This window comes from Podarcis gaigeae (assembly GCF_964106915.1).
Source record: "Podarcis gaigeae genome assembly, chromosome: 1".
Lineage (NCBI taxonomy): Eukaryota > Metazoa > Chordata > Lepidosauria > Squamata > Lacertidae > Podarcis > Podarcis gaigeae.
This window is the reverse complement of record NC_139678.1, coordinates 8734704-8795651: the sequence shown is the minus strand read 5'-3', so window position 1 is coordinate 8795651 and position 60948 is coordinate 8734704. Positions and strand designations below refer to the sequence as shown.

The window sequence follows — 60948 nt, the reverse complement described above, 5'->3', positions numbered from 1 at the left end:
GAGAGTTGGAAAGGACTCAAAGTGTTAAATTGTGGGTGAACATATCAGATGACACAGCGATTTTTCAAACAGCTCTTGTTTATTCACAGGCCAGAACAGAACTGAACTGAAGGGTTCAGCCAGCCTGCTTATATAGAGCTCCACTACAACACAACAGTAACTACTTTCTGTAACTATCCAATCACTGAACGTCACTTTCAATCCCTTATTTGCATATGTGGACCTGAGTGAAAACTATCTACAGTATCCCCCTGCTGGCCCAGGGTGAGAACTTCACTACATAACACAAAGGGTCCGCTAGTCCAACTCTATGCAATGCACAGAAAGATGGCTGGATACAACCCAGTAAGATGACAACAACACATTAAAATAAAATCTCATGTACTTATGTTATTTTTGTATCAGATGTTAGAGGAAGTCTAATATCTCTGGTGAGGGACACGTCATCCTCTAGTTTCCAGGCACAATTCAAAGTGCTGGTTTTGACCTATAAAGCCTTAAATGGCTCAGGACTGCAATACTTGCCTCTCTCCATATAAACCATCCCAGACTCTGCATTCATCATCAGAGGCCCTTCTTCCTCGATGTGAGGTCTGGAGGGTAGCAGCACAATAACAGGTCTTCTCTGTAGTGGCTCCCTGTTCATTGAATGCTCCCTCCAGGGGGGTTTGCCTGGCAGCTTCATTATATATATTTTAGGCGTCAGGCAAAAACATTCCTCTTCAACCAGGCCTTTGACAGAACAATATTCTACAATCTTTTTAAATTTGTCTGTGGGAAGGTGGTGCTTACTATTTTGCTGTTTTGCTTTACTTATTTACTTGTTTTTGTTCTGTATTTTATTTTGTGAACCGTCCTGAGATCTTATGATGAAGGGTGGTATATAAATCTAATAACTAAATATTAGTTTGTTGACATTTGGTCCCCACCCTGCGCTCAGCTCTCACCTGTGGCTACTAGAAGCTGCCAGCATGTGACAGCGGCTACACCCTGGGAAATCATCCAAGAATCATTGCTTATTTAATCGTTACACACTTCGATGGTATGTACAACCTCTGTATCTTCTAATCCTTGATAATGCTTAATAATGTATGAATTCTATATTTTTAGTCATGATATAACAGATTTATATTTGTAATTTCTACACGTCAAATAGTAATCATTGTATTATCAAGTGCCTATATTTATATTATATAGAACTATTAACAGCTGAGGAAGCCCTTTGGAGTGAAACAAGGAAATATCCAGAAACCTTGTTCTGCCTACCCAGCTGCCTGGGCCAGCCTGCCTGTGTCTACTACCTATAGTTAGCCAACCTCATCAGCTGTATTGTCCATGACATTCCGGGATAAAGGTAAAGGGACCCCTGGCCATTAGGTCTAGTCGTGGAAGACTCTGGGATTGCGGCACTCATCTCGCTTTATTGGCCAAGGGGGCCGGCGTACAGCTTCTGGGTCATGTGGCCAGCATGACTAAGCCGCTTCTGGCAAACCAAAGCAGCGCACAGAAACACTGTTTACCTTCCCGCTGGAGTGGTACCTATTTATCTACTTGCACTTTGACGTGCTTTAAGACTGCTAGGTTGGCAGGAGAAGGGACCGAGCAACGGGAGCTCACCCCGTCGCGGGGATTCGAACCGCCGACCTTATGATTGGCAAGCCCTAGGCTCTGTGGTTTAACCCACAGCGCCACCCGCGTCCCTTGACAATCCGGGGACCTTTCCTTAATCACATTTGAGGACTGTGTAATACAAGAATGTATCACGAAAGGAAGAAATATATCTGCATTGGATTTAATTAAATAGGTTCCATACCTTAAGGATTGTATATGGTGTACATCCTGGGATTGATTCGTATGTTAGGAAGTAACCAGTAAATAAATTTGTTACAAGCTTCAGGAAAGAGGCCTGAGGTCTGTGACCGCTCCAGCTAGCATGGCCAGCGGTCAAGGATGATGGAAGATGCAGTCCAGTTACACCTAAAAGGCCACAGGTACCCCAGCCCTGATGCAATGCTTGCTTTCCTTCTCAGCTTCCAAGCCCACACTGCTGTTCAAGCTACTTTTGGTGTGTCTTTTTCTGTCATAGGAATTATTCACTCATGCCAGTTCCATGCAGGAGAGGAAAGGCATAATGTGTTGGATCAACCCAGAAGCTGAGTCCAGCTGGCTTAAACAGGTTCTGTTATCTCTTCTGTCAAGGTCATGCTGTTACTTTAGAATTGCTAGATTCCCTGCCATACCGCCACTTTCTGGCGAGGCAAACATGGAAACTTGTGATACACGGAACATAATGAAACTCTCATGATTCCTCTCTCACGCATGTATGGCTTGGATGCATAATGTTTTGTGCTCTGCTGCAGAATGCCCAGTAGAGGGCGCACAAGTTAACCAGCAGAACATGACCCCAACGCCTACATCATTGGCCAAGACCAGGAATTTGGATCCTATTGTTTGCCAAACCAGTTGCTTGTTCTTCTTTAGGTGTTGGGAATTTCTCCTTTGCAGGATTATGTAGGTGTAGGATTTTGCCTCCCAAGAAAGGAGGCAACAACTGCTGGTAGATAAAGGAGCGTCTGCATCACCGCAGTTCAGCCCAGACTTCCCTCACTGTGAGAAGTGAGGTTACAGGGAACCAGGCAGAGGGCCTTCTTGGCAGTGGTGCCTGCCCTGTGGAACACCCTCCTGTCAGACGTCAGATAAACATCTATCTGAACTTTAGAAGAAATATGAAGGCAGCCCTGTTTTAATGGTTGATGTCTTATTGTGATTTTATATTTGTTGGAAACCACCCAGAGTGGCTGGGGCAACCCAGTCAGATTAGCAGGGTACAAATAATTATTTTACTACTACTACTACTACTACTACTACTACTACTATTTCCTGTGGAAATCATGAAACCTTTTTGTATTACAGATGTTCCGGGCCAAACTGATCTTCCTGCTTTCGTTCATTGCAGCACATTAAGAACTAAGCTTTAATTATGGCATAGGAGTTTATGCATTAGGCTGTGAGCTCTGGTTCAGGAAGGATTATGAATGCAGTATCAAAAAATTGTTTGCCTTGAAGGTGGCACAAGACTCTTTCGTTTCTGAAACTTGCTGCATGCTTTTATCTCATCCTGGGTCTGAGCCAATGTTGATCCTATTCTGAATAGAACCATTAAAATGAATGGACATGACTGCTGTTGGCATCTGTCAGCCTCAGAAGACAATGGAAGTTACAGCGCCTGCTGTAAGACATGTTTTGTTGCAGGCGGGGCCGGTGAAGGCATCTGGTTTTGCTGCTGATTAATCCTAGTACCAGTAATTTCAATGGTCTACTGAGTGGAATTCCAGTTGCTGCAACAGATTGCAATTATGGGAAGCAATATTATCTTAAACCACATCTTTTCCATTAAGAAATATTGGCACACAGATTATTTGGTTCATCAGGAACTCTCAGTCATTTAATAACTTTTGCATACTCTATATCTCATGCACACTCTATATCTCATATTTTGGCGGGGACGCGGGTGGCGCTGTGGGTAAAACCTCAGTTCCTAGGACTTGCCGATTGTATGGTCGGCAGTTCGAATCCCCGCGGCGGGGTGAGCTCCCGATTTTCGGTCCCAGCTCCTGCCCACCTAGCAGTTCGAAAGCACCCCTAAGTGCAAGTAGATAAATAGGTACCACTTTATAGCGGGAAGGTAAACGGCGTTTCCGTGTGCTGCACTGGTGCTGGCTCGCCAGAGCAGCTTCGTCACGCTGGCTACGTGACCCGGAAGTGTCTCCGGACAGCGCTGGCCCCGGCCTCTTAAGTGAGATGGGCGCACAACCCTAGAGTCGGACATGACTGGCCCGCACGGGCAGGGGTACCTTTACTATATCTCATGCTTTGGAGAGGGGTGGGTAGGATAAAAAATAATTCAAATGCATCTTTCCAAAAAAAGATAACAAACTCATTTTTTTCACAACACCGTGGTGGTTAAATTAGCAAAATCTCAAAAAGAAAATAGTACTCCTGTCAATTCCTTATCCTTTAATGCACTCATGTTATGCTGAGCAGTTTATAGTGAGACAAGAGCTTGGGTGGTATTTCAAATTTCTTTGGGGGCAGGGAGCAATAAACACTGAATGAAACCAAAGCAGCAAACTACAGCCAAGATAATTGTGGATGGAAAGCCAGTATTTTGCCTGGACCTACAATAACAAGTTTGGCTAGTTGTGTGGAGGAGTGTAACCAGTGGCCTCCAAGAGTATTTTTTCTGTACCCTTCTAGAGAAACAACCCCAAGGGTTGTGGTAAGCAACAGGGTGCTGGATGCAACAAGTTAAAGATTAACAGTATTAACTTTTAGTTTCCAGGGAGAACCTACTGAAAGCAAGCTTGGGGAGAGCAAACAAACATCTCTTCTGCGCAGAGAATTGCCCGTGCTGGAAGGGGCTCAGCAGAAGGTGCTTGTAGATGCAATTTAAGTGTATTTAAAATTGTTGAAAACAACACTGGCATCATCTGGCACCACAGCCCCTAGAAATTACCAATATATGAACATAGGGAAGTCACCAAGTTTATTGTTCTAGCCAAAAGCCATTAACATAAGCCATGGGTGGCCATCAACGCTTTGTGGTCCCTTTTCTTCATCCTGACTCTTCCAACAGTGGATGCTCACACGCGCGCTGATATTCCGAGAGCGAGAAAAACATTTCTGACAGCAAGAGCTGTTCGGCAGTGGAACGGTCTCCCTGGAGAGGTGGCGAACTCTCCTTCCTTGAAGGTTTTTAAGCAGAGGTTGGATGATCATCCGTCATGGGTGCTTTAGTTGAAATTCCTGCTTTGCAAGGGGCTTGGACTAGCCTAGAAGACCCTCGGGATCCCTTCCAAGTCTCTGATTCTATGTTGTGAAAGCCACAGGAACAGGCCAAGCCGGGCTCCTTCCCTAGGCAATCGGAAACCTTCCACGCCTCCAGCCTCTGCACAGAATGCCGCGCGCAACGAAGGGGGCGGTAGCCACTTTCTTGGAGAGAACCGCGCGCGGCAACTCCACCCCTCCGGGGACGGCTCAGCCCTGTATGGGGCCTCTTCGGAGCCACGGCCACTCCCTGCTGGCAGAGAAGGGCGGCCCCTCTCGCCTGGCTCCGTCCCCTCTGCCTCTTAAGGGCGGCGGCGGCTGCCTGTCGCGCGCTCTTTCTCGCCATGGTGTGCTGGGGTCTCGTTTGCGCCCTGGCGGCGGCCGGCCTCCTGATCTACCTGATCATCAATCTCGCCATCTGGCTCCGAGCTGACAGCGACCTCACCGTGTGGGCGGCGGAATGGTGGGGCAAGAAGCCGGGTAAGCGGCGCGCCGGGCCCGAGGCGCTCTGGTTCTCTCTCCGGAGCGCGCTTTGCGCTCCTCCTCTTTCGCCTTCTTCGCTTCCCCTCTCCGTGTGGGACGTGGCAGGACGTGTCCAAACACTTCTCCATCCCTGAACGCAGAGAGCTGCCCTGCTCGGAGTCAGGGGTAGCCAACGTGGTGCCCTCCTGGATGGCCTGGGTCAAAATGATCAACGGGTAGCGATTTTGCGCGCTGGAGTTGGGCGACATCTGGAGCGTACCAGGATGGCTAACCTCCCAGTCTGCGCCCACTTGCAGCGGTTCTCTGCAGGGAAGCTCTCCAAATACACCTGTTTTTAAGCTCTGGGTAGCAAAGCACAAGTTCACGTGTATGCGTGCCCTGTGATCATGCGTATGTGTAATTGCCCAGAAGTGTTGCTCCCTTGCAGGCGAGGGAGTGGAGCAGGTTTGGTTTGCAAACTTACCAACTTTCAGCAGCTAGGTATAAACCCTGCTACCTGAGGCTGGTGGGAAGTGCAATCGGGAACTAATTTGGCAAAAGCTGGCCTGCCTACAGCAATTTTCTAGGCACATTTTTTTTGAGATTAAGTGGGGCAACATGGGTGTGTCCTTTCAGCTGGAAAGCAACTGCAAGGAAGCCTAATGGCTATGATACAGGAACTGTGGTTTAGCAATCAAGGACTAATTAAGACTCTGGGCAACACTGTCAGAACAAAAATTTGTTTGCGCCACACGGAATTTTTTTAAAAAATAAGAAACACCTTGGAAAGCAAGAAGAAACAACTCCCAGTGGCACTTGATTTTGAAAAGATATCTATTCATATTCGGCAAATATTTTATATTTTGATTTGCCCCGAAGGGAAATGCCTTTATGCACACATCCGCTAACACTGTCCAAGTCACCCTTCGTCAGTTGCTGCTTTAAAAAAATCTGGGCAACCTGCAATCTTGCTTAGCTTGCAATCTTGCCTTGTCTTTTCCGCACAGCAACCAGCAATAGAGGAAACAATTGGTGCAGCCACAGGACTGGGAAGGGTTTGGTTTCATAGTGTGAGATCAAGTTTTGGGATAGGCCTGTGGGTTTGAGCTTGCTGTCAGGTGAATCACAGAGTTGGAAGGGACCACGAGGGTAAATCTGGTCCTATTGGGGTCATCTAGTCCAACCCCCTGAGATGCAGGTATCTTTTTGCCCAAAGCGAGGCTCAAACCCACAACCCTGAGATTAATAGTCTCATGCTCTACTGGCTGAGCTATGTGAGTAGTGAAGTGTGTTTCTGTGAAATCAAACCACCCCATAGCCTGATTCAATACATGGATTACTCAGAATTAAGCCCACTGTTCTAAATTAGAAGGCTTTGTGTGTTCATCCTGTGTGTATACATGTGTATCTTAAAAACAAAACAAACCATTCCGCAGCAGAGTAGCTGCTTCCACCATGTAGTCCAGGGGTAGGGGAACTTGGTGTCACCCGGATGTTGCTGAACTCCAACTCCCATCAGCCCCAACCCACAAAGCCAGTGGTCAGGAACAATGGGAAATGTAGTGTGGCGCTGTGGGTTAAACCACAGAGCCATGGACTTGCTGATCAGAAGGTTGGCGGTTCGAATCCCCGCAACAGGGTGAGCTCCCATTGATCGGTCCCTGCTCCTGCCAACCTAGCAGTTCGAAAGTACGTCAAAGTGCAAGTAGATAAATAGGTACCGCTCCACCGGGAAATTAAATGGTGTTTCCGTGCGCTGCTCTGGTTTGCCAGAAGCGGCTTAGTCATGCTGGCCACATGACCAGGAAGCTCTCTCGGCCAATAAAGCGAGATGAGCGCCGCAACCCCAGAGTCAGACACGACTGGACCTAATGGTCAGGGGTCCCTTACCTTTACCTTAATATCTGGAGGGCCATTGGTTCCCCAGCTCTGACATAGTTTGTTCACTGTACAGTGGTACCTTGGGTTGCAGTCGCTTCAGGTTACAGACTCTGCTAACACAAAAATAGTGCTTCAGGTTAAGAACTGCTTCAGGATAAGAACAGAAATCGGGCTCTGGCGGTGCAGCAGCAGCAGGAGGCCCCATTAGCTAAAATGGTGCTTCAGGTTAAGAACAGTTTCAGGTTAAGAACGGACCTCCAGAATAAATTAAGTTCTTAACCAGAGGTACCACTCATTTCAACAACATGGATTTAAAAAGAAAGAGTCCAGCAGTGAAAGAGAAATGTCCAAAATTTGGGTGATGGCTAACCCTGAATAACTACTGCCCTCCATTCCTGGACTTGGGGTAGAATTCAGCGTAGCCCTAGCAGCCTTTCTCAAACTTGGGTCCTCAACTGCTGTTGGCTACAACTCCCTTAATCCATGACCACTGGTACTACTAGCTAAGGATGATGGGAATTGGAAAAACTGGGGACCCAAGTTTGAGAAACACTGCGAGGAGATTGCTTTCTCAACGCAAGCTATTCTGCTTGCCTGATGGAACAACCTCTCCTTTCCTCTCCCAGCTACTGGGGGGGGGGGGGTTCCCCGATCCTCCAGAGCAGATTTGGGGGGAGGTAGGAGGGCGTGCAGGGGGAGGAGAGGGGAAAAGCCATGTTGCACTAGTGGGAGTCCTTGTTCTGTTTTCTGCTAACGGAAATGAGTAGTTGAATCTGGCTCGTGGTTACTATTTTAGTCACAACCCCTACGAAAAAGGAATCTACACTCCAGTACTGGAAAGAAAAATGTATATGGAGAAAGCACGTTTTTATGGACCTTTAATCAATTGGTTGTATGTACATTTAAGGGATAATAACCCGTTCCTTTCCAGGAGGGTTAAATAGGTAAAAAAAGGTAAAATATTATATTGCTATTGTGCGCGTTTTAACGCTATTGCAAAACATACTCAAAAGTAAGGCCTATTGCATTCAATGCGAGTTACTCAAAGGCAAATGGGGTTAGGATTGCAGCCTAAGGGGGGAAATCTGGAAAAAATCTGGGAAATCACAAAAAGTGATTGTTGGAGCCAAAGGAACAGCGTATGCCAGACAATTTGCAAACATCTGTGAAGGACAAATGCTTGCATGTGTGCTTCTTGGCAGCTGTTGCCGTGCTGGAAAATTCTGCTACCATCTTGCACAACTCGGAACCCTCCAAGCTGAATGTTACTCGAAAATTGCATCCTGTCTAGGCAGGGGCATTCCTAGTCACTTGACAGTTGGGTACAAGTCCACAGATCTGCGTGTGCTGATTTAGATATGCATTTATGCCCACTTACGCAGATTTTCAGAGAGGAAATCCCAACTCTGGCTCTTAGACCTCACTCTGAATTACCGTATTTTTCGCCCCATAGGGCGCACCTAGTTTTGAGGGGGGGAAATAAAGGGGAAAAAATTATTTCCCCCCCCAGGCGCGGGGCTGGGGTGGGCGAAGCCCAAGCTTCCCCCGACCCCAGCCCCCAGAACAGGCTGCTATCCGCAAGCCTAGGGAGCCATGCGGGAACTCCTGCGGGCTCCCCGGGCTTGCGGATAGCTTCCTGAAACCCGGAGAGCGAGAGGGGTCGGTGCGCACCGACGCCTCTCACTCTCCAGGCTTCAGCGAAAGCCTGCATTCGCCCCATAGGACGCACAAACATTTCCCCTTCATTTTTGGAGGGGGAAAAGTGTGTCCTATAGGGCAAAAAATACGGTACATATGGTGCCAGCAGGAATTTTGCAGGTCCTGGTGCTAAAGGCATAAGACAGAACTCTGCTGAATCAGCCCAAAGGCCATCTGATCTGGGATTCTGTTCACAAAGATGCAGCTGTAAACTGGCGGAAGTTGCTACACCCCTCAGTTTATTTTGGTTGCTCTTTGCTTTTCCAACACTACAATATCCTTTCGGAGGTATGGTGACCAGAACTGTACGCACAAGTACAGCTGCAAGTGTCAAGCTGATCTTAGGGACAAGTTACAACTTTTTTGCTGGAAGACCAGCCGTTCCGCATTTGAGTTAAGAACTCCTTCCGTGGATGATTTGTTCCTTTTTAATTTCTCAATAAGGCCTAGAACATCATTTCCCGTCATCACCTTTTGCCTCTGTCCCTTAGGCTCTCTTCTTGATAAAGTTAGCTTAGGTAAGGTATCTGCCCTACATCTCTCACTGTGAAGACAGATGCAAATACATTGGCCCGAATATAAGCCGTGCCTGCAAATAAGCCACACCTTTAAAATTCAAGGAGGGAAAAAATAAAAGAAGACAATACGTGAATATAAGCCGCTCCCTTAAAATTGGGTTACAGGCTGAAAATTGCTGCGGTTGGTAGAATTGTAACTCTGAGCCAATTTTTGTAAGGTCACAAATTTAAGCCGCACTTGTAACTTTTCATAGTCGGAATTTGGAAAAAAAAAGGTGCAGCTTCTATTCAGGCCAATATGGTAATTCATTCAGGATCTCTGAAGTCTCCTTCTAACTCCCTTTTGGTCCAAAGATCCAACTGCCTAGCTGGTTTCCTAATGCATTAAATGTGTTTGTTTAGTGGTGCTCCTCAAATTTATTTATTGCCTCCCTTAGTATCCGCTGCCATTTCTGCAGCAATTTGTGTTCCTTGCCTCTACCAGCTTCCTTGACTCTATTCATTAACCTTGCTGGCATCTGCTTGGCCCTGGTGGTAGCTTTCCTGATCTCTGCAACTGATGCGGGGTGGAAAACTGCCGGAGAATAGGGAAATCAGCAAAAAAAAACCCAACCTTCCATTTTGTTTGTGGGTGTCTCTATTGGATCAAAAGCCTTTTCGTATCTAGTCAAATGCCCCTCTTTCAGAGGGGAGAATGTGTTGTCTTGGTATCTATTACTTGGGTATGTTCCTTCTACATTGGCTCTTGTAACCTGTAGCCAACAATGTCCCTTTGATTTGTCTAACCCCGCCTCCCCCAATCTTTCACCCTCCAGATGTTCTGAGCTCCATTCTTATCTGTGCTGAACCAGACGGAGCAATTGCAGAAACCGCCTCCTTATGGCTGGCTAGCTGTTGAGCTCTTTGCTTTTAAAAAGCAGTCGCAACGTGCTTGTCTTTATGACGGTTGGATTGTAAATTGTAGACAGAAGGAGATTGCGGCCTTCTGGGGTAACAATACCACAGAGGGCTGGGACACCTAACGTCAGGGCTAGACCCGCATCCTCTTGCGAAAATAATCCTGAAATGCAGTTGCACTGCAACTCTCAGATCTGTACTGCAGGCTTACATTGGCTGTGTATCAGTTTCACTAATACTTTCCAGCAAAGGTGATAGGCAATTGCAGTTGGGTGAAATGAGAGCTGGACCATAAAGAAGGCTGATCACCGAAGAATTGATGCTTTTGAATTATGATGCTGGAGGAGACTCTTGAGAGTCCCATGGACTGCAAGAAGATCAAACCTCTCCATTCTGAAGGAAATCAGCCCTGAGTGCTCACTGGAAGGACAGATCCTGAAGCAGAGGCTCCAATACTTTGGCCACCTCATGAGAAGAGAAGACTCCCTGGAAAAGACCCTGATGTTGGGAAAGATGGAGGGCACAAGGAGAAGGGGACGACAGAGGATGAGATGGTTGGACAGTGTTCTCGAAGCTACCAGCATGAGTTTGACCAAACTGTGGGAGGCAGTGGAAGACAGGAGTGCCTGACGTGCTCTGGTCCATGGGGTCACAAAGTCGGACATGACTAAACAACTAAACAACAACAACGAAGCCCAACAGCTACCGTTACCTGATTTAGCCAGCCGGTCAGAGCCATTCCCAGGGTGTGGCCGCTGTCGCATTCTGACAGCTTCTGGGAGCCACAGGTGAGACCTGAGTGCAAGAGGGGGACCAAAGGTGGACAAAATACCCCAAAAGATCATGATATGTCCTCTACCAGAGGTACTAGCCTTTTCCTAACACCCCAAACTCCAGAATAGGCCCTCAGATACTCTCAAACATATCCTGAATACATCTCTTCCACCTTGAAATTTCTCTGCTGGGTGTCAAGGGCCTTTGTGCAAATACAATTGCATCTAATCTTAATTGCCCAAAGGCAAATGAGGACATCACATAATCACAACATTTGTTTTGTAAGCAGCAGCCCAGGCAGGGGAGTAAGGGGAAATAATTAACCCTTTCTCTCCCAGCTGCCATCGCCTCTTTGAATTTTTGCCTTTCCAGGGACTATCCCTTTGGCGGCAATGGAAGCTTCCCGTGAAATGCAGGGAGAGAGAACTATGTTTCTCCTCCGAACTCCCTACAATCCCCTCCTGCAGCTGCTCTTTACATAAACTAAAAAGAGTGCACGTTCCATTTATTTATTTATAAAAAATATTTGTATACTGCTGCATCATTTTTAAAAAAAATCGAAGCGGTTTACAGCAATAGCAACATAAAACTGCGCAATAAAAATGCCATTAAATAGTAAAAAAAAAAAAAAAACAACATCCATTAACCCTTGCAGAAGGATGTAGTATTCACTGCCTTCATGGACCTGGCAGAATAGAAATATTTTCAGCAGGCATTTAAAAGTTGGCACAGAAGGTGTCTGCTGAATCTCCATTGGCAGGATGTTCGACATGACACTAAAGACCCTGTTTCTTGTTGCAAAATGAGCCTCATCAGCTTGGGGAACAACCAACAACAGCGCTTCTGCAGATGATCTCAGACGGACACAATTTTGCTGAGATTCCTGCATTGGAGGGGGTGGACTAGATGCCCCCCGGAGTCGCTTCCAACTCTACGATTCTGTGAACCTCACAGGCTATATTGCTCTTAAAAAAAAGTGCTTCCTCCATGTAAAAAAACCCCCAAAATGTCCTTTTATACTAGAAGGGGATGAGTTCTATAGTCTTCTCTTCAGGGTTAAGGGTTTAGGTCACAAGCAGGGGGTTGTGTGTGTGTGTGTGTGTGTGTGTGTGTGTGTGTGCGTGCGTGTGTGTGTGTGTGTAAGGGAAATGTGGGCCGACTCCTTGTCTCTGGAGTGCAGTCCATGACTGTGCAAACGGTGTTTCGTTCGCCTTCAGACCTATGTGAAACAATTGAGAGAGCACCTACATGGTATCTGTTGCTAAAGAGAAGCCCAGGATGAAGAAAGCGATTTAGCAAGGAATCCCTTTGTTTGCCTTGTCGCTTGCAATTTCTGAGAATTTGGTGAGCACAGAGTTCTTTCTGTTGATGCAGCAAGGGAGCTTCGTTTGTGCAAGAACACAGAAGTTTATGTTGCGTGGAGTTGACTTTCTTCCGTTGCCTACAGATAAACTGGATCTTGCTTGGCCAAAACCGCCTTATTCATTCATTCATCTATCTATCTATCTATCTATCTATCTATCTATCTATCTAATATCTCTCTCTCTCTCTCTCTCTATCATCTATATCTATCTATCTATCTATCTATCTATCTATCTATCTATCTATCATCTATCTATCATCTATCTATCTATCATCTATCTATCATCTATCTATCTATCATCTATCTATCTACAGTGGTGCCTCACAAGACGAAAATAATTTGTTCCGCGAGTCTCTTCGTCTAGCGGTTTTTTCGTCTTGCGAAGCACGGCCATTAGCGGCTTAGCAGATTAGCGCTTAGAAAAAGGGGGGGGGGGAGGGAAAAAAACTCTCAAGAACTCGCAAGACGTTTTCGTCTTCGAAGCAAGCCCATAGGGAAATTTGTCTTGCGAAGCACTTCAAAAACGGAAAACTCTTTTGTCTAGCGAGTTTTTCGTCTTGCGAGGCATTCGTCTTGCGGGGCACCACTCTATCTATCTATCTATCTATCTATCTATCTATCTAATCTATCTATCATCTATCTATCAATGAAACATATCCTGCTTGCTTCCTGGGGCTCTCAGGGCAGCTAAGAAGCCACGATACAAAAAACAGCACTTCAACAATAAATTATAAGGTATTTCCCAAAGAATGAAATCCCCCTATAAAGAATGAAAAGCTCAAATTGGAAAGCATGTGTGTGCCTGCTAATGAAAAAAAGAGTTTGTGGCACGTTTAAAAGACAAAAAAGTTGCAGTTTAAACCACGGGTAGCCCATGTGTGATGTCCTCAGATGTTCCTGAGCTAAAACTTGCATCATCCCTGACCAGTGGCCATGTTGGCTGAAGGGATTGTAACATCTAGCAACATCAAGTCAGCAGCACATGGGCAACGTCTTGTGGAAGCATTTATGGTGTAGATCAGGGGCAACTGACATAGTGCCCTTCAGGTGTTGCTTGACTACAAAGCCCATCATCCTTTTGACTTCAACACCCATCATCCTTGGCCATTGGCCCTGCTGGATGGGGCTGGTAGGAGTTGGGAGTCCACAATGGCTACCCCCTGGTCTAGATGAAGTAGACAGTAGCCCATGGAAACTGATTTATATCATAAATCTGTTAAGTCACAAGACTCCTTGTTGTTTTTCCTAAACCAGTCTAGGGAGTTTGCCCTAAAGAAAGAACAAAACTGCCTTAGCAAAAACAAATACTTGCTGCCTGCCGAAAAAACCAGCCTGTACCTGAATCAACCGATTCAAGTTACAAGGAAAGAGATTCCAACTAAACACGAGGAAGGACTTTCTGACAGTAAGAGCTGTTTGGCAGTGGAACAGACTCCCATGAGAGGTGGTGGACTCTCCTTCCTTGGAGGTTTTTAAGCAGAGGTTGGATGGTCATCTGTCCTGGAGGCTTTTAGCTGAGATTCCTTTCATTGCAGGGGTCCCTTCCAACTCTACAAATCTATGATTCTGTGTTGCTACCTTCCAACCTCAATATTTATTAGTATTCTTCCTAGGGATAGTGAGTGCAATGATCTAAATTTGTATCTTCGTGTGTGTGTGTGTGTGTGTGTGTGTGTGTGTGTGTTTCTTTTTTCATTTAACTGTATTTGTCAGGGACGCAGCGGGAGCGCAGGGAGGGGAGGAGATGGAGATCCGAGGGGAGCGTAGAAGAGGACAGTAGCCCGAGAGATTCCATGAGCCTCTCCAGCGAATCGGAAGATTCACAGAAGGGGGCGCCGGTGGCCAGGGCAAGGGGGCCCCCAAGGGGGACACCCCAGAAGCAAGGGGCCAGCGGGGACTCCCAGAGCAGCAGTTGGAAATCAGGACCAGCTTCCCCTCCAGAGCGTAGTGGGGGGGAAGAGTCCCAGGTATCAGGGCCAGCGTATTCACCACCAGCGAGAGAAGATGAGTCAGGGTTGACCACGCCTCCATCGGAGAGAGAGGGAACGGTCGAGAGGAAGGTTACCGGCTACGCGCACGCGCCAAGTTCAAATGTACAGGCGAGCGGCACAGCAGGTAGCCCGGATAGGGAACCAGGTCCTAAAGCCCGCCGGAAGGAGGGGCAAGAATCAGGGGGGGGTCAGCGTCAGAAGAGTCCAGAAAGGATGAAACCCCAGCGGGCAGGAGGGCCCAGAGGAGGAAGGAGCTAAGGAAGAGGTGGAGGAAGGCTAGGGTCTTAAACTGGTGTCAGGGGGGAGGAGACTCAGACGGAACTTCGCCGGTCTAAACTTTAAGACGTAGAGCAGCACGCTCCGGCTTTGAAATGGAAACTGAACTTCAATAAAGACTTTTGTAAATAACTACAGCCGGGCGTTGGTCCTTTGTGAGCTGGGACCTAGGGCTCTGACAGTATTATTTGCATTTTATTTCTTTAATATGTTGCTGAAATGTGTTGATATTATTTTTAAACAATAACAATAATAATTTATTTCTACCCTGCCCATCTGACTCGATTTCCCAGCCACTCTGGGAGGCTTTCAACAGAACGTTAAATAACACAATACAACATTAAACATTAAAAACTTCCCTAAGCAGGGCTGATGTCTTCTAAAAGTCGGGTAGTTGTTTAATTCCTTGAAGGGAGGGCGTTCTACAGCACGGATGCCACCACTGAGAAGGCCCTCTGCCTGGTTCCCTGTAACCTCACTTCCCACAGTGAGGGAACCACCAGAAGGCCCTCAGAGGAGGACCTCAGTGTCCGGGCTGAACAATGTGGGTAGAGATTCTCCTTCAGGTATACTGGGATAAGTATAAGTGTGTGTGTGTGTGTGTGTGTGTGTGTGTGTGTGTGTGTGTGTGCACCCAACCCCATTTATATACAGTGGATGCTCGGGTTGCAAATGTGATCCGTGCAGGATGCACGTTCACAACCCGTGTCTGCGCGTCTGTACACGCGTGGGTTGCGATTCGGCGCTTCTGCGCATAATGTGATTTAGCGCCTCTGCGCATGTGCGACCGCTGAAACCCGGAAGTAACCCGTTCCGGTACTTCCAGGTTTTGGCAGCCCGCAACCCGAAAAAATGCAACATGAATCATCTGTAACTCAAGGTATGACTGTATAGGGGTGGGTGCATGCACACAAAAATTCACCAGCCAAAGGTGCCCTGATGAAAAGACACCTCTTTAAATTACTGCATTCCTTCCTTCCGACAGAAAAGGAGCTGTCTGGGAAAGTTGTCTGGGTGACAGGAGCCTCCAGCGGAATCGGCGAGGAGATGGCTTACCAGCTGGCAAAGATCGGCTCGCCACTTGCGCTCTCAGCGAGAAGGGAGAACGAGCTGGAGAGAGTGAAAAAGAAGTGCATCGGTAGGATTTCGTTATCTTGAAAGCTTGTCTTTTATTTTGCTTTTAGAATATCTGTGCCTGCAATCCCCCGCTGCAAGTGGGAAACCGTATTCTATGCATGGCAGAGGGTTGCTCTAGGTGATCCATTGGGTCCCTTCCAACGCACCTGCCAATCAAGCATCATCATATGCTGTTATGTCAAAGTTGGCCCACGGGCTTTCTCACCCCTGCCCTGGGCCACCATTTCCTGTACACCTGCGCATGATAAAAGCACCAAGAGAACGCCGTTTTGCCCATCTTAATGTCGAAGAAGGTTGGTGGGGATTGAAGTTTGCTTCTATGTCCAGATATTTAGGACCTAACTGGTTAGGCGCAGGGCTTTTTTCCCCAGCCAAAACATGCCAGAGCTCAGTTCCGACACGTCCCAGGTGGGTGCCATTGCAGCTGACGAAGGAGGCATTCATTGTGAGTTCCAGCACCTCTTTTTCTAGAAAAATAGCACTTGGTTAGGTTTTTAAACACAAACGCAAGCATACTGAATTGTGCCTGGAAGCCAGCACAGATAAGGCCTCCCCTTGATAATTCTTAGGATTTGCCTTGCCCCTGAATATTAATCCAAAATTTGGGGGGCATTCTCATCCCACTTCTCCCCTGAAACATATAAAAAAAGTTGGGGGGGTGAATACAGCATGCCTGCAATTTATGCACATTTAACTTGTGTGCATTCAGCTTTATGCGCTTGGCAATAAAATAAGAAGGGGACAGAAATAGGGTGGGCATCCAGGAAAAAAGCCTTCAGCGATCCCACCTCTCTTTGCACCCAATGTGTTTTGACTTTATGCAATTTTGGTTTTAGGAACAATCCATTCCCCCTGAGTAAGTTGGGGGCTTCCTGTGCTTGAACCCCGAATGATGGTTTAACTGCTCTTTTAACTGGCAACCAAATGGTTTAAATGTTCCATCTATTGAACCCTTGCTGAGCTTGAGCTAAGCAGCGATGTTGCGTAGTTGTACTGCTGATGCAACACACCCTTTGTTCCTCGCACCCACCTTCCCCCATTATTAAAGCATTGCCAAGTGGGGGAGAGGTTGTCAGCTACTTCTAACAGTGGCATCTTGCCACAAAACAGGGGTTATTGTTTCCAAGGTCACAGTGATGGGCAGTTTATCTGTGGCAAAGGTTGTAGTCTTGCAGTGCTAGAGCCGCTTTTGCAAACCAAGCACAGCCCACGTCATATTTGCTCAGCAAATGAAGGAAACAAGGTCCACGCCAGTTTTGCTTATGGAGAGCATTTAGGGATTTAATCATTAACAAGTCCTATTAGATGTTGTCCAGGGCTCCTGGATTCCAGTGTATAACCGATGGAAAGGAGAGATCAGGTCAAATGGATAGACAGCATTTGAACGTCACAGGGGTCATTTTGCTTGCAAAAATACGAGGTCCCCGCATTAGCCTTCATGATTATCCATTAACGACGCAGTTTACAATCTTTTGTTCTCTGTGGGAGGGGAGGGGGAGGCTGGCCTTGCAGCAATGTAGAGCATTAAAAAAAATGCAGAGCTGATCAAAGGGTTCCTTCATGTGCCCGCCAACCGTTTGCAAACCCTGAAAATACCTGCATACAGTTCAGTATAGAAATAAATTGAGAAACCTTTAAAGGCTGATTACCGTATTTTTCGCTCCATAAGACGCGGCCAGTCAGTCCCTTCTCCCTCCTCGTAGAAAAGCCTGCGGGCTTTTGCAGGAGGTGGGAGAATTGCCGTAGTCGCACGCAGCCTCTCCCGGCCGGAGGGGCTGCGTGCGGCTAAAGAAGCCAAGACAGTCCCTTCTCGCTCCTGGGGAAAAGCCCGCAAGAGCCTCACAGAGCTTGTGTGCAGCTCTTGGGGGCTTTTCCTGCCTGCCTCCCCCCTGCATTAGCTCCATAAGATGCACACACATTTCCCCTTACTTTTTAGGAGGGAAAAGGGGCGTCTTATGGAGCGAAAAATACAGTAGGTGCGCCTTATGGTCCGGTGCGCCTTATGGAGCGAAAAATACAGTATGTTTTAAGATGGGGGAGCTTTAATACTAAACACCCAAGGACTCCTTTCCTGCAGAAAACTAAACCAATATACTAAAGTGTATTAATTTAACCAGCGTATCTTTTGCGTTCCCAAGTCATGTTACAGCTTTTTGGAATTTGAAAGCTGGAAAATTTAACACGCCTTTCTGTCCTGGTCATCATTTGGACAGTGCAGAGCTGGTTTGACCAATAATTTAAGGCCGCTCCCAATGTTAGCATGACCTGCCAGAGGTCATGTGCAATCTGCATGGTGATTCTGTGGCCATGTGAGCGCCTCTTGCATCCCAAGATCTGTGGGGCTAATGAAACAGAAGAGGAAGGGTTGTTTACCACTGTTTCTAAATGGTTCCTCTTCTTCCTTCTTTCCTCTCCCCGGCTTAAAAAAAACCCACACATTTAGAGATCAGCAGCCTCACTGACAAGGATATCCTCATTGTGCCACTTGACTTGACTGACAGGAGTGCCCACGAAGCAGCGACAAAAACTGTCCTGAAGCATTTTGGAAAGGTAAGTTGGACTTTACTCAGTGGATTGGAGGGAGAGGGAGGAGCCGCAGGGGCACCTGCCTTGGCCGCAGTTTGCAAAGGGGCAGAAAATGGGTGTCAAAGGTCATTTGTTATAAAATGTGGAGCAGTTTGGCATTCTTTAAGCTGGTGGATGAAAAGCCAGTTCTTCATGAGATATCCGAAACTGGTTTTAAAAGCTGTCGTAAGCAGCATGAGGGGGCTGCTGTTCTAGAAACTTGAACCCAAAGCCCCTTTCGGCACATGGAACTAGTCATGCAGTTGAGATCCTGAGTTCAGTTTAAAAATAATAAAAGTATTTATATCCGGTACAGTGGTACCTCTGGTTACAAACTTAATTCATTCCAGAGGTCCGTTCTTAACCTGAGCTACCACTTTAGCTAATGGGGCCTCCCGCTGCCGCCGCACCGCCAGTGCACAATTTCTGTTCTCATCCTGAGGTAAAGTTCTTAAACCGAGGTACTACTTCTGGGTTAGCGGAGTCTGTAGCCTGAAGTGTTTGTAACCCGAGGTACCACTGTATTTATATATCAGAATTTGCAAGCAGTGTACATTAAAGCACTCTTGACGCCTTGTGGAAAAAAGAAAGTAACTTTTGTAGTTAGGAAAGTAAAGATGCTCATTGCTGTTTTACCTCCCTTTCAAAAAACCAGAACAAATGTTCAGTTAAGAGCAGATACAGCCTAACCTTCATGCAAGCTTTGCGCAAACAAATCAGAATGAATGCTCAATAAATAAGTCTTTGGGACAGCCCCTAGGATTACCTAATTCAGCATGCTTATTTTCCTTTTACTTAGTAAAACAAAGCTGAAAAATTTGCAACTTTGCAGTTGGTATCTGTCTTTTGAAAGGGGAATTCCCCACAGAAAAATCAAGTTTCGGGGGGGGGTTCCCCACCCTGTATCCTTACAAATGCTTAACTTTTCCCCTCTTGTTCCCAAAGATCGACGTCTTGGTGAACAACGGCGGCCGTTCCCAGCGCTCCCTCTATGTAGAGACGTCCGTCGATGTCTACAAGGCTATCATGGAGCTCAACTACATTGGCACCATCTCCCTAACGAAATACGTCCTGGACCACATGATACAGAGGAAACAGGGAAAGATTGTCACCATCAGCAGTGTGATGGGCATCATGGGAGCTCCCTTGGCCACCGGCTATTGCGCCAGCAAACACGCCTTGCAGGTAAGGGTTCTCTTCCGGCCTTCGACTGCCCGCAGCTTGCTTTGGAGACTCTTATCTCTGCCATGGACTCACTAGGTGGCCTTTGGCAAATGACTCTCTCACAGACTTGGTCCCCCTTCCCCAGTGGCGTGCGGTCAGTGGACTAGGCTAGTCCTCTAGATGTTCCCCTGGTACCTCCTTCCCCAAGCCCAAGAAGCTTCTGCCCAGTTTAGGGAGGGAAGTGTGATGCTCATTCATGCAACATAATAATAGTAAAATTGTATATATAGCCCGCCCTCCCCAGCTGAAGCCGGGGATGTTGGGGATTAATTTTGAGACCTTCTACATGCACAGAAGGGACACAGGTGGCGCTGTGGGTTAAGCCTAGGACTTGCCGGTCAGAAGGTCGGCGGTTCGAATCCCCACGACGGGGTGAGCTCCCGTTGCTCAGTTCCTGCTCCTGCCAACCTAGCAGTTCGAAAGCATGTCAAAGTGCAAGTAGATAAATAGGTACCACTCCGGCGGGAAGGTAAACGGCTTTTCCGTGCGCTGCTTTGGTTCGCCAGAAGCAGCTTAGTCATGCTGGCCACATGACCCAGAAGCTGTACGTCGGCTCCCTCGGCCAATAAAGCGAGATGAGCGCCGCAACCCCAGAGTCCCTTTACCTTTTTACATGCACAGAAGATGCTTTGCCACTGAGCTATGGCCCTTGGTGCACCCCAGTGCAGGTTATCTGAGATTCCTAAGAGATTCCGTCCTGTTTGAGCTTGGGGGGGAAGAAAGCTGGTACTTTAACTGTCAGGCTCTTGTTGTTTCCCAGGGCTTCTTCAACTCTCTCCGACCTGAGCTCACTGATTATCCTGGGATAAGTATAATTAACATCTGCCCGGGGCCTGTGCAGTCACAGATCATACAAAACGTCTTCACTGAAGATATTGCAAAGGTAAGAGAGGTTGAGATGATTAAAGGACCGTGTTAACTGGGATTAGAAGAGGCCGTGAAATCAAAGAAATCTGCTGTGTGCAGAGTTGGATATCACCTAGAGTTGTCACTAAATATTTACAAAGCTAGTTTATTAAGTAGTTTAACCTAGAAGCCTCATTGAATTGAATAGGACTAACCTCTGAGCAGACATGGTTAGGATTGCACCGCAAAACGTTATTCCTCATAAATTGATAACTCACCGCTTATTAATCGAAGCCAGAACAACAAAATCACACAAGGTTCTTCATGAATGGATTCCAGTCTCTAGGTGGCTTCATATTATCCTCCTTGGAAGCACAATGGAAACAAAATATTTTTTTTAAAAAAGACCCGCAGCATCTTGTCTGACATCTTCCAGGTAAAGAAGGTACAGCCGTCCCGGGACTGTACCACTTCAGGACACGGGTGGGGCAATCATGTCTCCGAATGCTCCCCCACATTTCCCCCCCAAATGTGCCTACACATATAGGAAACTTGCAAGTCTAGAACAAGCTTAGGCTAGCCAATGCGATGCTCTCCAAATACAACTCCATGCTAGGGGGAGTTTTGTGTTTTTGTCAAGTGTTCTGTGCAGTGCTGAATTTCGTGTCCCACTATGTTTTTTAAAAAAAGGAGTGGGTTTTGAAAGGCCAAACACAGTAGCCTTCACAGGGGCAACCCTGGTTTGCCGCTTGCATAGATCTTCTTTTGTCTTGCTGGCTATTCTGTAATCCTCTGGCAAAGCCAAACTCTTATGTAGTCATAGCCCGTAACTCCAAATTGCTCCGGTTGGCTTCTCATCCACTTTTGTTTTTTTGAAAGCAAGAAACTTTCAGGCTGCAAAGCTGTTTCTTCTTAAAATTCAACGGAGCACCAATCGCTCGCAGTGACTGAATTTATGATTAATGTGCCTGAACACGGTCCAGATAAGTAAGCCTGAAAGAGTTCGTGCCAAGCCTTTTCAGACAATAATATCTCAGCTCAAGTAAGCCAGGACATTGTTAAGGTAGCTTTGTGGCCTACTCAAGCTGCTCATAAGATAGTGATCCAGTTTAGGGGAACAGCTTTTTCTATTAACTCGGAGTCACACAATCTAGGCCTCTTTCCTCATAAGCCCCTGCCCCAAACTCAGCATAATTCTTCCCATGAATACTTGACACCCCTTTCGGCTGTCCAGAACTCTCCCCGGCTTTTAGGCCCCAGGTCTCCACACTGCGTCCCCCTCCCACTAAGGCAGGGATGGGAACACAGAGATTATGGGAGTTGGGAGTACAACAAGGTCTAAGGCATCAGAGATTCCTTAACCGTGTCCTAGGGGTTGCCTTCAAAGATACATCACACACAGAGACTTTGTTAGAAAGATGAACACGCCTTGCTGAGCAAGCACACAGCCCCTTTGTTTACGATGGGAACATAAAAACCAGATCTTTGCTTACTAAGATGAGAGATTGTTTGTTTATAAAGATTTATATTCTGCCCCTCGCCATTAGCGATCTCAGGGCAGGTCAAAACAATTTAAGACGCAAAGAAAGCAAAAAAGTACACTTAAAAAATCATACCAGTCCATCTATTAAACACGACAAAGATAAGATTGTCCAAATGTGGTCACTGTAATAAATTCATCGGGTGTACTGTGAGTTCTTGCTTGATTAAAACGCAGCATAAATGGGCAAGGGCAAAATGCCACATTTTCTACTCTTAGCACAGACACAGCTTTCTGAAAGTGGACTGGCATATGGTTATATCAATGCCTCCACCTTGGGGGCAGCATGGGCCAATTCCCATCCAGCTCACCTGCCTCCTAGCTCACACCTGGCACAGGTGTGGCAAACCTATCTGGCCTGGCCAGTTAGATCTTACACTGTAAGGGGGGCGGGAATTATAATTTATCTTAAAAACCACTGTAAACAGTTAAAACGGTTAGTAGGATTGGAATAACACTTGCAGTTTACTGGTGAATTTCGGACAAAATGGAGATGTAAAATATTTGGATTATTATAAAAGATGCAGGAGGAAATGACTAACAATAGGACCCACAAAGGGGAGGAGCGATGTTCAGGAGATTCTATGGAATCTTGCTTTTAAGTTGTATGTTGTATATGTGATTGTAAAACGGCAATCTGAAAAATCAAATACCGTATTTTTTGCTCTATAAGACTCACTTTTTCCCTCCTAAAAAGTAAGGGGAAATGTGTGTGCGTCTTATGGAGCAAATGCAGGCTGCGCAGCTATCCCAGAAGCCAGAACAGCGAGAGGGATTGCTGCTTTCACTGCGCAGCGATCCCTCTTGCTCTTCTGGCTTCTGAGATTCAGAATATTTTTTTTCTTGTTTTCCTCCTTCTCTAAAAACTAGGTGCGTCTTGTGGTCTGGTGCGTCTTATAGAGCGAAAAATACGGCAAATAATTAAAAAAGAAAGATCTTATGTGGCAAACCACTCTGTGATCCTCCCTCTCCAGCTTACTCTCTTCCCTAACCCCCTGCTTTCCCATCCAGGCAAATGCAAACGTTGGGGATCAGTCTCACAAAATGGAGACCGGCCGTTGTGTGCGACTAACACTGATCAGCATGGCTAACGATATAAAGGAAGCCTGGATTAGCGACCATCCATACCTGGCAGTCTGTTACCTCTGGCAATACACACCTACCTGGGCATGGTGGTTGTTGAACCGCATAGGAAAGAAGCGAATTGAGAATTTCAAAAAAGGAGAGGTATGTCCTTCAAGCAAGAGCTGTTCTTATGTCCCGTTATCACTCTAGCCCAGGGTTTCGCAAACTTGGGTCTCCTCCTGCTGTTTTCGGACTACAAGTCCCATCACCCCTGGCCACTAGGGATGATGGGACTTGTAGTCCAGCAAGAGCTGGAGATACCCAAGATTGGGAAACTCTGCTCTAGCCTATTCAGCCAGAAAAAATGTGTGTTGAAGGGCTTTGAAGGCTGAGTCTTCATTTGCCCCCTTGCAGTGCATTGTCTCAACCCACTTTGTGGCTGCTCGCTGCTCATCCTCTATATGGGCCAAAGTGTTCAGATCAGTCGGCTGCACGGCCAGGGAAAAAACAATGCTGTCCAGGGTTGTAAAGACTGCGGAGAGAATAACTGGGTGCACTCTTCCCACCTTCGATCAAATCTATGCTGCCAGGTGCCATAAGAAAATAGCGCAGGATGGTACGCACCCCGGAAATGATCTCTTTCAGCTTCTGCCTTCTGGAAGAAGGTACAGGGTTATAAAGACCAGGACTAGCCATCTGAGAAACAGTTTCTACGCAAATGCAATTGTGGTTCTAAACGCAGCATTAGGGGTCTCTATAGTATAGTGTATAGTATAGTATAGTATAGTATAGTATAGTATAGTATAGTATAGTATAGTGTATTTTAAAATGGGGTTTCAGAGTTTTTAGGGGTTTTTTAATGTTTTATGTAGTTTTTCAATTTCATTGTTCTATATGGGACAATGACAATAAAGATATCGTATATCATTTTATTGGAGGGTTTTAAAATGAGAAATAAGCAGGATCCAGTTTCATGCTGTTTGCCAGAAGAGGTGGAAGAAGCAAGATCAGAACAAAAGGCATCCTCTCACATCTCTGCCTTTGCAATATTCATTCAGGTTCCCAGAGTGTATTTTCAAAAGCTGTATGGGGAGGAAGAGGGGAGGGGCAGGTGGCCCAACCCTTTGGATCCTTCCTCAAGTTATGCTCTCTTAATCCCATGATGCATTAAAGCTATTAGGCAGTGAAAGTGGTCCTATTTCCTACAGCCCAGTCGGAGGAGTGTTAAAATGTTTTTGTTCTCTGTAACCCACCCAACTGATTGGGTTGCCCCAGGCACTCTGGGCGGCTTCCAACAAATATAGAAGCATAATAACATTTTAAATATTTAATCAAACATTAAAAACTTCCCTATGCAGGGCTTGTCTTCAGGTGTCTTCTAAAAGCTGTAGATAGATAATTTATTACGATCAGAGACCAGCTTATAAAAGAGCCAGTATGGTGTAGTGGTTAAGAGCGGTGGACTCGTAATCTGGTGAACTGGGTTCGCTTCCCTGCTCCTCCACATGCAGCTGCTGGGTGACCTTGGGCCAGTCACACTTCTCTGAAGTCTCTCAGCCCCACAGAGTGTTTGTTGTGGGGGAGGAAGGGAAATGAGAATGTTAGCCGCTTTGAGACTCCTTAAAAAGGGAGTGAAAGGCGGGATATCAAATCCAAACTCTTCTTCTCTTCTTCTTTATATTTATCTCCTTGGCATCTGAAGGGAGGGTATTCCACGGGGTGAGCGCCACTGCTGAGAAGGACCTCTGTCTGGTTCCCTGTAACCTCACTTCTTGCAGTCAGGGAACCACCAGAAGGCCCTCGGAAGTGGACCTCAGTGTCCGCGCTGAGCAATGGGGGTGGAGATGCTTCTTCAGGTATACAGGGCCTCTCCTTCGGGTATACTTAAGTATAAATGAAATTAAGAGCAGTCTGAACTAAGTTGTGCTTTTTGTTAATTGCAGGACGCTGATATTTCTTACTACAAAAAATCTTCTTAAAGGAGCATTGCGTTCTCCTTTTCACCAATACCAGCATAAGGAGGAGGAAGAACCCCTGCTTTAAGCACACATTCTTTTTTGAGGATAAGGAATGACGTTATAATATGTAACCCATACCTGTTCCACTATAGTCTCTTGAATAAAAAATGATTTTATAACGCTTGTTGATACTGTAGTGTGGTTAGCCACCAAGAACCTTTACTACCTGGCCTTTCATGGTGCTATCTTCTGCTGTATGCTAGGGGGACCATTCAAATCTACACCCCATCCCAGTGTCTTCTCAGGCCCTGCCTTAATGTCGTTAGTGACTCATTTACTGTTTTTGCATCTTGCTTCATTTCAAGACCTCAGGATACGAAAAAGAATGTTAATATATGCGGGTGTCTCTCTCCAAACAATGCACTCTCAGGAAAACGTTTGTTAGGCGAGCGCTTGCATAAAGTCAGCCATTTCCATTGATTCCTATGGGGAAATTTCTAATGTGTTCCTGACCATGGAATTTTCACCTCAAGATGATTGGAGGGGGCAGGGAATCTGGAAAACCCTCTGAAAGCTTGCGAAAGGCAAACAAGGAAGAGGGGTGGGAAAGCTCTTTATAGTTGTCCAATCCCCCTTCCTGCCTTGTTCTGGTGAAATGGCTGCTATCTACCAGCAAAACACAAATAAGTAAGGCTCGTTTAAGGCTGCTTGTTTGTTTAAACAGGTCTGGCTGTTTGGATATCTGAATCTGCAGTGTGTATAATGAGGTTTGGGTACTAATTCCTCGTTTTTAAGATGAATTTTTGCATAACGAGCGTTTGGATAGTGGGACCTGCAGGTACACAAAAAGGACCAAGCTTTTATCTACCACCTCCATTCTCTTACTGAATGCTACTAAGGCAGTGCTGTGTTCTTAAAGTGGTTTTCGCTATATTTACATTTATAAAGAAAAGTACTTTGGCGGCAGTTAGATCTCATGTTGACTTTTAGCCTGGCTTTGTCCCGTGTGGTGACGAGATCCAAAGCTGCTTCAAATTAAAAAGATTAATTCAAATGAACCTTAAACATAGCTTGATTATAGTTAGTAAAAACTTGATTATAGTTAGCAAAAACAAAGGTTCATGAGCTTACGCATTGAAGCTGGCTTCTTTCTGCTTTTCATCATCAAGGCTAGCCGTTCAAACAACGCGGCAATCTGCTGTTAATTAGAAGCAGAAATTTCAGAGCTCCTTTCTGTGGGTGTGCAGGAAGGAAGGGGGAGGAGAGAGATTGCATGAAAGGGGCAGGTGGTTTAGGTTGCTTATGAAGCCTCCTTTGTGCTTTGGCTTAAATGGGACACCTAGTAAGTCTCATGCCAAAATGTAAGTGGAAGAGCAGGATGGGAAGATACTGAAAGTTAAAGGACAATTCAAACTAATGCTAAAATGAAGCAAAACGAGGTCGGAAAGCCTTTTCTACCCCCCCGAAATCCAGATGTTCATTTCCATGTTCTACAGCAGTCATTCTAAAGCACTCTGAGGCACGAAATATTACATGAGATTTGTTTTTTCACCTTGCAGGGTACAGGTAAAAACCTGGGTTTCAAACCTCTCCTTGCTTATAGGAATTTTGGTCCCAATGATTCCAGTGTTATCTAGAGATGGGCACATTAGCAGAGCGAGCTTTTCCACTTGCCAGGCTTATTGCACCATGAGACTGTTTGCACCAAAGTAAGAGTATCCGACTTGCTATATTTGAAAAGAACTCGCTGCAGGCTGAACAGATGTATTATTGAGTGTTTCTTCAAGTATTGCTTTGACAATGCAAATAAAGCTATACAATATAAACAAATGATAAAATCCAAGTGTGGTCTTTCAAAATCGGGGGGAAAGCTTTCATCCTATGTACATTTTTGTACTAACCTGTGGTTTCAAAGTACGTAAGCTGTGACCTGCCTTCTAATGCAAGTCACCTGTCAAGCTACTGATTTTTCATTTAAAAAAACAACAACCTCGCAGAATACATCAATGAGCTTACTGCCTGCTTTTAAGTCTTCTCCCAGCATCTCCCTCCATCAGCCCAACAAGGATCAGAGGTTCAGACATCACTGGGGCTGAAAGAGACACGTTCATAATATTCCTGCCAAAAAAAACGGCCTCTTCTGCTGCCACCAACATCTTTGGCAACTTAAGTTTTCCTTGCTGCAAGAGTCAAGAAAATTAATGCAGTTTTTCTTTAGGAAACCAAAGGGCCAAGGGTCAAGTTCTAGAGCAAAGGTACATGGAGAGGTTCACAGGAATAAACTGGGTAGCCCAGGGGAGGATCTGCTGCTTGTATGGTCAGGTTCCTCAAGAGGACAGGATGAGCTTGGATACTGTAGCGTTCCTCGTCGTCGTTGGTGGCATAGAGCAGCTCCCAAGAAAGGTTTGCCCACTGCCCTCTAACAGCTTCGCTGTTCAGTTTCCCCACTTGCACTAGGAATTCCTGAAGGGTGAGGACTCTGCTGGTATAAACTCCCTGAAAGACAAGGCACATACAGTTATACCTCAGATTACAGATGCTTTGGGTTGCGCACTGCGCTGAACCCGGAAGTACCGGAAGGTTACTTCCGGGTTTTGTAACCCGGAAGGTTACTTCCGGGTTTTGGCGCTTGCGCAAAAACACGGAATTGCACTTTGCGCATGCGCAGAATTGCAACCCATGCGTGCGCAGACACGGCACTGTGGGTTGCGAACAATGCAGGTTGCGAATGTACCTCCCACACGGATCACATTCGCAACCCGAGCGTCCACTGTATGTGGGAAATTAGCGCTCTTGTGTATTGCTGACAGCAGATTCTGGCCCATCAGAGGCTTGTCGTTGGAATGGGGAGAATCATAGAATCATAGAGTTGGAAGAGACCACAAGGCCATCGAGTCCAACCCCCTGCCAAGCAGGAAACACCATCAGAGCACTCCTGACATATGGTTGTCAAGCCTCTGCTTAAAGACCTCCAAAGAAGGAGACTCCACCACACTCCTTGGCAGCAAATTCCACTGTCGAACAGCTCTTACTGTCAGGAAGTTCTTCCTAATGTTTAGGTGGAATCTTCTTTCTTGTAGTTTGGATCCATTGCTCCGTGTCCGCTTCTCTGGAGCAGCAGAAAACAACCTTTCTCCCTCCTCTATGTGGCATCCTTTTATATATTTGAACATGGCTATCATATCACCCCTTAACCTCCTCTTCTCCAGGCTAAACATGCCCAGGGAGGAAGGCCAATCAAATATTCTAGAGTTTAGGGTGGGGGACACTTCAAAGTAGTGTGGGAGATGGTGACGGGGTTGCAGAGTGAAGGACCATAGCTCAACGGCAGAGCATCCGCTTTGCATGCAGAAGGCCACTCCTTCAACTCCCAAGATCTCCAGGTAGTGTTGGGAATGTCAAACCCTGGAGAGCCACTTCTAGTTGGTGTACACACTACTGAGCTAGGCAGACCAAACTCTATATAAAGCATCAATATTATTATTATTATTATTATTATTATTATTATTATTATTATTATTATTATTATTTATACCCCACAGATGGAAAAATTTGCTGAGTCCCTTTGGAAGTGCCCTTCGGAAGCAGAGGAACATCCTTGGATATAATCCAAGGCCATAAAATACTTTACAAGATTATTAACTGAGTAAAGAAATTGGTTGTTTCATGCCCCCAAGCCAGTTACAACAGCTGAATCATAGTTTTGGATTCAATTAATAGATTTGTTGTCCAATAGCTACATCTAATTCAAGCACATTGATTGGGTCTAAAAAGTTCTTTTGAACTGTTTTCAATTAACACTCCTTAAAAAAAAAAAGCAACATTCTTGTGCCTAGCAGCAAAATTCAAGCATAAAAAATAGAAAAACCACTTACCATATTAGGGTCATGCCCCAAGGAAAAAAGATATGGCTTTTCTCGTAAAACAGCTTGCTGCCACTTTTCTTCAGACACCAGTCCAATGTACCAGTCGTTCTCATATTCTTCAAGACAGCTTAGCAGCTCTTTGAAACTTTCCACTGGTCCCAGACTTGCTTGGTCAACCAAAAGCTTAACTGTGTATCTGCAAGATAAACCATGTAAGGACCAGTGCACAATGTGTAGATCTATAAAGCTACATAAGAAAGAATGCCTATAACGACACCCTGGGAACACTCATGTGTGGCTGAAGCCACAGCTAGATTTGCCTAGGATTAATTATGAGATTAATTATGCATTAATCACACAATAAGGTTATGTCTGCATCTGCTGATTTGGGGTAGCTCATTCATGGTTTTCCTATACTGTCTGGCAGTAGTTCCTGCAAAAACCCTTTAAACGCTCTTTGGCTAGACTGCACATTAGATGGTAAGAGGGCTACTGGATCAAAACCAATTTTCGAAGAAATATATTACAGCTTTCTATCCAAGCAGCCGCAGAGGGCGATTGCAGCCGCTCTGCCACACATGGCTTAACTCATTTACTGAATGGTTCTGTTTTAAGTAAAAGAAAAGAGACATCCTTCAGCATGCAGTCCATTCTATAACTTTTCCTGATTAGCATTCTTACTCATGGCTTCTTAAAATGTAAAGGCCAGAGCCTCTTGAGAACAGGTCATGAGCCTTTTAACGATGCCCTTGTGATTTCAGGGTCCCGCCTCACTCAAAGAATACTGGAATCTTGTAAATTTCCCCAAGAGACACACCCTTAGTTTTTATCTCCAGTGCACAGTCTAGATTTATGCAGTCCATGGTGTCCCCAGTAAAGGAATGCAGATTCTTTTAAGGTTTGCTCAAGACTGTATGTACTGACCAGGAAATGTGCACAAGTGTTTCTTCATGGACAGATTATGTGCATTCTCTATAACCCATGCTGAACGTGCACAGTGGCACATTAGTGATTCGGCTCATAATACTATTACTCTCTCTCTCTCTGTATGTTTGTGAATGCACAGCTTTATAGTAGGGGTGGCTAAGGCCCAGTCTGGAGGCCCAACGCAACCCAAATCCATTTTTTCTGCTCCCCCCAAAACCCCATTTTTGGAGGTAAAAGAAAAAACAATGTAATAGCACAGAGAGGGGGCAGTGGAGTCCAGTACCCAATGCAGAAGCAACTCACCCCATCCCCAGTCATTGTTTATTGAATTCACATCCTGCTCTTCCTCCCAAAGGAGCCCAGGAAGGCAAACAAGTGATAAACATAAGATACCTTGTAAACAATTGCAATACAGATATCAGGCCGAGTTCAAGGTGTTACTATTAGTATATAAAGCCCAGTCCTTGCTGGACTGGTCATGTTGTGTGGATGCCTGATTATAGTCTTCCAAAGCAACCACTCTATTCCAAACTTAAAAATGAAAAGTGTAATGCTGGAGTGCTTCTTCTCTACTTGGAAAAAAAGAGGGTAAAACTACAGAAGGTAAAAGCGGAAATCTCTCATAGGAGCTGTAAGGCATGGCCTAATTGAGATACAGAAGGCTGAAAGTGCTGAGCTCTAGAAAGAGGAAAATACAGTTGTTTGGAACTTAGAAGAACAGACTGCAAGCCCGTGCTTGGAGAAGCATAGGGCTGTAAATGTTATGTTTGAATTCATCTATAAGTTTCTGCAAGTAAAGATTTTGAATGTTAAAGTCTGGACATTTGTTTTAATTTCCGATAAAGGGTGCCAGTCCTAAATATGATTTGAGCTTCTTAGCTGCGCTTTTGCTACCCTTATTTCAACAGTTTCTTGCCACCGTTACCTGAACACTTTTAGGGCCAGCTGAAACAGCTCCTGCTTTGCCACCAGCCAGTCCAAACAGACCGACCAGGGGAGGCCTCCGTTGTAGGCTCTGAATATGTGGCCAGGCGAGGGAAGAACATCGTCTAACCCAAACACGGCAATGTAGCAGGACAGGGCACACTTGACGTACAAGTCTTTCAAAGCAGCATCTTTAACGATGTCCTCGAGTAAACTTGAAGGGTTTTCCTTCAAGTGGAAGAAGTCCAGCTGGCGAAGTACAAAATGGTACCAGTCTTCCGGGAACTTCTGCTTCATTTTGTAAAGTTTGGCCACAGGTAAGGGTACAGTTCTCCACTCTTCGGGAATGCTTAGCAGCTCAGAATAAGAGTTGCTAAACTTAACAGGGGGCAAATCCACCAAGCCCCATTTCCCCCCAGTGTCTACAGCAGGAAGACCAAGGACAACAGGTTTGTAGAGTTTATTGACACTGGGTGCCTCTGGCAGTTCGGTGTCTGTGGTGTGTATTTCGACTGAACCTGGGAGAGAAAAGAAGGGTCTTGGTGTGCTTCCTCGTGATGCCATTTTGGGTCCTTTTTTGCTGGGTTCATCATCAAAAAGGTTGCTGTCGTCAGTCCACTCATCTATTGATTCCACACTGAGGTGGTCATCATTTTTCCAGGAGTCCGGACTTTCTATTGCCTTGCTTAAAACTTCAGGTGGCTCCACTGAAGGCGACTTATGCTTGGATTTGGGTGTCCTTTCATGTGTTCTGTGTGTTTTTGACTTCTTACAGCAGTATTGGACTAGCATCCATAAGAGGTTTTTCAGAAAATCGTCTTTCAGCTGCCTCCGGTTGTCAGGCGAGTCAATAATTCCAGACAAGACGTTCCTGGCATCTGAATAGAGCTTCACAGGAAGAACACAACAAGGTGTTAAAATATTTAAAAAGTGATGGTTGAGGGAGAGGATCTTCCTGTGCTCCTCGTGTTCAAAGGCCGTCTCAAACATTTCATCTACTTTGTGAGCTTCAGCGGTATGGCAGGAGGTTTCCTGCAATTCTAACCCCTGAAAATCAAACAGACAAAAAGAAAAAAAAGGTAAAAAAAACCCTGACTAGATATTCAAGTACACAGAGTAATACACTGGCTCAGTTTAGATGGTCATCACAATCATAGTTTTTGCAGGCCCACTTCAAGCCATGGTTTTAAGGGTGGCGCTAATCAAAAATCACCTGATTTTGGGTCCTTTTTTGCTGGGTTAATCACAACAAACATATGGATGGAGTAGGGATGGGGAACCCATGGCGCTCCCAATACTAAAATTCCCATCAGCCCAGCCAGCATATCCAAAGGTCAAGAACTGTGGGAATTTAGTGCCACAACATCTGGAGGGCTACAGGCTCCTTCGCTTTAATGGGACGCAGGAAGCAATGTCTTACAGCAAGATCATCTGTATGAATATCAGCTTTCAGAGCCTGCATCATCATCAGCGTTTATTGTTATTAGTTCAATTGTTAAGTTTTTATGACTAATTCTACTCCTTTTTATACACCTTGGGCACTCTCAGTGGAAAGATGGGGTAAAACACACACATGCATACGAACGGTGAGTTGGCCAAGTGCTTATCACTTTGGAATAGAAAGGTGCCAATTCATGGTTTCTACATGGGTCTGGTTTAGATCTGCTTTTAAATAAGCCACATGCTCATTAAGAACAGCTTAGTTTATGAACAACTTGGACTAAGAACGCTGCAAACCCGGAAGTAGGTGTTTTGGTTTGTGAACTTTGCCTTGGAAGTAGAACATAGTCCGCTTCCTGTTGAGTGTGTTCCATTTGTAAAATGAGTCCCCCACTGCTATGGGAAAGAACGCCTTGGTTTAAGAATGCTTTGGTTTAAGAACGGACTTCCGGAACGGATTAAGTTTGTAAACCAAGGTACCACTGCACATTATGCTGAGTCTCAACAGAGCTAAATATCCTGGAGGAAGAGAGATTATTACGATAGAGAAGGGGTGAGTGCTGTGTGGTCAAAAGACTCCTACTCTATGAACTATATAGGGTTGTTTAAGAGAAAGGGGGGGAAAGGCCCTTCTAACCTACAGTGTAGCACTAGAGAGCAAGAACGGTGTGTTTTTCTACCTCAGGGCAAAACTGGGATAGTAGCGATGGGGTGTGTACTGAAATTGAGTGAGCAAGCATGTGTGGCTGCTTCTCTGTCACCCCCCCCCCACCCACTGCTGAGCATTCGTGCAAGCAACTCGCCTGCCCCAGCTGCAAGTGCACGCATGTGAGCATGAGCTGGCATGAAACCCTCCAAAGGGTGGTGGCCATTGGGCGGAAAAAGGTTAGCCACCCCTGCCTTGGGTTGGCATCCATCTGTCTTGAGAGACAATGGAGTGTGCATCCAGGGGTGAAATCAAACTGCTACGTTAGCAGCACCAAAGCAACCTCCCTGGGGTGCAAGCCTGGGCCGCCCAGACGACAAAGCCCCTCCTCTTGGCCTTGCTGATGTAGCCCAAAGGAAAGCAGAGCAAGACGTTTGACACCAGCTTAGCTGCAGGAGTCCCCAGAAGGAAGCATACAAGGCACTATCCAACTGTCGTAGCTCCTGAGCCTTTGCTTCTCCCGAAGATATCCTGCAAGAGTGGGATTTACTGCAACATTTTGTTGCTGGTCGTACTCATAAAAACATGCTTCATTCTTTCCCTTGAACTGGGATGTTTTTGGGGGTGGGGAGTGGGGTGGGGTGAATCTCCTGTTAGCTCCTTTTTTTGAACTTCTGCAAAACTTTAGGTTTTCCCAAGCCGGTACATATGTCCCCTCCTGTGCATGGATATGGCTATTTTCAGCTATGTATGCAACACCACACGCCTCTAAACATTGGAAACAGAGGGGCAGGGCAGTAGAGAGATGGTCAGAAGGCAACACAGCAATATTCAATCTAAAACTTGCTAGCAAGAACAGTTTCCGAGTTGCAGAAAGGCTAAGCAGCTTTCTGAATGAATCAGACACCTTGGGCCGGATTCAGACTTGCCATTCTGCGAGCAGAAGCACAGACACCCACCACAGGCTCCCCTTACAGCAGCTTTCGCCAAGCCGGTACCCTCCATATGTGCTGGACTGCAACTCCCATCAGCACCAGGCAGCATTTTGTAGTCCAAAACATGTGGAGCACAAGTTTTGGGAAAGCTGTGCTACAGGAAGAGGGGTGTTTTTGGCCAGTTTTCCTTCCCACCCACATTACAGCCCCCAACGCTACTTCCCGGGCTGTTTTGAAGGGGTCTTCAACCCTCCATGTAGGTCCTGCAGAAGGAAGAGGGAAATTCACAAAATTCCTCTTCTCTAGGGACAGGATAGTCCCGTGAAAAAAGTTCCGCCCCCAGACAGTCTGAATCCAATGCCCACACATGTAGCATGTTTTCTTTTTTTAACTTTACCCCTCCTTGCGTCACTTTAGCAGATAGTTTGCACACCATGAAAATTAGAGCAACTTTTACTGACTGTCAAGGAGGGGGGGAGCTACTCCTCTGCCACAATGGTACCAGATAGGCTTAGCAATAGTCACCTTGATATTAAGACAACAATAAGTGAAGCCTCTTTCTAACACAAGGATCCATACCAGTCTGTCTTGGAATCGGCACAGGTAGTGAGAGCCAGGTGAGCAGAGCCCTTTTGAAAAAGACACACACAAAGAATTAATTTTTGCTGCAGGATTGCTGAAAGGAATTTTGGAAGGGACCCCGAGGGACATCTAGGTCAACTGCCTGCAATGCAGGAATCAAGGCAATGGTTGTTATGTTCACAGAAAAGTGGGGTTAAAGTAACAAACTAAATACATCAGACTACATCATAGCCATAATCCTGAAATTGCTTACTGAATCTTAGCTGTACATGACTCCAGCTATCACACTGACATGCACAGTTTCTACAAAGACACAGCTGCATGTGGTTACTATTTCCCTTTTTCATATATTAAAAAAAAGGTACAGTGAGAAAAATAAAAGGACAAACCCTGACCCAAATGGCAATCCTCGAAAATAATGGAGAGATGGGGAAATTGTTGTGTCGACAGGTTACAAACAGATTCTAGCTATGGATGTTTGGAGACGCATGGATGTCATGAGTTTCTGTTGAGGTTTTCTGCTTTGAATTGGTTGTTTCCTTTAGTGGATACAGTGGTGCTGAACGGATCAACAAAATCTCACTTTAATGATTACAGGAAAAGGGCTGCCACACTAACAGCAATTGTTGAGGAGAGACTTTTGGTAGACAAAGCTTTTGCAGTCACCGCAGCATGGAAGAGAGGAATCGGCTCTGCACAACTGTTCGTGCACAACTATTATTTGCAACTACACTCTTAAAGAGAACATTACTGAATCGAACCAAACCTATTTTGTCGTAGAAGCAAAACTACTTCCCCCACATAACTGCAGGGGTTTGAGATGTGTCAGATGTCGGCTGGCTGCAGTTAAAACTAAATTATCTCAGCTGGCACAGTTAAAACTACAGAGTTTCAGAATAAAGGAAGTGCAATCTAAGAAACCTGCCATTACATTAGTTAAAATTTAAAATAGCCTTTTCTATCCTGCTGAGCTAATAGAGTGCATTCTCTTGCTAACATTTTTGTAAAGGTTTCCTTAATTGTGCATAGCTGCCAAAACTGATAAAATACGCCATAACCTTAAAACATAAAGTGATATCCTGCCAAGACATGTTTAGTCAAGGCCTCGCCCATTAAAGACCAGGTATTTTTTTCCCTGATAATTATTTTTTTAAATCATTTAAATCCCCAAGGCATACATGCCCTAGCACAGCACTCTCCAATGTGAGCCAAAGAGGTTTCCTACTGCATTTCTCCCCTTACCTTTGAAAATGTCTAACATAGATCCCCACCCATCAACCCTAGTAACAAAGAATAGTCTTCTTATATTGCACCTGCTTTTTATATCCATCTACTGATATGAGAAAATCATTTTCCAGATCTGGTAACCCCTATGGGATTGAACCATAACCCACATACCCAGAAGCCTCCATTCAGCTGTAGCAGCCTTTAGAGGCCACAGCTGCTACAATCAACTGGAGGCTTCTGGGTATGCAAGGTCAGATTCAAACTGGCCTCATAGCCATGTAGTCAGGTCAGTTTTCAGCACATGATAAAATGTGATCTAATGAGTGACAAAGTTGTTTTGAAGCTTACTTACCCAGGCTACCATTGGACAGTGCCGACTGCAATGCAGTAGTCAAACTTGGAATCATTTGCTGATAATATATGGTGTCAGGACATATGCAGGCCGTCACACCCACAGGTCCCGGCCAACTTCGGATAGGTCTTGGAAAGCCAATCAGAAATATTGGGAGACTGAAAAGGGGCAGCAAGGGGGAAGACAGAAGTGCAGACAGCAATATGAGGGTCAGTACAACTGGAAAGAAGACAATGTTGAGTGTAATCAGGGTAGCAGTGGACTTCCGGCGTTGCTTTTTCTCTGTCCATGATGTCAAGAGAACAGTAAGTGCAAACTGCAGTTTTGAAACAAACTGAAACAGTCGATTCCGGATTATTCCGACCTAGCAGGACAGAAATAGCATATCATTTTTTCTTTAAATTGTAGGCTCTTCTACAGCACTTTGTATTGCTAAAGTTGTTGGAATGCCCTCAGAATATAATTATCAAGCTTGAATTGGTTGTCACATGGTTTTCTGACCCTAACTCTGGTTTGAATCAAAATAGGAGTCTATTTGGGAAGGAATAGGGGAGGGCTGAAGGGCAATAGCATGTTTCATAAGATTTTTAATTATTATTATTACATACCACTTAATCCCAAAACAGGCTTCTAAATGTCTTAAAAGAATAAAATGAAACAAACAAACTTTCATACATGTAGTAGTTTGAAAGCCCAAAATGGTCCAGAACATGGCTGCAATGCTAATTGGAGTATGTAGGTAAGATCAAATACCATCTGTCTGGGTTATCAATTTATCTTAAGAGCTACCCTGTATGGCCTGGGACCAGAGTATCTTAAGAACCACCCCACACTCACATGAGTCTGCTGCAGTGCCACAACAGAGAAATCTCTGTACGACGCTTTCTGCTTTCAATTTTTTGGCCTCTACTGGGGGTGGGAGGAAGGCATGAGGCACGGGACCTTTTAAGTGGTGGCACCTGCTGAGCAGCTAGGACTTAACCTTCTCCAAGAGGCAGGTCTGACCTTTTAAAAACAGGTTTTGATAGTGCCACTGTTTGATACCAACTCTGACTTGTTGTTCTTGACTTGTTTATTTTTTAATTGGCCTTTTAATAATTTGCTTTAATTTCTGCTTACTTGCTTCACCACCTTGGGAGATATATATATATATATATATATATATATGCAGGTTTTGGTGTCCTCGGGTGTCTTCCCGTGTAAAAGTTGGGGTGTCTAGGCGACGTTTCGACGAGGTCTCACTCGTCATCTTCAGGCTGGTGCTTTCGGCTTCTTGTTACTGGAACAGAGCGGGATCTCAATGTTTGAGTTCCTATAAATACTGTAGAGGGGGTGTGGTGTCTAGCCTCCAATGTTCTGGGCAGAGAGGAAGTTCCCAGGCTAGTGTGCCTTTTCTTCTTTTGTTCCTTAATTACTTGAGAGATACCTTGAGTGATTTCTTGAGTGATATCCTGAGTACCACTTAGGTGGGTCATTAGGTGTGGATTAGTTGCTAAAGTCTTTGTGTCTTGACCTCTTGAACTTTGTGAAGAGTTTTCCTGAGAAGATGGCTGTATTGCACTTAGTTGTGCTTTGGCTTGGCTTCGTGTATAGGGGCGAGCTGTGGTTTTGTGGCTTGTGTCAGCCAGATCTGTGTAGGGATTGCAGGGGGGTGCAGCATCCGGAGGTGCCACCATGGATTGGCTACTGGATGGTGTCAGTAATTCATCTGTGGAGAGGGTCTGGGTTTGGGTCTGGTATGGTTGATTGGACAAACAAACAGACGAATAAATGCACGTATCGCAGAACACAAGAATGCCGTCAAAAAAGAAGAAAAAACTTCCTCTCTTTTCCAACACATGAAAGAAACAGGACACGAAATTAATTTTGCAGATTCCAAATTGCTCTTTAACACGGAACATCACCACAAGAGAATAATCATGGAAGCCATCGAGATAGAGAAACACCCTCACAACATGAACAAGCGTGACGACACAGCCCGCTTGCCAGACATCTGGAAATTAGCCCTCTCCACAAAAACTGACACCAGATCCAGAGGCACACAGAACGCCAACACCAATCAACCATACCAGACCCAAACCCAGACCCTCTCCACAGATGAATTACTGACACCATCCAGTAGCCAATCCATGGTGGCACCTCCGGATGCTGCACCCCCCTGCAATCCCTACACAGATCTGGCTGACACAAGCCACAAAACCACAGCTCGCCCCTATACACGAAGCCAAGCCAAAGCACAACTAAGTGCAATACAGCCATCTTCTCAGGAAAACTCTTCACAAAGTTCAAGAGGTCAAGACACAAAGACTTTAGCAACTAATCCACACCTAATGACCCACCTAAGTGGTACTCAGGATATCACTCAAGAAATCACTCAAGGTATCTCTCAAGTAATTAAGGAACAAAAGAAGAAAAGGCACACTAGCCTGGGAACTTCCTCTCTGCCCAGAACATTGGAGGCTAGACACCACACCCCCTCTACAGTATTTATAGGAACTCAAACATTGAGATCCCGCTCTGTTCCAGTAACAAGAAGCCGAAAGCACCAGCCTGAAGATGACGAGTGAGACCTCGTCGAAACGTCGCCTAGACACCCCAACTTTTACACGGGAAGACACCCGAGGACACCAAAACCTGCATTCCTGTACCCGTGAAAATCTACGAAAGCATATATATATATATATATATATATGAATGAAAGGAGGAATAGAAATGATGAAGGAAGCTACAAATAAAATCAGACTTACCAGCAAGAGCCTGATTCCCGTATCAATGCTTCTGTTCCACCAAAGATCAGTACTGAACACCAGCAACTGCACAGTTGACACTACCACCATATCCAACAACGCACGCTCTGTATCCTGCCATACCTGGAACAGAGATTACTTTATTGACTTACAATATGTTCATCTCACTCTTGATCTGAAGTTTAATACTTAAAATAAAAAGGGCTATATTCAACACTGCAGCTCCATCCAAGCAACAGAATTCTGTGTGCACCACAGAACTGTGCCTTCCTCACTTGTATTCTACAGCCCCCTCGTGCACTCTCAAAATCTGCTCTGGAGACCTAACAGAGGAGATTTTGGAGGTATGTGGAAAGCACATGGGGACGAGAGGAAATGGAAGACCATTAAGAGTAATAATTTACCCCATCCATTTGACTGGGTTGCCCCAGCCACTCTGGGCGACTTCTAACATAATATAAAAACACAAGTGAACATCAAGCATTAAAAGCTTCATGATACAGGGCTGCCTTCAGATGTCTTCTAAAACTCAAGATAGTTACTTTCCCCTTTAACATCCCCTGGCATCTAATGGGAGGGTGTTCCACAGGGCAGGTACCACTACCAAGAAGGCCCTTTGCCTGGTTCCCTGTAACTTTTTGCAGTGAGGGAACGGCCAGAAGACCCTCAGAACTGGAACACTGTTCATGCAGTTTTGGATACAACCCAAAGCTGTTATTCCTCTGTTATTTTTTTGCAGGAGTTTCTCAAATGTTTTTGGGTGCCTGACCACCAAAGATCTATTCAAGTATCTTTTTTTTTTTTTAATGCTGCCTAAAATTTGCTGGTCTTTCCTCTGTTTGCCATTTTTGTCCCATACAGTAATTCTCATATTATTATAGAAGTTAAAAAATAAAAGGGTAAAGGACTCCTGGACGGTTAAGTCATGTCAAAGGTGACTATGGGTTTGCGGCGCTCATCTTGCTTTCAGACCAAGGGAGCTGGCATTTGTCCACGGACAGCTTTCTGGGTCATGTGGCCAGCATGAGTAAATCGCTTCTGGCGCAATGGAACACAGTGACGGTAACCAGAGCTCACTGAAACGCCGTTTACCTTACTATCACTGCGGTACCTATTTATCTACTTGCACTGACGTGCTTTTGAACTGCTAGGTTATAGAAGTACTGCCTTAGGCTAAGAACAACATGTGCAGTCCACCACGTGCTTGTTTTGTGTGACTTGCTCTAATTCCAAGAATCAGGTTTTCAATTAATCTGGAACATTTACTCAGGTCCTGAGGAAAATAAAATGGGATTGGGCAATAGAGCATTGGCAGAGTCAGACAAACAGAATCCATAACGGAGAGCAAGAAATTACTCGGACCAGTTGCTCCCGCTGCCAGCTTTTTTCGTATCTCTCTCAGAATTCAAAGTTCAGACCATATAATTCCCCCATGTTCTCAACAGCACATCCAAAATGGTGATAAACATTGCGGGGGGGGGGGGGGGGAGAGAGAAGAGAAAGAAAAAAGTAGCAAGAAACTCAGACTTGGCAAGCTGAATTCTGCACTAGATAATTCCATACAAGACCATGGCAATATTCCAGACACAAAATACATCTAGATTTAGACACGGTACATCAAACCAGTAAGCTAGAGTGAACCTTGGCTAATAATAGAAAAAGCACTTTATAAATAGTGCTCTATTAATGCTTTCCAAGTAGTCAAAATACTTTGCATGCATTATCTCAGTAATCCTTACAAACAACGTTAACGCTGGCCAGTCTTTTACCCTCCACAATACACGACGGTATCTGCGGCAGAGAACAATCCCTTGCCTAAATCCAAACAATGACCAACAATGGCTTAGGTCAATGTTACCTAAGAACTCTTTAACTAGAGATACTTAAATTTAAACTTGGGGCCGTGAACATACAAGTCACATTGTCTACCACCAAATTACGTGGGTCGAAGACATCCCTTATTATGAACAAATATCCCCTTTCAGGAACTGGAAAATGTAATTCTCACATCCATTCGTTATTCTATCTTCCCTAAGAATTAAGTGCTTTTCTTCCATGGTGCTTTTTTTTTTTTTTTTTTTTTTTTTTTTTACAAAATACTTAAAAGTTACCATTCTAAAGCCTCTTGAGAATCCAATGGAAACATATACAGATGGAAGATGATGCAGAGAATTGTCTAGGGAAAGAAACGCTATCATAGCAAATGGAGACACTGAAATTACAAGAGAAAAGAAATTATGCACAATGTTTTTCCTTATACAAGAAGTATATACATAAGGGGCATGCTTCAGAACAGAGATTTTGCAACCATGATCTACAGAGTTTTGTCTATTTGGGATTCCCTGGGCAGCTGGAAAGGCGGCAGCAATGAATGTTTCATTTACTAAAACAGAGTTCAACACAGTGCACTTAAATTTGTGCATGCAGGTAAAAGTGGAATTATATACATAATGATTATCAGGCCTTTAAAAATCTTTTACACTGATGTTATGTGGCTCTCAAGTGGCTGGCGTTCTCTAGGTGACTCTCACTGGTCCCAAGATCTTATGAAAGGCCCAGATTGGCTTTTATCTCTGGCAAAAATGCAAGGTGTCTACAGGATAGGTGTCTATGTTCTAACATCTCTTCAAAATTGAGTGGGCAGACATTCATCCCCCATTAGAAAATGCTTAACTGCAACCTTAGTGTTGTGCTAACAGTTTTGACTTTTAATAACTGGTTCTTATTTTGTTTTAATGTCAATCAATTTTATGTTTCATTTTGTAAGCTGTTTTGAAAATCTTATTGCAAGGGGCATTGACATAATGTCTTTGTCACTTTCTGAAGCCAGTGTAATCCAGTAGCCCTTTTGTATAATGAGACTGATCTGCCAATTGCTAGAGAAGTGATATACTATACAGAAAAAATTTAACAAGTTTTTTATTCAGCAAATTGGGGAGAGGGGGAGAGAAGGGATGTTCTGAAACATTTGAAATCAGTTGTAACATGTCAAATTAGATATCCCAGTCAATTGCCTTTGATATTAAAACCTATTGTTTTCCATTGCTTCATATGCCTTAAATTCTACAGTTCTGTGCTAGATAATGGCCAATTCAATTCTTCTACTGTATTCCGAAATTCAGTACACCAGCTAAATTGTATTTTATTTGAATGATTAATTTAGGCAGTGAATCAGATATTATCTCCTAAATGCCTTCTTCTAGATTGGCACTGGGTTAGCGGATCATTGGTGCTCCAGATATAGTGGGGACTCGCTTCATTCAACATGGCAAATAGTTAAGGATGATGGGAGTTGTAGTCTAGCAACATCTAGCGGGCCACAGGTTTCTCACTCCTGCTTTAGAATCTAAGAATTACCATTAAATCGAAGCTTATTTTTAAGTGAGAACTCAGCAATTCCGTATTTTCCAAAGAAAGTGGCATTTATAAAGGAACACTTATTCAGTAAACCCCCAGATCATTAAGATTTAAATGCCTTAGCTCCACTTAATGTGGGTTCTTTTGGAATGTACGTGTAGAACATTTCATGATCTTTCTTCGGTCTCCAGCTTATACATAATACAGAAGGCTGCAGACTCTCTTACCTACAGCTAGCAAAATCCTTCTGAGCACACCAATTTTCTTAAGCCTCTTTTGTTTCTCCACAAATACATTCGCAGTCATGACATCCTTAGGATAAAACGGGTTTCGCAACATTCCGAACAGGTACACGGCCTGAATCTGTCCAAGAATCCACGTCGCAAGGAGCAATGCCATCAGCAAATAGCTCACAACAGCCTGGAGGCTGGTTTTAGAAAACGCCTGAGGACCCAGGAAGGAGTGCAACAGGCCAGCTTCCAGGAGAGCCAAAGTCAACGCAGTCAAATAGAAAGCAAATTCCCGCCATCCAAACTGGGTCCCACAACAGCCAGGTGCCTTTGTAAACTTGTTGGAGGCTAAGCAGTTGATCACAGTGCACTTGAACGCAAACCCAATCTCTCTTAAGTTAAGACTCAATGCAAATCCAAATCCAGTCATGAAGAGGACGACACCAAGCGTGCTGGGGATGAAATAAGAGGCAACAGCTGTTCCCACAGAAATCAAAAACATGAATAGCAGCCTAGAAAGGGGAGAAAAAAAGATTTATTTGGTTAGGAAGAAGTCATAAATGACATCTGGAGAGTTGGGTCTATTTTCATTTTGGAAGAGCCATACAGTGGTACCTCGGGGTACATACGCTTCAGGTTACAGACTCTGCTAACCCAGAAATAGTGCTTCAGGTTAATAACTTTGCTTCAGGATGAGAACAGAAATTGTGCTCCGGTGGCGTGGCAGCAGCTGGAGGCACCATTAGCTAAGTGGTGCTTCAGGTTAAAAACAGTTTCAGGTTAAGAACGGACCTCCGGAACGAATTAAGTACCGTATTTTTTGCTCTATAAGACTCACTTTTTCCCTCCTAAAAAGTAAGGGGAAATGTGTGTGCGTCTTATGGAGCGAATGCAGGCTGTGCAGCTATCTCAGAAGCCAGAACAGCAAGGGGGATCACTGCTTTTGCTGCGCAGCGATCCTCTTGTTGTTCTGGCTTCTGAGATTCAGAATATTTTTTTTCTTGTTTTCCTTCTCCAAAAACTAAGTGTGTCTTATGGTCTGGTGCGTCTTATAGTGTGAAAAATACGGTACTTAACCTGAGGTACCACTGTACTTCAGTGGCAGAACATGTGCCTGGCATACAGAAGTTCCCAGGTTTAATACCTGGCGTCTGCAGGTAGAGCTGGGAGAGACTCCCTGTCTGAAACTCTGGACAGTCTCTGCCAGTAAGTGTAGACAATGCTGAGCTAGATGGGCCAGAGGGTCTCTATAAGGCAGCTTCACGTGTTCATACCTTTCCATTCTACCACAAGCAGATCCAAGGATCAGCTTCTTCACCTACTGTGATTTTCAACAGGATGCTCTTTGTCCCATACACAATGTGATGACAACACGGCATACTGGAAGTTTGAGTTGAGCATCAGATTAGCAATTCATCTCCTACGCAGTTTTGCAAACTGTCTGGAGGGTTTGCGAAACTTGCTTTGAAGCCTGTGTGTAGTTTAGGGATATGCGTCTGCTGAACTGCATGGTTTTTTTTAAAATAAAGAATATATTGGCACCCCAGAACCTAATAAACTTATGAGAGCATAAATTATCTTAGACTGGAGTTCACTTCAACAGATATGCAAAATGTTAACCTAAATCGGCAGATACGGTTGCAGAGGGTGAGGAATTTTAAGGAGTGAATTCAGGAGGATGGAAAATGCAGGCCATTTCTTTCAAACGTCACTGTTTACAGTTCCATTAGGATAATGCTTCCTGCATCCGATTAAGAGGACTCTAGTTCATGAAAGGTTAAGCTTTAATATATGTCTTTGCCTTTAAGATGCCACAAAGTAAGTTGTTTTTGCTGCAACAGATTACTACTATTTGTTCATTGCTTTTACAAAACAAAAATATTAAAATGCAGAATTTACCATGCATTTAAAAACCCATAAAACAGAATGAAACTGAAGAGGAATAAATGTGTATTCTCATGCCAAACAATGATTACCTTGTGTTACTTGACATGGGTGAACCGCCTAGACCGAGCTCTAACACTTGTTCCATTCCCCAGAGAAAAAGTGCGTCCAGTGGGGGCAAAATTCCCAGAGTCCACAAGAATGGCAAACACAAAAACACAACGTGCAAAATCTGGTTTGCCAGTTTTAAAGCTGGAACATCAGCAATGAATCTGGACAAAAAATGGAAATATGTATTATTTCTGTGACAGAAGACAGGCTTTTTACATCCAGTCGCATTGCCCTGCCCACCATTTTGCTGAAGAGTTTTTGAGCCCTCTTACGGATTGTTTCAATACATGTAACTAAATACAAATGTTTACAGAAAGATGTTGCACAAGATGGACCAGTAAAAAGTACTGATTTGTTTAAAAGATTATAACCTGGCTTCCACAGCAAAAGATAAATTAAAATCTTCTAAGTCACTGCTGTAGACAGCGCATTTTTACCTGTGAGTGAGGTCCACTGCGAAGAAGACAAAAATGTAGAAAGGTCTCATCAGAGGAACAATTTCGTAAGTGTCTAGTGCTTGGTAAGTAGCTGTCTCTGAAGCAGTATTGACAATTAAGGAGTACTCCCCAATGCAGACTGTCACCCAACCAAAGACAAAGATCATAACAGTTCCTCCAATGTTAGCTCCATACAATGAGGCGATTCTATTAGGTAGAAGGTACCAAGTTCCTAAGCCACACAGCACCCCAGCGAGAAGTGAGTGAAAGATGATGTTAACTATGTATTTCTTGCCTGGAATAATAAATTTGACTATCTCTGAGCCCAGACAACTAGAGAACTCCCATTCATCTTCATCCGTTAGGGTACTGTGAGTATGCACTCTTTCCACCGAAGCCGTTTTCTGTTTTGCATACAGGCTTGCTGCCTGGACAGTAACAGCTGCAACTAGCATGAGTCCTCCAGAGACAGCAGCCGTAGAACAGTCTTGCAGAATACTTAGTTGGTAGAGCAGCGTCCCCACACCTCCCAGAAGACATGGTAGCAGGAAGAGAAGAATCTGGTTCACGTAGACATAAAGAGGCGCAGGGTGTCCCAATTTAAATCGAGGGCCGCCCAAAACAGTCTGCGGAAAACGTTTCAGGAGGAATTCTTGTTTGTGGTCGTTCAGCAGAGGAACATCTGGGCCCATTCTCATTCACTCAAGACCTTGAATGAATCTCATTTTCTCTGAAGAGGATAAAGGGACAAAAGGAAAATTTTACTAATAAGAGTGCCATTTTAAATACAGTGGTACCCCGGGTTACGTACGCTTCAGGTTACATACGCTTCGGGTTACAGACTCCGCTAACCCAGAAATAGTGCTTCAGGTTAATAACTTTGCTTCAGGATGAGAACAGAAATCGTGCGCGGCGGCGGCAGCAGGAGGCCCCATTAGCTAAAGTGGTGCTTCAAGTTAAGAACAGTTTCAGGTTAAATACGGATCTCCGGAATGAATTAAGTACTTAACCCAAGGTACCACTGTATTGATAATAAAACAGCATTTCTCCAAAAAAAAAAAAATGAAAGTGAAAGCCCCATTCTAAAAACCAGATTCTCCATAACCCTGATTGGAGCAACTTTAGGTCTAATAACCACCCCCTCGGGGGGGACGGGACCATTGGGCATATTCTACCAGCTTCTAACTCCCTGCGGTGCTTCTTGCTCAACCTCCCCTCGCACCCCCCCACTGTTTCCTGGGGTGTGGCCGCTGTCATATAATCCTAGAGTTGTAGAGTTGGAAGGGATCCTGTGATAGGAATTTTCACAAGGGTCAACTAGTCCAACCCCCTGCAATGCAGGAATCTCATCTAAAGCATCCACTACAGATGGCCCTCCAACCTGTGCTTGAAAAACTCCCAAGGAGTTCCAAATAAACGAAATGTTTAGACAAGACGTTAAAGAGAGAGGATACGCGGATAAAGAATCTAAATTCCAGACTGAAATAATAAACAATGATTATAAAATTCTTTCTAAAACGTATAATATGCTATTAGAGTATAACTTGATAGATGAGGAAGTGAAGTCGGTGATGATTCATTGGGCAAGGGACATCGGCCATAATATATACTATGAAGAATGGGAGAAACTCTGGAAAAAAAATCTTAAATTTACAGCCTGCATAACGTTAAAAGAGAACCTTATGAAGATGTTTTATCGTTGGTATATAACACCTGCAAAATTAGCAAAAATATATAAAACTTGCAGTAAATGCTGGAAATGCAGGGAAAAAGAGGGATCCTTCTTCCACATGTGGTGGGACTGCAGAAAGATCAAAGGTTTTTGGGAAAGTGTATATAACGAAATGAAGAGTATATTAAGATACAACTTTGGGAAAAAGCCGGAGGCTTTTCTGTTAGGCCTAGCAGGAAGTGATATAAAGAACAATGACAGTAAATTCTTTCAATATGCAACAACGGCCGCAAGGGTCCTATTGGCTCAAAATTGGAAACAACAGAACATACCGACGCTTGAGGAATGGAGAGCAAAACTACTAGAATACGCGGAGATGGATAGATTGACGGGGAAAATTAGATATTTAAAAGACCAAAGGTTCATTGAGGATTGGGGGAAATTCGTGGAATATCTGGAAAATATAAGTGAAGGTCAGATAACGCTAGTTGGGTTTAAAAAAGCTCTGTGAAAAGGTTGGAATATTGTCTAAAGAGAAAAAGAAGGAAAGAGAAAATAATGTCAATATAAGCCAGGATTTGTGTGAATTTGTTAAATTAGGATATGGATGATTTGAGGGGAAGCTGAAGGAAGTCTTATAGAAAGAAATCCGTGACAACAAGGTGTAAATTGCTGTATTTTTTGTTTGTTATGATTTAAAAAACAATAAAAATTATGCAGGAAAAAAATAATAATGAAAAACTCCCAAGGAAGGAGAATCTACAACCTCTTGAAGGAGGCCATTCCACCTTCACATGCTAGCCGCTTCTGGGAGCCACAGGTGAGAGCTGGTAGTCCTTGGGAAGATGCTCAACTAAAACCTCCATCGTCCCCCAATTATAGAACATGCTGAGTGCAGCTCATGGGATCTGGAGTCCAAAAACATCTGAAGCACCACAGGTTCCCCACCGCTGCTTCAGGGGAACTGTTCTGTATATTTATAAACAACCTTTTGTGCATGAATAATTGCATAACTGACATTACTACCCAGCAGGCCATGCAGTATCGGAGGAACAACATGCAAGTACAGAGCAGTTACAGATAGGTAGCCGTGTTGGTCTGCCATAGTCAAAACAAAATAAAAAAATTCCTTCCAGTAGCACCTTAAAGACCAGCTAAGTTAGTTCTTGGTATGAGCTTTCGTGTGCATGCACACTTCTTCAAATACACTGAAGAAGTGTATCTGAAGAAGTGTGCATGCACACTGTATCTGAAGAAGTGTGCATGCACACGAAAGCTCATACCATGAACTAACTTAGTTGGTCTTTAAGGTGCTACTGGAAGGAATTTTTTTATTTTGTTTTAAGTACAGAGCAGTTTCAGTGGGGTCAAGCATGACCACAAATCAAGACATCATTATCTGATGCAGAGGGGAGCCTTCTCCCCAGAAGCGTCTCACTACATGAGCTCTCTCCTGGTCAACTGCAACATTACATCTGCTTTTTCTTCTGGTATCTGTGGCCGTAAAAAAAGAAGCACTAACCTAGACACTCCTTAAACCTCACCTGCCTTGCGTTGCTTAAGGGCAGCCTGCTTCATTTTGAATTATCTTTTATTACTAGCAAGAGGGAGGAAAGCAAAGTGATTTTTCAAATCTTCCTACTATAATATTTAATACCTTTTAAGTGTCTTGGTAACCAGCATCCATTATCTTCTGCTTGGGTACCACCACAGGATTTACAAAATAAAGGCATCGTTGCCTGTTACGAACTATGGACACAGGCCTTTCTGAATCACTACCATGTACCACTGACAGTCATCTTACCCCACTGATTAGTGGTTTTCATCTCCAGCTGGTCAGTAATAAAATTTAAATTGCTGCACGCAGCTAAATTGTCTTAAGAGAGAACACATACTTTAGAGCAGAAGTGATGAAGTTTAAGATGCTGCTGGACTTCAACAGCCCCAGAGGAGATATTCAGCTTTTCCATCCTAGTTTTTCATGATGCCTTACTACTCTTAGGCTTGCTTAGCAGGTAGAAGAGGGCAACAGAATGGGAATACAGGCAACCCACCATTTACGAGAGGGTTACATTCTGAGGTGAAACACAATGGTGTTTAAGCGAAACGGCATATATTTGAAACACCATTGTAAAATCCTGCAAACGCCCCGCCGCTCAGCCCCCACGCTGTTCTGGTCTTTTACTTTCTTGGGGCACTTCCAGGTTCAGTACGACGCATGTGTGCACGGTCACACACATATTGAGCGTGTGTAAATGGAGAGTGGCCTGTAACAGAATACCACACCAGAAAACCCTTGGTGACATTGTGTCAAGGAAGAAAATTATGTGGAATCTCCTGTGAAAACCATTTTGGGCGCCCAGGCTAAGAAGGATGCCCAAGTCCTCCTGAGAGAACTAGTGCCAGACTAGATGAACTAAGGCAAGACTTCGTATAAGACGCTTTCCAATATGGGCCCAAGATGTTGGCAAATCAGAAGCAGGTCTGGCTTAAAAGCACTTCTGGAATGTGTTCTCAGATGACGGGCGCTTCCTGGGGGTGCATGTGTTCAGGCTGTAGTGACTGGCAACAGGGCCTTCAGCATGTTTGCACCAGCATTACGGAAGTCTGTCCCTTGGTTATTCAACAGGTACTTGATATTCTGTGCTTTGTAAGAGGATGATTTTATATTGCGTATGTTTATAATGCTCTTGTTCACTGGCTAGATAGCACCTATTTTTCTAGAAAAAGAGGTGCCAGAACTCACCATGAGTTGTTCTTTTATTATGGAAGTTCCCCTGTACACACCTGTGTATGTATGCCTAATGACATAAATGAGGACAAAAATTAAGCTTCTTGCTAATACCCCAAGATGCTACTACAGTGGAACCTCAGTTGTCGAAAGTAATCCGTTCTGGAAAATTGTTCAACTTCTGAAACGTTCGACAACTGAGGAGCAATGGGCAGTTGGCAAAATCCATCGAAAAAAATGGAAAAATGGACCTCGGAAGCCGTTTGACTTCTGAGGAGTGTTCCAATATGGAAGCATTCACTTCTGAGTTGTTGGCATTCAAAAGCCGAAATGTTCTACTTCTGAAGCATTCAACAACCGAGGTTCCGCTGTAATTGCACTTCCTTTGACGGCATTTATACTAAAATGTGTCAACGCCTCACTTGGAAGAGGCAGGTATAATGAAGTTTGCTGCACAGTGGAAGCTAGACCCCATTGCACCACACACTAGCCCTGCTGCAAATACTGGAGAACCAGTCAGTGATTTAATTGCTCCCAATACATTAATAACTGCACAAGAGCGTGTGTCCAGTTGTTCTGTACCAAAAGGTGAAACCCAGATATTGGAAGAAGCCGGATTATGAACAAAAAGTGGAAGCCTAGCTTTTAATTCAAGCTCAGGTTCAGTTGAGGTTAAGTGACTGTTTATAAGCTAGAATGTAGGCGTATTTATCAATTAAATGTTAAAACATCAGCTTTCAGTTCTTTATAAACTAGAATGTAAGCCTAACTAAGTGTACACTGAGACGTGCAGAAAGGCACACGTCTCATATAAAATATAAAATATAAACTTCAAGCATGAAAAACGAAAGCCAATTTTCAAGCAAAGAGGCTTCTTGCAACTCATCTTACAGGTGTCATTTGGGGATGGATGGAGGGCAGTTTATGCCAATTCATCAAAAAGATTAGAGTGGCTTTAAAGGGGATTCAAATTTACGGGGATTCAGAATCAAACACTTTACCCACCTGCACCACAGTACGACTGCCAGCTTATCAGAAATTATTTTATTTTTTTAATGCGGCCTACTTCTGTGCCTGTTTCAGCAGCCTGATTTGCAGAAATCTGCAAATACAGAATGTTTTGCTATTTGCTCACCCCCATTTCTTGCGCAGCAAGCTGATGTTAAAAAGCACAGGGTGCAATGGCCAATTAAGAGTTGGCAACCCTAACCAAGAGACATGGGCGCCGCTTGTGACCAAACAGAGGTCAACTCTACAGCAGAAACCAACATACCTGGGGGAGGTTACATTTCAGAGGCAGAAAAGAACTGCAGGCTTGCTGGCTGGACGAAACACCCCTTTAAAGAGAATCCGTAGCCTTAAAAAAAGAAGAAAACAAGTTATAAAGCAGAGCAATTAACAAGATCCGTTCTCCCTCACCCACCATCACTTGGCAACTGCAGAGAAACTAACAAACGCAGAATAGGCACAATACACACCCACAACTCTACCTTTTGATGGTTTCTATAGTGAAAGGGTCAAGTTGTCATAGGAAGGCCAGGAGCCTCATGCCAAAGCAAGGCAAAGGGGCTGAGCAAGGGCCCGACCCAGGCTGGCAGCAGCAACAACCCAGGAGCTGCATAGCAAAGGCAAGAGGCTGAGCAAGAGCCCAGGAGCTACATAGCAAACTGAGGCAAATGGATTGAGCAACAGCCCGACTCAGGCTGGCAGCAGCAACAGCCCAGGAGCTGCATAGCAAAGGCAAGAGGCTGAGCAAGAGCCTGACCCTGGCTGGCAGCAGCCCAGGAGCCATATAGCAAAGTAAGGCAAGAGGACTGAGCAAGAGTCTGACCCTGGCTGGCAGCAGCAGCCCAAGAACCACATACAAAAGGGGGGAAAAAGGGGGTTGAGCAAGAGCTGGACACTGGCTCGCAGCCGCATAGCAAAGGCAGGAGCTGAGCCAGAGCCAGACTCTGGCTGGCAACCGCCTAGGAGTCACATACCAAATAAAGGCAAAGGGGCTGAGCAGGAGCCAGACCCTGGCTGGCAGCAACCCCAGCAAGCAGCTGCCTGGGAGCTACGTACCGAAGCAAGGCAAAGGGGTGCTTGGGCCATACTCTGGCTGGCAGCAGCCCAGGAGCTGAATGGCAAAGCAAGGGCTGAACAAGAGTGAAACCTTGGCCGGCTGCCACCACCCAGGAGCCACATACAAAAGCAAAGAAAGGGGCTGAGCAGGAGCCCGACCCCGGCTGGCAGCAACCCGCCGAGGCAAGGCAGGAGCTGAACAAGAGCCAGACCCCGGCTGGCAGCAGCAGCGGGACCAGCAAGTGCCTCCCTCCCTCTCTCCGCCGGGAAAACCCCCAAACCAGCCGCTTTTCGGGCGGAGCAGAGGCCGAGAGAAGGCGAAAATACAACCACACAGCGAGTCCCGTGGCCAGTTTAAAAAAAAGTTTATTATTACGGCAAAAGCCTTTCATGCGTAGCCGGGTGGGGAGGAGGCCGAGAAGGGAGAAGAAGCCCCCAAGGCGGGAAACCTGACAGGAAGGCGAAGAAGAAGGGAGTCTGCGGAGGAGCCGCTCCTCCTCCCTTCCCTTCCCTTCGCGCCTTTTTCTCCTCAGGGCCGCCGCCGCCATTTTGGCCCCGGGAAAGCGGAGGACGGAGAGCGCGCGACATAGGTCTCCTCTGAGGGTAGGGAGCGGCCGTCGCCGACCCCGCGGGGACCCGCACCTCCTCCTCCTCTTCCCCCCGATATCGATCAAGAGATATCGATCCATCGCCCACTCACCCAGCCGAGGGAGCCCGCCCTTCTCCTTCGCCCTCCCCGGGAGCCTGGGGGGAGGGGAGGGGGGGGGGAGGAAAAGATATTGCTATTTCTCTCTCTCTCTCTCTGCTTATTTTTTTATTTATTTATTTTCTCCCTCTCTGAATTCTGCTCCTTCCTGGGCTCCTGAGGAGGATGCGGGGCTGGGAAATGGCTTCTTCTTCTTCTTCGGCGGCGGCGATGGCCGGCCGTGGCGCCTCCCCTTCCCTCCCCTCCTCTCTCCCTTCCAGGGGGAATCAAAAGGGGGAAAGAAAAGAAAAGAAAAGAAAAGAAAAGAAAGGGGCTGCTTTATTAACAACAGGCTCTCTCACCTGGCGAATCGCGAAAGTGCGAGGTGGGGGCAGAGGAAGACGAAGAGGATCAGGCAGAAGAAGGGCGGGCAGCTGGCAAAACCCTATTATTATTATTATTATTATTATTATTATTATTATTATTATTATTATTCCGCTTTATATTTTCAAGGGAAAATATATTATTATATTATTATTATTATTATTATTATTATTATTACCCTGCCTATCTGGCTGGATCTATACCCTCCAGCATTTATCCAATGAAAATAGGGACGTCCCGTTCCACAATAATTTTTCATTTTATTTCTATACAGCTTTATATTTTCAGGGAGGGAAATTTATTATTATTATTATCTCGCCCATCTGGCTGGGTCCATACCCTCAAGCATTTATCCAATGAAAATAGGGACGTCCCATTCCATTGTTATTATTCATTTCATTTCTATACCGCTTTATACTTTAAAGGCAAAAATCTATTATTATTATTTCTATACCGCTTTATATTTTCAGGGAGGGAAATCTCTTATTATTATTATTGCCTCGCCCATCTGGCTGGGTCCATACCCTCCAGCATTTATCCAGTGAAAATAGGGACGTCCCATTCCATTATTATTATTCATTTCATTTCTATACCGCTTTATACTTTAAAGACAAAAATCTATTATTATTATTATTTCTATACCGCTTTATATTTTCAGGGAGGGAAATCTCTTATTATTATTATTACCCTGTCCATCTGGCTGGATCTGTACCCTCCAGCATTTATCCAGTAAAAATAGGGACGTCCCATTCCATTATTGTTATTCATTTCATTTCTATACCTCTTTATATTTTTAAGATGATGATGATGATTTATACATTAACCCCCCCCCCCCATCTTACTGGGCTGCCCCAGCCACTCTGGACAGCTTCCAACATATATAAAAACATAATAAAAAATTAAACATTTAAAAAAATCTTCCCGATAAAGGATCGTCTCGAGGGTCAGATAACGCCATACCCTCCAACATTTCTCAGATGAAAATAGGGCTGTCCTAAGGAAAAGCAGGACATTCCAGGATGAAATCAGAAACGTGTAAGTCAGGGACATCCCTGGAAAATAGGTCTCCCCAGCTACTCTGGGTGGCTTCCAGCACATATGAAAACACCATCACGGTTTCTATTTCTATTTTTAATTTATAAATTTATATTTATATATGTTGGCAGTGCTGCTCTTGTGACCCATATTAGATCATCCCACGACCCAAGTAGTGGGTCCTGGCCCCTCAGCTGAAGTTCACTGCTTTAAACTATTATTATTACTATTTATTAAATTTATTTACTGCCCTTTGCCAGAGGACCACAGAGCAGTTTACAACATACAACACAAATGTAACTAACGTCATATAGAAGTCCTTAGTAAAAGGCGTGCAACATGGGTGCTTTATGGGTCGTGGTTTGTGGCATTAAAACATCAAATGAAACAATCCAGAATAAAATGTTACTGAAGAAAGTCAAATACAAAGTATACATTCAAAGCTGCCTAATTAACAGGAAACTAAAACATCTTAAAGAGACTTCAAAACAAAACATTACACTGGAGGTCAACTCTAGCATACATATTTAACACAAGCAAAGTTAACAACAACTAAAGTCTTAAACATTTCAAAAGAAAACATGGCTAAATGAAGTAAAATGTATGGTCTCTGGCCTCTTGAGCAGGCTCAGCTTTTGTAGCTGGAGTCAGTGATTCAACAATGAATAAGTCAAATTTGGGTATTTGTGTTTGTTTCTTAATATTTCATGGACTCAACTGTACAGTTGGAAGGGGACACAAGCGTCAGCTAGTCCAACCCCCCTGCAGTGCCAGGAGTCTTTCACCTGATGTGGGTCTTGGACCCTTGACCCTGAGGTTGAGAGTTACTGAACAAACTTAATAGTTAAAAATTAAATTATTAAATTTACCTAAATATTAACTTTAGCAAATTCAGGAAGTTATACTCCACTTTGAGGTTTAAAACAACAACAGTGCCCTCAAAACCAGTTTTTAGACCAAAATGAGGAAAAGTTTGAGACGTACAGTAATTAAAATGCCCAATACAGGTACTGAAATGCTAGATGCCTTTAGGCAGGGGTCAGCAAACTTTTTCATTTTTTTTTTTATAATATTTTTTATTAAGTTTATAAAATACAGAAAAAAGAATAAAGAGCATGTTATAAGAGTAAAATAAGAAGATTACAAATTTTCTTGTTCTTTTTTCCAAATCTACTGGACTTCCCCACATCCTCCCAACCCTGCATTCTCTGTGAACATAACATCAGCAATTTGTTAACTTATTTCATTACTTATTGTATCCTTCGTTTTATCATGTTACCCAATTTCAAATGTGTTATAACCCGAATCATGTACATTTTCATTTAAACACAATAAAGTTATTTCCTTATTCTTATCTCAGACTTCCTGTGCCTTAATTTCCATTTCTTTAGTTTAACATTACTGAAGCTAGAGTTTCCTGAAAGGTGCATTTTTTTAACATTCATACAACTTATAGTGTTTTTCCAGATAGTCCTTAAATTTTTTCCAGTCCTCCTCGATTGTTTCTTCTCCCAAGTCTCGGATTCTGCCAGTCATTTCGGCCAGTTCCATGTAGTCCATCAACTGCGTTTGCCATTCCTCCAGTGTGGGTAAATCTTGTGTCTTCCAATGTTTTGCAATCAGAATCCTTGCTGCTGTAGTGGCGTACATAAAAAAAGTTCTGTCCTTCTTAAGCACTCTCTGGTCCACCATGCCCAGGAGGAAGGCCTCTGGTTTCTTAGGTAAGGTAAATCTAAGTACCTTTTTTAGTTCATTATGAATCATTTCCCAAAAGGCCTTCACTTTCGGGCAGGTCCACCAGAGGTGAAAGAATGTCCCTTCCGCCTCTTTACATTTCCAACATTTATTATCAGACAGGTGATATATCTTAGCAAGCTTGACTGGGGTCATGTACCACCGGTATATCATTTTCATAATGTTTTCCTTCAAGGCACTACATGCCGTAAATTTCATTCCGGTGTTCCATAACCTTTCCCAGTCTTCAAACATAATGTTATGCCCCAAATCCTGCGCCCACTTTATCATAGCGGATTTGACTGTCTCCTCCTGAGTATTCCATTTAAGCAGCAGGTTATACATTCTCGAAAGTAGTTTACTTTTTGGTTCTAACAGTTCTGTCTCTAGTTTCGATTTTTCCACCTGGAATCCAACCTTCTTATCTACTTTAAAGACCTCTTGAATTTGTGCATAATGCAACCAATCTCGCACCTTGTTTTTTAATTTTTCCAAGCTCTGCAACCTCCAATTGTCTCCAATCTTTTCAATAATTTCCCCATATTTAGGCCAATTGGCTTCCATGTTAGGTCTCTTACGTGCCTTGGCCTCCACCGGTGAGAGCCACCTCGGAGTCTTACTCTCCAATAAGTCTTTATATTTTGTCCAGACCATTAAAATTGCTCTCCTAACAATGTGGTTTTTAAACAATTTGTGCACTTTAACTTTGTCATACCACAAATATGCATGCCACCCAAAAGCATTGTCAAACCCTTCCAGATCTAGGACATCAGTGTTTTCCAATAAGATCCAATCTTTCAACCAGCAGAAGGCTGCAGATTCATAATATAACCTCAAGTCTGGCAGGGCAAATCCCCCTCTTTCTTTCGCGTCAGTTAATATTTTAAACTTTATTCAGGGCTTTTTGCCCTGCCAAACAAACTTGGAAACATCCTTCTGCCACTTTCCAAAACATTCCACCTTGTCCACGATCTATAGGGTCTGAAACAAAAATAACATTTTTGGCAATACGTGCATGCACACGAAAGCTCATACCAAGAACTGACTTAGTTGGTCTTTAAGGTGCTACTGGAAGGAATTTTTTTTGTTTTGACACCCATATCAGAATTTGATGGAAGTGTGCTTCTTTCAGGGCAGGGAACTCCTAGACCTTCTAAAGCTCGAATCCTTATACACACATACCCCCAGGGAAGTATGGGATTACTTCTGAGTAGACATGCTTAAGACTGCACTATAAAGGTAAACGTTTCTGGCTGAAAGATGTATAGGATTTTGATTTTCAAAGTCCTCAGAAGTTTCAGAAGCATTGACTTACTCGTTTCAGGTCAAGGAGGATTATACTGTGAGGTTTCGTACACGAAATGTATAAATAGTTAAAATGCTGCAACAAAGACCACTCACAGCAAGTTTTAATTGGGCCGATCTATTGTTTTTTCACTATGGGCTATGATTAGTTTTAAACGACTTCCTATAACTGAAACACTCAAATGAGCTTTTAAATAGGCCTTCATTATTTTAGTCCCTAACTTTACTTAATATGTTTGGACAGATTCTCACAGTTTCCGTTGCTAATACGATTCCCTGCAAATAGAGCAGAAGGTTCAGCAGAACAAAAGAAATGATCTAATTTTAGTAATGGCGCAAGCAAGGCCTGTATAATCATGTACTCTCCTCGTCTAGTTTTTGAATGTCGAAGCCTTCTTCCCTCCCTGGATTGAGTTGGATTTGCATAATAAGTGCGCGAGTGGATATTCTTTTTCATCTGGCGTTTTATACAGCATTTCGCCAAAGGTATATGGGTTTTTGGGATGTTGCTTACCTGATTCGAGACACATCCAAACCTTTGTCTAAAACCGGGCAATTATAGGCTAAAGAATCACATTTGATAAACAGCAGGGAGTCATTGTGCAATGTCACTGCACACTCAAGTTTATTATTGTTATTCCTACGTTCCTTCATACAGTGCTATCGGGGAAGGCCAATCTTTACAAATCCCAGCCTTGGGCAGCTCAGCTCAATTTTTGACAGTGAAACTGACTGCAGAAAGGGAAGGAGATGGGGTGGCAGCCGTAACAGAACAAGCTGAATAACTTTTCAGACTCCCTCGGAGGTTGGTGGGTTCTCCTTCACAGAAAGTTTTGAAGCAGAGCTTGAACTGCCATCTGTAATGGGTGTTTCAGTTGAGATTTCTGCATTGCAGGAGGTTGGGTTAGATGACCCCCTGTATCCCTTCCACCTCTACAATTCTATTTTTTTTTTTAAATAATATTTATTAAAGTTTCAAAGAAGTTACAAAAATGAAAAGAAGGAAAAAAAGAAGAAGAAAAAACAAAATACAGAAAAATAAAAACAATTAAAAACCAATCAGTCTTTCCATGTCTTATCTTTCATTTGCTTGTTTCCCTGACCTCCTCACACCTCCCTTTTTTGTATTCTAGTTCAATAGTTATTTCAGCAAGTCCTTACCATTTTTGTTTTTATCTTGATATTTTATCTTAATATATTGTAACTTTACATTATCACCTGTTAACAATCCCTTTTTACATGTCCCTTTGTAACATTATTGCTAAAACCACATAACTTCATTCCAGCATCCTTCTAATATTCCTTAATTTTACAGTGTTTCTGTAAGTAGTCTTTAAATTTCTTCCAATCTTCTTCCGCCAACTCTTCTCCCAGGTCTCGGATTCTGCCAGTCATTTCCGCCAGTTCCATGTAGTCCATCAACTTCATCTGCCATTCTTCCCGGGTGGGTAAATCTTGTGTCTTCCAATACTTTGCGATGAGTATTCTTGCTGCTGTTGTTGCGTACATAAAGAAAGTTCTATCCTTCTTTGGCACCAATTGGCCGATCATGCCCAGGAGAAAGGCCTCTGGTTTCTTCAGGGAGGTATATTTAAATACCTTTTCATTATAGATCATCTCCCAGAAAGCCTTAATCCTTGGGCATGTCCACCAAAGGTGAAAGAATGTACCTTCATTTTCTTTACATTTCCAACACTTGTTATCGGGCAAATGATACATTTTTGCAAGCTTGACTGGTGTCATGTACCACCTGTATATCATTTTCATAATATTCTCTCTTAAGGCATTACATGCCGTAAATTTCATACCTGTGGGTCCATAACTGTTCCCAGTCAGCCAACATAATGTTATGTCCGACATCTTGTGCCCATTTTATCATAGCAGATTTCACCGTTTCATCCTGAGTATTCCATTTCAACAGCAAGTTATACATTCTTGATAATATCTTAGTTTTGGGATCTAACAGTTCTGTTTCCAATTTTGATTTTTCCACCTGGAAACCAATTTTCTTGTCCAAATTGTAAGCCTCCCTTATTTCCACCTCTACAATTCTATGATACAGCTCCCAGAATTATTTATGGAATACGGTAAAGTCGCAACTTACGCTGCGGTTACATTCCAGAGAATGGATCTAAAGTCCAAATCGCGGATAGTCAAAACCCTTTGGGTTCACCGGTGAGCAGGGTTGCCAAAGTTGCCTTTCCTAGTCTTCTGCCCCCTTTCCGCCCCCATTATTAGTATTATATTTAATTATTAATTATTATTATTTTGCCATGTGCATAAAGCTTAATGCGCACAAATTAAACTCATATATGTTGCAGGCTTATCTGTATGTACATACAGAAAGCATTTGTTGATCGCAGACTGCCATTTATTTTCCAAATCCACAGAACACGGAGCTCTTCGGATGGTATACAAATTTAATAGAGATGCTTCAGGTTACAGACGCTTCAGGTTATAGACTCCGCTAACCCAGAAATAGTACCTCGGGTTAAGAACTTTGCTTCAGGATGAGAACAGAAATTGTGCGGCAGCGGGAGGCCCCATTAGCTAAAGTGGTACCTCAGGTTAAGAACAGTTTCAGGTTAAGAACGGACCTCCAGAACGAATTACGGTAAGTTCTTAACCCGAGGTACCACTGTAAATGATAATAACACCAGAACAAATTTACCAGCCTTCTCCCACCCCACCTTCACTTATTCCTGCTGTACTCCATGTCTGCTAGCGACATGTAATATACTGCGGAACAAACCTCCAAAGACAGCTTGACACTGGAGGAATCTTAAGGGGTATTAAAACCTGACCAGGTTAATCTTCCCATGTGTTCTTCCAAGGTTTGTTTGTTTTTTAATTAAAAGGAAATGCAGCTGTTTCTAATCAAGACGGCACAGAAAAGCTGAAGGGAAGAGCCTGTTGCTATGGGATTTTATTTTATTTTTAAAAATAATGACTATTGTAGCAGATTCGCTCCATTGTTCATTCTTTTTGCAGCGGTGGTTGCCCATCAAAGGTTTGGCTTGAACTGCCTTGCAATGCCATCTTGAGGCCAAATGCTGCAACTTCATGGCCAGCTTTGTCCATTCGTAGCAAGGATGCCTGAGTTTCCTTTCGTTGTCAGGGTTGGGACCGGTTTTCATTAAACGTCTTATACTAATACAATTCTCATTAGTGCACTCACACACATTCTTGTTGTTAGACAGTGTTTAGACGACCTCTTTCTTCCAAGTCCCTTCCCAACACATCCTTTCCACGTGGCCTTTTGTCTTAGCCCCTTAAAACTAGTTATTAGGAAAATAAGGATGAAAAACATGCAGCTGTCGGGGCTTCCAGACTGTTGCTAGTTTGTGGGTGGGATTCTGTCACTGGCAAAATCAGGTTCTGCAATTGAAGAGCAATTTGGAGCTTTTGAACAAACACCCCCAACCAGCCTTTTTGCAATAAAGATGTGAATGCAAGTGTGGATTAACATTTGCTCAAGGCAACATCACCTGCTCAGTAAACAGCCCACGTTGCCTAACCTCCCTGTAAACTGCAAAAAAACAACAAACCTCCCCAACATCTTTGAAGGATTGATTGGGGGTACAGAAAAGGTTACCAAATATCATGCTATTGTACCAGGCGTGGAATCTAGTATTAAGATTTTTGTTGTTGTTAGCATAAAGCCAAGCAAATTTGGCCAAAATCTGTTTTGTAACGTGCCTGTAAAAGCTTTGAATTGGTGTATGCTCTTTGTTGCCTTCTGACTACAAGCCTGACACAAACTGTTGCAGGGCTGACTAGCTGTGATTTAGGAACAGCTTATGGGTGTGAGTGTGTGCCCTTTCCTCCCTTTCTTTTCTTTTGCAAAACTTGAGCTGGACTGTTGAGCGGTACCTACTTTTTATAATTGGTGAAAATAATACAAAGTTTGTAAGCTATTTTGTGTTGGGGGGAGGGAGGATTACTGTACAATAGTGTTTTTATATGCAAAACGCACAGGTATATTGAAAAATGTACACTTTTGTTACTTTAATAAAAATGTAGCAATTTATCCAAGAAATCACCTGTCTCCACATGTGCCAGCCTATACTTTGAGATTACAACCAAAGCTCCTTCTTTGTGTTCCATTGCCATCTGAGTGTGGTAGATGGCTCTCAGTGGCACCCACATTTTTTGAATGCTCTCCCTAGAGAGTTTCACCTGGCACTCACTCGGATATCTTCCCAGCACCTGGCAAGCCTTTTTTATATTTTTATTTTCCCATAATTTTTACTCCCCCCCCCATCCATTTTATTCAGATTAGTCTAATATTATATTCAAGATGCTTGCATACATTTACAGATGTCAGCACAATTTTAGGTATTTTTTTAGGGGGTGTTAAATTGTAAGCCACTCTGATAAGGCGTTTGAAGGGTGGCATATAAATATTACATAGCAACATCCGGACTTAAGCAGCCCAAACAGCAGCAGCACCCCACCCACTGACAAGAGGGATGTATCTGCAGGCTTGGGAAACATTTTGCATATTTTTGTTTTTATTTTAATTGCTCAGGTGGGACCCCTGCCCCCGAAACATCCTAATATCTACACGGACCCCATGATTCTGGGTGGGGGTGGCAGATTTTGCTAACCTTTCATAACCCACACCAGATGGTTGTTTCTGCCTCCAGAG

At 44.1% G+C, this 60948-nt stretch overlaps 2 protein-coding genes and 1 long non-coding RNA gene across 12 annotated transcripts; 2 read left to right on the top strand and 1 right to left on the bottom strand.

The window, feature by feature from the left end:
• The first annotated feature begins 1582 nt into the window (after window positions 1–1582).
• On the top strand, window positions 1583–3813 carry LOC310844914. The gene is made up of 3 exons (XR_014564381.1): window positions 1583–1871; window positions 2117–2515; window positions 2571–3813. It is a non-coding gene; the product is annotated as an uncharacterized lncRNA (long non-coding RNA).
• Window positions 3814–4380: 567 nt separating this feature from the next.
• Window positions 4381–26852, top strand: DHRS7 (dehydrogenase/reductase 7). Of its 2 annotated transcripts, none has more exons than XM_083737616.1 (7): window positions 4381–5307; window positions 15673–15825; window positions 18268–18374; window positions 19335–19574; window positions 20374–20496; window positions 23011–23226; window positions 25008–26852. In XM_083737616.1, exons 1-7 carry the CDS (start codon window positions 5172–5174, stop codon window positions 25041–25043), a joined length of 1011 nt encoding a protein of 336 aa, XP_083593742.1. In that variant the 5' UTR covers window positions 4381–5171; the 3' UTR covers window positions 25044–26852. The 2 variants fall into 2 exon arrangements, with proteins under 2 accessions (XP_083593742.1, XP_083593743.1); XM_083737617.1 differs by having other exon boundaries at window positions 5157–6030; window positions 15582–15825.
• Window positions 26771–52294, bottom strand: PCNX4 (pecanex 4). 9 transcript variants are annotated; one of them, XM_083731633.1, is made up of 12 exons: window positions 52202–52294; window positions 50364–50447; window positions 44688–45417; window positions 44232–44411; window positions 42253–42767; window positions 40780–40880; window positions 38669–38791; window positions 35922–36285; window positions 34286–34389; window positions 30741–31786; window positions 28898–29084; window positions 26771–27518 (listed from the first exon to the last, which is right to left on the bottom strand). In XM_083731633.1, exons 3-12 carry the CDS (start codon window positions 45383–45385, stop codon window positions 27267–27269), a joined length of 3570 nt encoding a protein of 1189 aa, XP_083587759.1. In that variant the 5' UTR covers window positions 45386–45417; window positions 50364–50447; window positions 52202–52294; the 3' UTR covers window positions 26771–27266. The 9 variants fall into 9 exon arrangements, with proteins under 9 accessions (XP_083587759.1, XP_083587761.1, XP_083587755.1 ...); XM_083731635.1 differs by lacking the exon at window positions 52202–52294 and adding an exon at window positions 51855–52166 and having other exon boundaries at window positions 34340–34389; XM_083731629.1 differs by lacking the exon at window positions 52202–52294 and adding an exon at window positions 51855–52165.
• Between the last annotated feature and the right edge of the window lie 8654 nt (window positions 52295–60948).

What these genes read in the sequence shown, in the direction of transcription:
- DHRS7 (XM_083737616.1), top strand. Translation starts at nt 5,172, where the DNA reads ATGGTGTGCTGGGGTCTCGTTTGCGCCCTGGCGGCGGCCGGCCTCCTG. An exon ending in TCACTGAAGATATTGCAAAG is followed by an intron (nt 20,497 to 23,010) that starts GTAAGAGAGGTT and finishes TTTCCCATCCAG; the next exon opens with GCAAATGCAAACGTTGGGGA. An exon ending in AGAATTTCAAAAAAGGAGAG is followed by an intron (nt 23,227 to 25,007) that starts GTATGTCCTTCA and finishes TGTTAATTGCAG; the next exon opens with GACGCTGATATTTCTTACTA.
- PCNX4 (XM_083731633.1), bottom strand. Translation starts at nt 45,385, where the DNA reads ATGAGAATGGGCCCAGATGTTCCTCTGCTGAACGACCACAAACAAGAA. An exon ending in ACTGTCCAATGGTAGCCTGG is followed by an intron (nt 34,390 to 35,921) that starts GTAAGTAAGCTT and finishes CTTTTTCAAAAG; the next exon opens with GGCTCTGCTCACCTGGCTCT. An exon ending in ATTGTTGTCTTAATATCAAG is followed by an intron (nt 31,787 to 34,285) that starts GTGACTATTGCT and finishes TTTGATTTTCAG; the next exon opens with GGGTTAGAATTGCAGGAAAC.